Source organism: Micropterus dolomieu, linkage group LG18 (genome assembly GCF_021292245.1).
Source record: "Micropterus dolomieu isolate WLL.071019.BEF.003 ecotype Adirondacks linkage group LG18, ASM2129224v1, whole genome shotgun sequence".
In the NCBI taxonomy this organism is placed as follows: Eukaryota; Metazoa; Chordata; class Actinopteri; order Centrarchiformes; family Centrarchidae; genus Micropterus; species Micropterus dolomieu.
Window position 1 is genome coordinate 24987924 of NC_060167.1, and position 55000 is coordinate 25042923.

Sequence of the window (55000 nt, forward strand, 5' to 3'; positions counted from 1 at the left end):
AACCCCCCCCCCCCCCCCTTCTGTGTGTGTGTGTGTGCGCGCGCAGAAGTCCCACTCTGGTGAAAAACATGATTTCAGGCCTGGGCTTTGGATCCCTAAACGCCAGCTACCAGGTAAGGAATGCTCTCTCCTCCCCCCATTTATCTCTCTATCTCTCTCTCTCACACACACACACACATAGCAGCCAATCACAATCAAGGGCACTAATATCAATTCCCTCTTATAATTAGCAGATTCCCTAACGACGTTCACACCACCTCCCTCCACTTCCTCTCACACCAACACACACTTTCACCTCCCACCTCACTTTCTCACACATGCACACCCCCACTCCCCTACCTCTGCACACACACACAAACACACTCTCGACCCATCTCTCCACTCCTACGCAGAGATACACCGAACCCTTGCGACTGAGATGATTTATAGCGTCAAGAAGTTGTCAATTAAGGTTACCGCATAAAATTATCACTTGTCCCAGAAAATCCATCTCTGAGAATTCCTTTAGTCCGTTTTTCCCCCCTGTGTGAGAGGGGAGGCAGGGTGACTCTCTCACTCACCGGTGTCCAACCTGTCTCATCTACAAACTGCTGGATATGAGTGTTTGGAGCAGTGACAGAGCTGCCCCTGTTGTTTTCTCCTCAGCAGACATTGATGTTTCACAGTGTTTGTGTATGTGTGTTTAAGTTGAGGTTGTGGCTCAGTCTCGCTTGACCTTCCTTCTTAGACTTTCATGTGAACACACACACACACAAACACACACACACACACACACACACATACTTATGACAGGGACTTTAATATACAAGCACAAACCTTTATGGGGAATGAACTGTATATAAGTGCCCCCTAGTGGTTTGTCAAGTTCACTAGCAAGTTGGTGGGTTCAAATATGCTCCAAATGAAGCTCTCATCAGTACATAAAGAAAATCTCTCCACTATTCATTTTAAACAGTGTTTTACATCTTGTGTAAATGTAAATGTGTAAGTTCATTTTACAAAACACTTTATGAGCATTACAGCTTAAATATATTAACGTCAAGTAGAGTAAGATGTTTCTATTTACATGGTTGTGGTAGACGAATGATTTATTACCCGTTTGCCATTATCATCTTCTTTAATTTAATACATCGGAAGTTTATTTAAAAAAAAAACAACCTTAAATGTAACCCAGCTCCTTTTAAATTAACTGGACAACTGTGTGTGTTGTAGGCGGCTCTGGCAGAGAGCAGTCTGTCCTTACTGAACAGCCCTTCCCTGCTGACCTCTCCGTCTGCGGCCAGCCTCAACATGCTGCATGTGGGCCACGATGATGTCAGCTCCACTGTGGAGCAGGTCAACAGCAACGGGAGCTGCAGCCCCACGCTCAGCCCTCACCAGTACAGGTATCCGCACACTGTATGGACACACAAATGCACGCACACAAACGTGAGGATGCGAGCGGGCAACACAGAACTGCTTTAACATCACTCCCCCTCACTAAGCATTTCTACATGTATGGTGTGTTCACATGGGCCAGTGAATTAGACTAATTGTGAAAATTTTTATTAGCATGTCAGTGTTGTCTACCATCTTATAATGGAGGTATAATGGCAGTACTGATATTAGAAGAAGGCTGACAAGAGAGATCATTTTAGTTTAGTGGGAGAGAATTTTACACTACAATCTAAAACATCAAAGGAAACCTTCCTCCCCCTCGAGAGTGTAAGTTTTATTAAAATCTAAGTGCTTTTTTCTGAGGCTTTTCCACTCAAAATATAGAAATAAAACTAGGTGAATTTTTTTTTGTTTGTTTTTTTTTTACAACTAATGGTTACATTTTAGATTATAAAAAGGTCAGTTTACAGCAAATTAAATGGTTGTCTGTTATCCAGAAGGGCAGTTTAGCATTTGTTTGCTTTTGCAAAACATTACATGTATGAAAATTCAACAATGCCTCTTTCCAGACATAATAACACAGTCGCACAGAAAATTTAATTTATTTATTTATTTGATTGGGACAGTACATGTTAATGAACAAACATGGAATACATGTATGTAAACATGTCGGATTGTAGCTACAAGCTCATTTCCATCCGTAGTCCCACACATCCGCAAATCCGCATACCTTTAAATGTGTACTCTATTTTCGACCACTCACCAACCGAAACCGTAACAGATTATATTGTTGAGTTGACCTACATACTGGGTAGCATGCGTTTTGAACATGGCAGGAAATATTTGGTCTCAGAAATTCTGCTGTTGGCATCTGCCTTTAAGCCTCTACCCCTCGCTCCGCTAACAGCTAGTTCCTCTCTCCTCCAGCCACCAAGTGCATGTGAAGGAGGAGCCCACTGAGGTGGAGGAGGACAGTCGGCCAGTATCCCTCCTGGCCGGTGTCACACACAGCCTGCCATTGCCAAGCGATGAGCGCGACCTGGAGGAGGACCTTCCCACAGAGGAGCTGGAGTAGGACAGATCCACGATGGACCAGAGGGACGAGACATAGCGAGATCAATCCCTGAGCCCTCTCGTCAGTGTGAAGAGGAAAAGACAGCTACAGTACACTTAAGAGAAAACAGAGAAAAAAGAGAATTTTTTTTTTAAGAAAATGCAAGCAACCATGGACAACATTGAGAAACTCCAAACAGGGTTAGATGACCTCCGTTACTTTCAGACGCAAAAACAAGACTGTGGAGCACTGCTTTACCTCCTTGTGTTTCTTTTCCAACACTTGGCTCAGAGGTGTAACACCACTCAATGCATACACTCTCACACAAAACACACAGACACACACTCATTCACTTGTCAAACCACGTCTCATAATCCTCCCTGGTCAAATCAGCTTCTGTGCATAGACCCCAGAGGTTTGGACACACGCTCTCCTCCTCGCCCCACCACTCTCGGTGTTGTCTCGGGCTCCCTGGCTAGCTGTGTTTATCTCCACGTCAGTTGAGAAGACACACAGGCGCATGCGTGTTAGAAAGAGGAAGACACACACACACTCACAGGATCATGTGTATATAGATCTGGATCAGTCACCAAGGGTGAAGAAGGAGTGTACCTCTCCGTCTTCCCCCTCTTTGAGTCAGTCACTTGCTTTTTCATTTTCATTGATTCGTTTGAAATTAAACTGTTGGGCTTCAAGATGGGAAGGAAGGAAGAGTGTTTTCAAATATTACCTCCAAAAGTGCTCCAACACTTGGCTCCTGTCTCCAAGTCTGTGTGTGAGCCCACAGAGAGGCTGACCCGGGAGAGGAGGCGTGGCCCAGGTCCCTGTCCAAACTTCTGCCCCCGGCAAGACACTTAGTGACGGACATCTTTTAAACTCTTTGCTTCTAAGTGAGATAAAAAAGAAGACATTCCCCTACCCCACCTCTATCCCTTCCCATCCCTACCGAAAAGACTGCAGGAATAGGACCATTTGGTGCTCTCCTTCTCCTCTCCTCCGTCTGCGGATGGAGTGATGAGCTTCGAACACTTTGAGAACGAGAAGAAAAGGGGGGAAGCAGAGAGAAGTGAGGGAGGAAGCGTCTACAAAAATATTGTGACTAAAAAAAGAAAACTGTTGATGATTATGGAACATAACAAGAAAAAAAAACGTGTGGTAGCTTTTGTCATTTCCTTTTTTTATTTGATGTTATTATCATTGTTTTTTTTTTGAGGATCAATATTTCCACGGTGGCGTTCTGTTTCGACGTACCTTTTCTAAGGATGCTGTTTTTGTTTTTGTATTGTAATTTGTTTGATTTACTCTGGCTGTTCACACCATTCCAAATGAGTATTGGCACAAAAAAAGAAAGCGCAGTATTGTCCCAACTTGTGATACCCGACCCCCACTCCTGCCCCTCTCCCTTTCTGTCCCAAGTGTAGCAGGCAAGAAATTTGGAAATAGCACTTAAAGTTGCCATTATCCAGACAGATTATTTAACAGCTGACCTTTTTTTAAAATTCTCTCTCATTCACTCGTTTTTGGTTGTGTATTTAGTTGAGAAATATCAGTAATGCTTTAAAAAAAAAAAATATATATATATATATATATTATTACTGCAGTCAGAGAATACCTCATCCCACAAAGGTTCTGCCTGGAACTGTGTCCAAATTGATAAACAAATAAGGGGGAATTCTTTCTGTGGGACACCAAAATGCGGCAACTCTGCTCAGCTTCGATTCAAAGCTCTATGGTTGTAATAGTTACTGTGTAGAAGCTATCTGCAATTCACTGTGTGAGTTTGTGTAAAAGGAATAGCATGTGAGATTTATTTTTTTGTTTGTTTTCCATGAGCATAAAAGCATTACTTTTCTCTTCAGTGCCATACCAAATTTAACTTTTATTTTAATCTAATATCTGCTTATTCCCATTTTATTTTTGTTACAGGTAACCAAAGAAATATGTAGAAAACCAAAAACCCTGTAGTTTATTTTGCCCTTTTTGAGTTTTTTTTTTTTTTTTCTTTTTAAAGAATTGGCCAAAAGACAACAAACCAGGAGTTTGAATTCTTATTATTGTATTCATATAACTATTTTGTTGAAATTATACATGACTTACAGTGCTGACCAGTCCAAAAACCAAAGTGTGTAAAGCAAACTAGAATTCGGAGACATCAAAGCTTTTACATGATAAGCGGTTACGATTGACTCACATTAGGTATGAGGCCAAAAACTAGTATTAACAAACCTCGCACAGTTCCTCTGAAAAACAAAAAGAAAACAAGCACTTAGAGGTGAAACCTGTCTCTCCTACGCTCAGGCTAAACTGTTCCAAACACAATCCTAGGACTGGCCCTACTACTGTACTGCACTCGTGAGGCATCTGAACACAGCACATATTGTATGTACCTTTACCACCTGAGATGCCAACAGAAAGAGAGGTTAAATACAGAATGAAAATATTTGGCTCTGTCAAGTCAACCTGGCTTTACAGGATACTTTATCTGGTGCTGCCGTAACGAACATTTGGAGTTTTTTCTAGTAAACAAACATACCCTCTTCATCTGTATGTAGTATTGGCAGGAATAGGAGATAGGTACTGTAATGTGGTTACAAAAGTCACATCTTGGGAACAACTAAAAGTAATTTTAAAAATATACCAATGTAAGAGGAAAATAACCAAGGGACACCATGTAATCAAAAGTTGGGTTCATATTTTCATACTTTTTCTCAAACTATCTCTTGCACTTCAGACAATTTTTCTTATTTAATGAAAGAACCTTTCTGATGACTTTGCATTCAAAAAGGACTGTTTCCTGATTTCTAACAAAGTACAAAGTGACAGACAGGCATCTTGAAACAAGAAAAAAACCAAAAATAACACTACCTCCTTTTCAAAACGGTTCAACACATAGCCAATGGGAGACTGAACTCTCTTAAATATTTTTTTTCCATTCTTCCTGGATGATAATAATAATAATAATGAATGCCAAAATTGTTGTTACACCTACTGTATGACTTATGACACGCATAAAAAAAGAAGGTATTTGGCGATCCGGACTCTCTCTGCTTGAGCCCAAAAACATTGAGACGTTTCACTTTCCATGGAAATTAAAAATTACTACCTCTCCTTAAACCACATCTAAAGCACTCTCTACGTCTCAAAGTGTGTTGTGAAGTGCTCACTATATATGAAAAGTTCAGCTGTTTCAAACTGACCTTACACCAGATTAGCACTGAGCTATGTGAACAGCCTCTCAACAGTGTGTTTTGAGTGTATGTGTGCATATTCATGATTTTAGCCAATGAGAAACTGGTCGTTAATGGCTATGTGATGTTGCAAGGAGCTGGTTGTCAGGTGTAATGATGGGCAGAATATATCAGTGCTACCACACACACACACACACAAAGGGGTATAGTGTAACATAAGCATAGAAGCAGGGCTATGGGTTAGTGCAACAGAGGCTCTGACCATCCAGATATCCAAAGACCCACAACACAGCAGCACCTGCTTCACCAAAACACTCACAGAGACGCTGAGAGGACTAACACACACTTAATGAAACTCATCTACTAGTAATATCCAAGAGGAACTGCTGCATACAGTACATAGATGATCTCTGACTTGTGCTTTAAGGTACACCTGTAAACAAAGCTGTTTTATAAAGATGTAGATTGTTCACAGGTCGCCATGTAACACTTCTGTTCTTTCTCCAGCTTGGCATAACATGATGTATTCTTGTATATTAATGCTTGACTTATCTCTCCAGGGCATTCTTTCACATTTTGTCCTTTGATTTTCTCTTCTTTTTGTTTTCTTTTTTTTTCTGCACCTGTTTAGCTATTGTAAAGCTTTCAGCTCTGATTCTATACTGTACTGCTAATGCTGAAGTATATGTATTTATCATATTAAGTGCTGCAGGTATCTTGGTTTATTAGATTTGTTTTTGTTTCTGTTTGATTCCACTTTTTCAGTTCTTCATAAAACGTCTGGGACGCTGATTTTTTAATTGTATTATCTCTAAAAAAAATGAAAAGAATAAAAGTTAGATCAGTGGTTTAGGTAACACCTGTTTGTATATTTATCTTAGCTAGGTCTATTTTGATACTTTTTTGTCTCTGTACTGCATTTATGCATTTTTAAGGAAAGAAAAAACACAAATGGAAAACAAACTAAAAAGTTGCTTCATTATGTATTGATACCTCAGAAGGACTTTTTCTCAAAGACAGGACCAAAACCTTGGAAAAGAAAAAGAGAAAAAAATGTAAGAATATGTAGCCCCTCTCTTGCTTTAAAAAATGCGGAGCTCTAGAAAGGTATTGCTGTTGGTCCTCTCAGGTGCCAATATGTGTCCCAGCTCCCTGTGACCCTGACCCCTGACCCCTGACCCCACATTCCTGTGCTGAACCCCGACACGCAGAGCTGTCAATCATCTGCAGGCGCCATGGGGGTGTGACTGAGTCACATACCTGACTGGGGGTGACCAGTCACAAACCTCATCTCTCAGTCCCACAGAGGCAGATCAAAGACTGACACTGTTGCATTTTTGATACTCCTTCTCTTGCGTAGTCTCAATACCAAAATGTGGAGTGACTCTCAGAGATGCAGCTCATCCTTTGACTACCAAAGGCATTGTAAGCAACCATTTGCTTAGTCCAAACTCCTGAACTCTAACCAAACTGTAACCAAACCAATGCCACAACCTTAACCAAACAAAAACCAAGCTACTTCCAAAACTCTCCATCGACTTCACTGATCACCTTTACTGATAGCTGTTATCTCTCGTACATCCACGTAATGGTGTTGTAGGACCAGCCTGCAGCCTATTGGCTGGTGACTGACTCAGAGGACACAGGGAGCCCAAATCCTGATGTGTGATTGGACAGTTCTGAGGTGTCACGTGAGGGGGAAGGGACTCTCAAAGTGGAGCTTTGCCTGACGGTATTATCAAGTAGACAGCCAGAATCCGATGGAACTACCACTTCAGCTCTCCTCGGGTTAAACCTTAGGAATGTGTGTACATTTTCAGCAGTGACTCTCTGAATTGTTTCTTAGTTTCAGTTTACCTGTTTACCTCTCTTTATCCTTTGGTTTTTGTTCTGTTTCTTGTTATTTGAAAGTGTGACCCGAGGAAGAGGCGGGGACAGGGACTGGGTGGAGGCTTTAGACAGACAGTGGAGCCCAGCCCTCTGACCCTCCACCCCGGGTAGCCATGTAATGCCAGTCACTGCCCTTTCCTTCATGCTGTATAAAAACACACATATATCTGTGTATTTGTAACCTGAATCTTCTTGTGTCTGTCCATGCAGACAATAAAAAAAACTGTACAGTAGGTCTAGTTGCATGTAATCTGTACTAATTATTGACAATGGCATTATAAAATGCAATAAAATACTTATTACACTGTCCTACACTGCATCCTTGTTGTTTCTTCTCCAGAGATATATAGCAGTGGTTCCCAGTGTCTGAGACCTCCAACAGGGTTCCCAAGATAAATCTCTGAGGTCACAAGATGAACAGAATGGAAAGGCAATATATTTCTGCAAATTTTCTCTTGTGGATTACTGGTTAATTATAACTCCTTAGACCACATGTTTTGAAATATTGTCTGCAAAGAAAACTTTACTCACAACGACCATAAAACTTCAACTAAAAGCCCGGACTTTTATTTTCTTCAATCACTGAACTCACCCTTCCTATATTTCAGACGGGCGTCTATATGAGACAGGCTTTTAATTTCTTTCCCACAAAACTCTTGCTCAGCAAAGATGGGCAATATGCTACCATCGAATTGTTTATTTAACCCAGTATGAATATTACTTGTACATAAATGTGGCTTTTTTCATCTCTCTTGTTTACAATGCAAATAAGTCTGAATTGTTACCGTAAAATTAACAATTGAATTGTGAATTGTGATTTACTATGTGTAGCATTTCCATATTGACAATAGTTTAAACATTTATATTTGTGTGTGCAACCTAAGCAGCTTAGAACTATAACAGGTGACTTGGTGGGCTTTAAAAGGTTTTATACATCCAAAGAACTTCTATTAAAACCAGATCAGGTGTCTAATTGAGACCCATGTTTATTTGTCAAAAAATATAGGCCAGTAAAAGGGACAGGCGTCTAATTGGGACTAGGCTTTTAATTGAAGTTTTACGATACTACTCATAATGATAATGCTGTCATAAGGTATGATGAGGAGCTGCAAACATTGCTTCATTTTAAGGGGTCATAAGACAAAAAGGATTATGATAAAAAAAAATCCCTTGAAAGCAGTTTCTACTGTTAAATACTGTCTTTTATGTTATTGTGTGTAAAAAAAGTCCAAACCTGTAAGTGAAGCTCGTTGTAAAATATATACATGGGTTGGATATAATAACACCTGTAAAGCATAATGAAATTCACTAAAGTAGTGCAACACTACTACATTAAAGCTTCAGTTTTGTTAAAACTGTGTCAGAGGTGTTGATTCAACCCTGTTGTGATTTTTGAACTTGTGGTCAGACTTGTATGTTTGAATTTCATTATATTTTACATTACTGTACCCACTTCCCTGCAACTAAACATGAGCTATTAAGATGAGACTGTCACACACAAACACACTGAAGCGGCAGCGCTATACTTGTAGAAAATAAACTGTGTCAGATGCAACTACTCTACAATCACAGGTACCCAAAGGTAATTTAATCAAATCTACAATTTTCACTGTGACCTTTGCCAGGCTACTTTTCATATAAACGCGTCGTACTGTATAGGTAAAATGACTCTAATGAAAATTACTGGTGCTGTACCAAAGGTCCATGTTAACATTAGGTTTACCAGAAACATATTTAATACTAGCCTAAAACTAATATTTTGACACCTCAGAATCAATAAACTGGTCATTTATCATGTCCTGAAAAGGCTCATTTTCTTGTTAAACCTCTTCAAAGTGTTATATCTGCAGTTTAAAAAATTACAACCACTGCCCCAAATTGTTTGGTGGTGGAGGGCTCATAATGCAATTGTCTTGAGGAAAGTTGATACCTGATCATTTGTAATTTTACTTTTTATACAGAAAATACGCTTGTATGCTTGTTGTTAATAGTCTTCATATAGAAAATCCTAAAGCCTTTACAGAATGCATCAAATTATTCCTATGATACCACTGCAGTGTAGTAGTTAGTCACGTGTCAACCTCATTAGATGACAACCTGCTGCTCAAACTTTTCCTTGAGCTATAAGTTCAGCCCTTGTCAGACCTGCAGGCCTTCAGAGAGGTCAGCTTGTGTTGTGATACAGAGAGTGGCCACCAGGAGGAGTAAACAAACCGGACAACACAAGCAGCATCTCATAAACACTAACCCAGCAACAAACATCTCTGTGGTCCACTGACATGGTCCGACCAATAGGGTGGGCCAGAGAGTGCAGAACAGACAAGAGCACTGAATGAACTACCTGTAGTGTGTGTGTTTGTGTGTGACGTATGTGGTAGAAACTACTTTTTGTGACCAATGTGTACTTTTTGTTCACTCGCCTTCTCCATTTTCCCTTCTTCTTCATTACCTGTGTCTCTCTCTCTCCCTCGCAGGCTTGGCACATGCCCTACAGCTTATCTTTAAACTCCAGCACTCCATCATGGATGTGTTGCCACGGGGAGAAAAAATGGAAACTGGCTGGGTGTTTTTTTGGAAAGTTGAAACTTTGTTTCATCTTGTGCTTTTAGTGAACTTCTCCGTTAGTCAGCTGGGAGGAAACTCACACTTGACGCTTAAATCCCTGTGACATCTGGTTTTGGGAGAGACCCCGTCCTAAGCCTATTACAGATACACATGCACACATACACACACATGCACAAACACACTAACTGGCATGAACACATTATGAATACTAAGCAGAAACCTAGTGCTATATACTTGTACAAGGTGAGCCAGGGTGCAGTGCAGCACACAAAGAGGTTATTCTTGGCGTGACATATTAGTGTTTGGCAAACCTGAGTCTGAAGCACTGAATATATTTCTTAATGCTCATCTGGACAGAGTAAGCAGTAGCTGTGTGGACACGAGTGTATTTGCAAACCTGTTTGTGTGTCGGAGAAGGACTTTCACACACGCCGATGCATCTGTTTGCTTGTGCCTGTGTATGAACTCGCAATGCTAAATCAATATGCATGTGTGTGATTGGGTATGTGGGTGGGTGTGGAGGCCTTCTAGTCCCAGCAGAATGGAGAGCACTGAGGTCCAGGCAGACCCTGTGAGTCACAAAATAAATTTACTGAGAGCCATGCTAACATCTCTCTCCATCATCCTCCCTCGCTCTTCATCCTCTCCATGTCTGTGGCTGAAGGAGTGAGCTGTCCTCCAAACAGCATATTGACTCACTAAAAACAACACAACATACACACAGTATGCGTTCACATGGCTCTGCATATTAAGTCTAATGAACTGAGACTTTCTCTTTCTCTTGTGAAAACATTTCATTTTTTATTTATTCTATAGACTGACAACATTCAAAGTGGCTTAATTAGATCCCTTTTAGACCTCTCTAGGGTCTGATTGCCTCAAGTAATTTGTCATGTTCTGTACGGTTCAAAATCCTGTTTATAACTTAGTCTTCTAAAATAAGGAAAAGTCAGGAAAAACCAATGTGATAAAACTATATATTTATTGAGTTTTTTAAATAGGGCCCGGGGTCTCTTGGACCCCAAAAAGAGCATAAGGGTTAGTTGTTTAGCTTTAAATTTGTCAGAAAAAAATGAAATGAAAAAATGTCCATCATAATTTCTCAGAGCCTCAGAGCCCTTCATGTTTGTGAATATAGTGCAGCATCTAAACATATTCAAATCTCTAATAATATAAAATACAGAAAAATTATCACATTTGAGAAGCTAGAAACAGCCAGTGTTTGATATTTTTGCTCAACAAAATGTTTTAAATGACTAATCGATTATCAAACGTGTTGCAGTTTGATTAATCGATTAATCGCCTAATTGTTTACAACACTAATTGTATCAATGCATTGTGTCTAAATAGGGCTAATTCATTGGCTTTGATATGTGAAAATAAATAATGACTGAATCAGTCATCAATTGTCAATATACTTTGAATCAATCTAATATACTCCATAAAAAAACACTTTTCCTTCCCAAAATACAGCCAAGTAGTTTCTGGGGGGTCAACATCCAACATGCATTTCACAAACAGACAGCCAGGGAGAGCAAGGGAAAAGGTACACATCACAATACTGAGTTAATGGTATATTACAGTGTGCACAAACTGCACACTTTGCACAAATGCTGGGTCATTGTCCTGGTTTTTAAATAACTAGCCAGAGAAGTCATGAGCCTGATGAAAAAGTGGATGAAACTGCAGGACTCCATGTGTGGCAGAGAGAGAGAGTGAGAGAGAGAGAGAGAGAGGCCCAGCTACAGAACAAAAGCATCTTTGTGAGTGATTGGGACCACATTTTCACCCTCTCTCTCTCTCTCTCTCTCTCTCTCTCTCTCTCTCTCAAGAGAGCTTCAAGTCAATCTCCTCCCAGTCACACCACATTGTTCAAAACCACTGAAACAATCAATGTCAAAAGTTTATGATAATACTCTGAGAGGGTTTCAGCAGATACTCTCTGTATGCATGTAAACACACACCTACACACACACATACACATACACACACCATACTCACATACAATCTCTCTGTCTCCCTCCCTCTCTCTCTCTCTCTCTCTCTGCCTCTGTCTGGACTCTCTCTCAATCTCTACATTTCCTCTCTGTCTGCCCCTCCCACCCTGCCTGTCTGCTGATCTGATGCTGGGCAGGGTCTGGATGTGGCATCTCATGCAGTCTGGTCCTAGAGCAGTAGAGCAGCTCTCACCTCAGTCCTCCAGCGCTGGCAACCTGCTCTTTCTCTGCTGGATCTCAGTGGACTGGAAAGCCTCTAAAGCCTCAGAGGCCTAAGCAAAACAAAGAACAGGTCTACGTGCGAATCGAGAATTGCTTTCAACATAGTGAACCATGGTATGATTGTGGGGATGACTTGACCTTGGTATAGTATGTAGCAGAACTTATAACTTGTGTTTATGCATTGGTACTTAAATTCTGACAGAGTTGTGACTCAGTTGCTGTAAAAAAAAAAGTCAACTAAGCAGTTACATAAAAGGGAGTGCTTTATTGTAATACAAGGTGGTGGCACTTACACAATATTCGCAACTACTTTATATTGGCTAAGTATCACACCAAAAAAAGAAACAGAGGCGTGGGTTTAGATTTTTTACCATAACAGTAGTAGTGTATTGCTGCAAGAACTCATGGTCACAGTGAGAGACATTAAATTGCATTATTTTTTTATATAATTCCAACTTTCTTGCTAAGAATTAGATAAGAAGATCGATACCACTGTCATGTCTCGTAATTATGTAGCTCTGGAGCCAACAGCCGGTTAGCTTAGCTTAGCATAAAGACGAGAGCGAAAAAGCTAGCCTGGCTATGTCAAAAGATAACAAAATCCACCTAACAGCACCAGGAACAGCAACTTCCTTGAGTCTCCTCCAAGAAATATTCTGGTACCCTTAAAACAATGAATTGTAGTTTTTGCACTTCAGTGTTTGTACGCATTAAACAAATGAGATAAAACGTGTTAATTAATGAGCTTTAGAGCTGCTGGTGGATGGATTTTGTTACCTTTTGTCAGAGCCAAACTAGCTGTTACACAGGCATGTAAGAAAATACATTTTCCAAAATAAACACACAATAAATATGTGCCTGTATGTGATACTCAGAAGCAGATTTGATAGCACTGTAGGAAGTGAGGAATGTGGAAGGACGCTGCCATATTCGTGTTCTTGGCGCACTAGACCCTGGACAGTCCAAAGAGCCCCTGTTCACCTCCACAAGAAGCTGCCACTTAATACAAGAACAAAGGCAACCAGCAAATCTACAAGCATGTAGCACCCGCTGTGGTTAAAAATCAGTAAATAATGGATAAATCAGGTTTGATTAATTTACCTTTGAGTACCTGTGAATTAAGTGTTTAAATAATGTAAATACCAAATAAGTAATAACAATTCAAGCTTTCAAACCTTAATGTAGAGAGCCTTGTGGGTGCGGTGACAGGTAAAGTAGGGTGGGAGTTATGAACGGAAGTAAGAGGATATAGAGCATCCACTTTTCAGGAAGAACATTTCTCCACTCACATTGTTAGAATAGGTGGAGGGGGACTGAATTTTGTCCAAACACACAAGACCCAATATAATGTCAACGATCGTCAGGGTCTTTTGAAGCTTGTATTTGGTTTATTTATGTGGATCTTGTGTTTTTATTACACTATAATTGTACTGTATCATTTTGAGTTGGTGTGATGATATCAGATATACGACGAGAATTTCCTCATTAACACATTGTGATCCTGTGAACTGGTTGAAAATGAGTGAATTTTAATTTGATGCAATTTGGGGTACTCTTGTCCCACCCTGTTAAAAATCCCCCGCAGTAGCCGACAAATTGGTAAGTTATGCATGTAAAGCAGCAGGGAGGGCAACTGTTTGAAATATGTTGATATGAATTAGCTCAAAGAGACTTTGATGTGCTGCTATTGGTTGTTATCGCACTTCCTTTCACTAGCTGGTTTTGTTCAAATCCTCCATGGGGGACATTTATACTGGGACAGCCTCTCTAAATGATCTGTCCTAATTGTACATCTATATGAATTATGTGTAACAAAAAGATTTGGATCATAAAGTGAGTCTGGTCTGGTGAGCTGTAAGTATTCGGCTGTCCTGAATAAAATATAGCATGTCTGTATTTCTTTAATAAACCAAAAAACAAATCCTGCTGGAACTAGATCTCGCTAACGCTACCATTGCCCACACAAGCTCTGACCCTCGTGCCCAGACAGACGCTGAGCCCCCACAGAGCACAAATCCCACAAATACTTCAGTGTCAAAGCCTGGCTGTTTCAGAGGACTGATTGTACACACAAATTGAATAGGAGGTTATCAAGTTGTTTGTAAAATGAGGCCTTTCTCAAGTAGAAAATTTGCTGCTGAGAATGAGCTCTACCCCTGCCACACCTTCAAACATCAATCACTGACACAAATCAGTGATACTCTCATTGGCCACAACCTCAAGGTGTCAACATAGCATGAGCAGAAAGAGGCCTGTCTGTCATCGGCTGTTTCTTTTTTCTGTATCGTGTGTGGCCCAAGAAACAAAACTACTTCTTATGTTTTGGCCATTTGTTTTATTCCAGCCACCTCCTTCTTGCAGTATTAATAAGAAAATACTTTTCATAATTCAAAAATACCCTCAACAAAGTTGGAGATAAGTTTTGTCATCATAAGGGGGTGGTGATGGTGCAATGGATAAGACGCATGCCTTTAGTGTGAGAGACTCTGGGTTCAACTCCTCATTGTGACACATCCATTAATGTGTCCCTGGGCAAGACACTTAACCCCTAGTTACTCCAGAGGCCTGTGACCTCTGACATATATAGCAATTGTAAGTCACTTTGGATAAAAGCGTCAGCTAAATGTAATAAAGTTATTGTGAAACAAACAAACATTTTGCTGAAATTGGCAGACAGATTACCCTCAAGGATTATTGTTATTGGATTTTTGCCTTAAACTTAATTATTGTATTGCAAAGTAAAATATACATATAACGTGTTTAACAAGTCTTTTTCAAAACATTTGTTGCTGCTGGGTAACCAGTGGCTTAAAATATGAATATCAGGTCCTGCATCCACACCTGCTGGCATTATTTTTCAAGAAAAGTCAGTGTATTTACCATGTCCAATATGTAGTGCTATAAACACAGGTTTGACAACTATTATAACTGTCAAATCTCTTGTATATCCATATTTGTGTGAGCGTAAATGTAAATATACATTTATAGTATATGTTATTATACTGACTCCCTGGTAAATTTGTATTTAGCTAAACCTAATTAGTTTTTTTGTTAGGTGGAATGTCCACTACGGATGTCAGACGATTCATTTGTACTTTCTCGTCTCACTTAATGTATTTTCATTCAGATTACAGAGTGCAAAATTGTGACATACATCAATTCAGTTAAAATCTTGATGTCATTATAATATAGGTATATGTTAGAGATGTGCTCTGCAGGGATTACTGTTACTAACATGAGGATGAATCATGAGTCACCACTGACTAAATGACCTAGTTTGGTCTTACACTGGGACATCTTAAACGGCCTCATGCACACCAAGAAGAATGTAAGAAAATTCCCACAGTGAATCACTACAAACTCAAAAACAGTGACCTTGCACCTGAAGAACAAAGGTTTAGTTGAGTCATGGCAGAGTACAAAACATATACTTGGCATCTTGCCAAAATCAATTGCTACTGGTTTGAAGAAGAAAGAGTTTTACAAAATAACAATGAACCTCATCATTACAGCTGGTTCCTCACAATTAACATTTATGTTTTTAGAGTTTCTTCAATGTTGAAACAAAAAAAGCATCATTGGCTGACAAAAAGCAGCAAATGAACCATCTTTCCCTGCATACAGTATTGTAGGATTATTATAGGATCGTTACCTGCATTGCTGCTCTTGTACATAAAAAGTTATATTTTACTCTATTATTAATGACAAAACATATGGTTCCTGGGCTCATAAATCCTGATGAAAGCTACCCTGTGTTAGTGCTGTGTCTGGTTCGGGTTAAGGGGTAATTATATGACAGTATAGTTCAGCCCAACTAGTTTGTAGCCTGGAGGAAGCACAATCACGGCTGACAGTAGTTTCCTGTCCAATAGCCGCAGCACAGAAGTCTGGGGCAAGTATAGTGGGAGTAAAAGAGAGAGAGTGAGAGATACACAGAGTACACGGCACTGCTCATTTTAGGAGTTTATACAAGTTTGGGACAGTGCTGTACTTGAACTTTGTTCTCAGAGACGCAACAGATGGCGAGAAAACCTGCAGTGTAGACTAAAAGTATTCGGCGAGCTGGCTTGCAGAGACGCGCAAACTTCCCAACATCTGGTGTGCTGGAGGACGGGGCGAGCCGGAGAGAGAAACTTTGGAGGCGGAGAGAAAACTATCTTCGCTGGAGAAAAATGCATTGAATTGGGAGCTTGGGGCCACCTGCATGAGTCGAAAGGAGATTCGGTGGTCGTGTAAATTGACAAGAGTGGAGGGAAAGAGGACGGGAAAGGTCTCGGAGGGCGAGAAGTCCACCTGGAGCGGTCAGAGAATGAATTAGTCAAAGGTTTGGCTGCAGCGCGCCCCCATCCAGAGAGAAGGTAAGAGGCTGTTTCCCCGTGCTGTTGTTGTGGTTCAAAGCGAGTTGTTGTGCTGCAGATATAAAGGCAGACTGAGAAAAGGATCCCCTCATTGGAGCTGAGCTCGGTCTGAGCATGCAGGGACTCGTTTCGGGGAAGCAGGGCGCAAGCAGTAAAGGTATACAGAGTACGCCTGTTATTAACATTTAGTGTTATTATACTAAAGTTCAGCTTAGATTTTATTTAAAAAGGTAGACTTTAACATTTTTAAAACATGGGTGAACGGTCACACATAAGCTAGACGTGCACTGTTTTTAAATGTGAGATGTCGTTTTCTCTTTCCACCGAAACTTTTTAAACCCTTTAACTGTTTCAGAAGTACAAAACTAAGCCCTTGTGGTTATTTAGCATTGAAGGTAATTGCATTAACACAATACGAACTAGATAAACGTCGCTTCATCAAGGCTTTCACAAAAAGTTGGCTATAGGTTGTCAAATCTTTTGGGGGGGCAGCGAGTGCGGAGCAAAATCACGGGAGCGCGCAAACAGCTGTCCAGCTGAGCTGCTCTGGCAGGGTATGCGCGCGTCAAACACACGTTGGCACGTGACACATGCACCGAACTTGTCCCGTTTAATATTTATAGGCTACATGATTTATACACACATATCACATCATAGGCTATGGATGTTTTCTTTGTGCTTGTTGCAGGAGTTTTGATAATAATAATAATAATAATAATGCATTACATTTATATAGCGCTTTATCATTGAAATAAGCCATTTAGCGCCAGAACGCTCACCTCACATCAGCTTAAGGCAGAGATAAGTCGCTCTTAAACTGAGTGATATAGAGCAATGACAGTTTTTATGCACCTCATGCACATTTTCTTGTGAGTAAGCATGACATATCCTTGGGATCCTTTTTCTGATGATGAATTACTCTTGGCTCGACTTTTTTTCTCCATGCTTCTCTTGTTAATGTGTCTTTTTATCTCATGCTTTAGTGCCGAAATTACTGATCTTGATTTTCTCCAATAAAGCACCTGAAATACTGTAATAAATAAATAAAGAAAAGCCCTTTTTATTAGTTGCACAACGTTTCTTTAAAGAGTTTACAATCTATTAATTAAATGTAGGCTATGATTAGGCACATCCTTTGTGTTACCACTGTTTCATGAAAGCAGTCTGCCCTTCCTGTAGTGATTTCAGAATAGCTGAAAGGGATTCATGCTGGTTCAAGTTGTGCCTGACGACATCTCTATCTATAAAACACAGCCTGTCGGCCTGTTGCTCAGTTTAAAAGGCCATCGAGAAATCTCGCATGTGACCCATGCAATCATCTCTGTAATAATATATCTAACACATGTAGATGTATATAATATTTACTCTCTCTGCTTCAGGCTCACTCCTTGGCCCCTCCACCTCCTCCCATAAGAGCCAGGCCTATGTCCATGGATGAGGAGAAGAGTGCCCCTGCCATCTCCCCAGAGACACCTGATGATGGGGACCCAAATCTAACAGCTCCACAAACCAGTTCACACACAACCTCAACCGCAGAGAGAGCGAACAGCTGCCCAAACCCAAAACCCTGTCCTAGTGCAGGTAAGGACGAGATTGCAGTGGAAAAACACGCAAACCTAAACAAACAGCTTTCCTAACGTTGGCATGTAGCTGTTTCTGTGTGTGTGTGTGTGTGTGTGTGTGTGTGTGTGTGTGTGTGTGTGTGTGTGTGTGTGTGTGTGTAAGTGTGAGTAAGTGTGTGTGTGTGTGTGTATGTGCTGGAGGAAGAACAAGAAACTCGACAAACACTTACGTGGTACTGAACGTGCCTCTATTAGGCTAACGTTTACAACTACTATCAATAAGTTCTATTAAACCTCCTTTGTTGCTTTTTGGTGTGTGTGTTGTTGTTGTGTGTGCATGTGCTTATAGACAGCTGTGGCTCGTCAAATAAGAGTAATAAATAGTTATTAAGAGATTAAGACATTTATTGTGGAAAAGAAGCGCTAGTGGATTAGTGCTGAGAGAGAAGACCTCTCCATGCTCTTTCATGCTCCTATGTGTGTGAATACATAGCAACACAGCATCCTGTCTTTGCAAGCTATAGGAGATCTTGTTATCCAAACACAAGAATAGACCCATTTATTCAACTTCGTAAAAGTACGTATTTTTGAGTGACTGCTGTGTATAAAACTTTAAGAATGCTTATTAGTCACCACTAATGAAGCTGTGTTCTAGTAACTCCCACTAAATCCCCCCCCCCAAATTACTGTGGTGTTTATGACGGATGCCATACTGAGACATTAGGTCAGAGGCCTTCCCACCGACCGACAAAACAGTTGTGTGATCGGAGATCGGTCCGTGTGGGGGACGTGCCGCCTTGGATCATTTAAGGGGTCATGACCAATTCAGGGCTGTGGAACGCTTAAAGGCTGCAATGGGACTCCTGGGGGTTTGGGAATTAACCTATGACCTTTCCCCTTTGTGTGATTGGTCATGGTAAGGGTTGACTGACGCTGGGGTGGGAACAAGGGAACATGGACCAGCTCAGGGAAATATTGTGCCTGAATGACTCATCCAGGATTAGCCGAAATGATTCAAGTTCCCTCAAGCTTCACTGACTGCAGCTCAGAGTGCAGGCCCTATGGGGTAATTGGGGTAGGTGTGGTAAACATTTAGGGAAGTGTGCAGAGGTTTAAGTGGCTTGTTGCCATGGGCAGCTGCCGCAAACATTTTCAATAGTTGATGGAATTCTTTTTATATTTTTTGTTTTGTTTTTTAAAGGCAAGTCTCAACCCAATCTATTATGATTACTGTATTGAATGTTCAAAAATACTGAATCCACACACGCACATCTCTGTTCTCTTCTACATTGCGGTTTACCAAGAGTGTAAGTACAGCATCAGATTTAACGATGGTACCTCTGAGAAATGTTTTAGAGGTATTAAACATTAGGGTTGTGCCTGAACATGTTCTTGTGGCTGTGCTGACTTTACCTGTACATGCTGCCCAGGAAGCCAACACAAAGTATAACTGTGGCTTCTCCCACTAAAGTTAGACTGCTTGTCTGGCTGACTAGTCTAGCATGTTTGTGTGTGTGTGTGTGTGTGTGTGTGTGTGTGTGTGTGTGTAGGCTGAGGGTAGGTAGGTGACCCAGAATGGGGAGGATAAGATTGGTCAGGCTACCACTGAGGGCAACAAGGCCCTGCTTTCAGCTCTCTGCTTCACCCCCCACCCATCCCTCTGCCTGAGCAGTGCAGGGTTTTGGGATATCACAACAGGCACATATATAGATCCAACTGAGACTTTAATCAAACTTTTGCACTGAACGGCTACCAATAAGTTTCTTACCCCCATGTACTATCTCTGTAATGTCTCTTTTCCTGTTCCTGGCTAGCCTGATAATCAGACTGATTTGCCTTTTTCTTTCATTTAATTCATTCAAATTGACATTAATTTAGTCAGTTTCTTGTTGGGTGTTTTGTTTTGCCCTTAGCAATCAGTATGCCACTGACATTGAAGCTGTTGTAGCAGCTGCTAGGAGCAGAACACTGATTTAAGAGTCAAGAGTTGTTATTTATGTAAGTCTATGCGTAAATGTCATCCACACATGTCACCATTTTTCAGTTGCTTTTTTTCATGAATGTAGTCAGGTAGCTAGCTAACTGTATAGAAAAACGGCATACTCATTCTTAATCCCGCCTACTAACTTCTGATTGGTCGAAAGACGACGATGAAACAACGCAATGCTCAAAAAGTGGCTGTTCTTGGCGTTGAGAAGGTTTTACAGATACAAAACCTGTAAGATTTAATGTGGTCATATTGTGCTCATTTTCAGGTTCAAAATCTTATTTAGGGGTTGTACCAGAACAGGTTTACATGGTTTCATTTTCAAAAAATACCATATTTTTTGTCATACTGCACATTGCTGCAGCTGCTCTTTTCACCCCGTGTCTTGAACGCTTCGTTTAGCTATGGAGTGTTGCATTCCACCTCTACAAGATCTTTGTTGGCAGTTGCACATGCGCAGTTCCTAGTTAAGGACTACTAGCCGATCAGAAGCCGAGAAAGGCGGGTCGTGAGAAGCCGGTAAACACGGCTTCTGTTCAGCTGCAAGAGTTTCAGAGTGGTGAGTTATTAATCTGTAACAAAAGTATCTTTCATCCATAAAATTTTAACTGAGCTCTGTCTCTACATCACAGTAACATCTTTATGTCCATTGACTGCCTGGAGGGTAGTTAGTGTTAAGATGGGAGAGGAGAGGCAGCAGGCGGATGTCTTGTCACCAATGTTGGGCAAGTTACTCAGAAATTGTAATATATTACTAGTTACTTATTACTCCTTAAAAAAGTAATATTATTACTTTACTATTCTAACATTGGACATGTTGTTTAGCGATGTTCACGAGAGATAGGGAGCGAGCCAGGAGGTGCTGCACGAATATATGCTCCTCAGTACAGCTCCTTAACCTTTCCAAATCTAAAAATTTGGAAAATCAATATGTGGCGGCTGCGTTGATAATTATCCAATTTATAGGCTAATTGTGGGAAACATTGCTTTCACTACCACCCCCTTTCACCTCCAAACAAAGCAGTCTCTCCCGACTTTTTAACAAACATCATATCCATAACAGCAGCAAGGAGTGTGGTTGTTAAAAAAAGCTTTGTAAAGTAAAGCTTTGCTCAGTCGCTACAAGGCCATTGAACAGTGGTGTGTGTGCTGACAGATGTGTGCCTCTTGCTGTTGTGAGTCTTGCTCTCACTCAGGCACGAAGATGCAATGAGGCCGTCTGTTTAGACAGGAGCCTCTTACCACCACATGCCAGATTCCCTCATTCTCTTTCACCAGTGGCGTCTCTCTCACTCTCTTTTTTTCTCTTTCCTTGCCCATCCCTCTGCTTTTGTTTCTGAATTGATGTTTCTATATTGAAATAACAATTTTTAAATACAGCAATTTTTAAATCACCCCTATGATTCTAACCATGATTTGCATTATTATCCGTGTCTTAACAAGCTGGAGGAGGTTTTCACTGGAGCTCATTGTTGTCGACAGCGATATATAGTAATTTCATAAGCTGCCCAAACAAAATGCATCTTTTTTAGCTGTTGTTTGGCCGCTATGATTTCTGGAAACTTGGTCTGCACTTTTTACACTCACCTACAGATGGTTTACTCAAAAATATACCTCTGTGTATTATGTGATGTGTCCTTTTGCTGATCAAAAACAGAGTGCTCGTTAGTAATCAAGTATTATTGACCAACAGCTGGCAGAAAGTTGTTAAATTCTCTCAGTTCAACTTCTAAGCACATCTTATTGTTTTAAACTTTTCATCTAAAGAGCTCTGAGTCGGGACTTTGAGGATTTGGGGCTGTGAATCACCTTGTCCTGTCAGTCAGATATCAATTAACTACCTTGTCAGATGTGACATACATGAAGTTGGTCATTATTTGACATTAGTTGTTATCTGCGTTATATTTATTTACCTCAACAGCAAGCATTATTTTTTCATTCCTTTAATGTGAAAACAAGATCATAAGCTAGTGATAATGTTTGGTATAAGTTTATTGTGTTGAATAAAATGTGGACCACAAAAATGCTATTTGACATTTACAAATCTGTCAGCACTAATGTCCATATATTTTTGCCACCGTTGAATCATTCCTCTGTCTATCATGGTCTAAACTACATCCTCCTCTCTCTCTCTCTCTCTCTCTCTCTCTCTCTCTCTCTCTCTCTCTCTCTCCAGTGTGTAGATGCTGCTATTTGCCTACTTGTCCCTTTTTAGTCCCTGAGGTTTGTTGAGGCTTGTGTCTAATTTGGTTTCTCACAGAGACTGAAATAAACTAGGAGCAATTTGAGGCATTTTTACAGCATATTTGAACTACGAAAATGAGCAAAGTTTTTCTTCCCTTCACCACCTCGCAAACATTTGAGAAACTGTTGCTGCGCTGCTGCTATGTTGGCACTCTCTCTCTCTCTCTCTTTCTCACAAACTCCTGAATTGAGTAGAGTCTCTTAATCCTCCTTACCCATGACATATACTGTTGATAGAAAGTGTCAGCATGATGTGATAGTACAAACTAACAAGCAAACTGTCTTATTGAGATACTTGAGCCGGAGCCTGTTTTTGTACAGTTACTGCAGCAGGGCCAGATTTGATGATTACCCATTCAGGTGTGTGGTTGTTGTTTGTTCCAGTTTCAAGTCTACAGTCGTGGCAGAGGTGCTATGTAGTCCTATGTCGAGCCTGACCATTGTTTTTTTTTAAGGTGGCTACTGATGCTTTAGAATTACACAAATCAGACCACAATATATTAATATTCATGTTTTACATAACATTAAGATAACAAATTTGTGACAGAGAAATGTCTGAGTGAAGATATTTTACAGTGGAACAAACAGTACATTTTCATTGTAAATGTAATTTACATTTAAATAATTTTATGCCAGTAAAATATTTATATTAATATTTATCCTCTACGACCGTTTGACGGTTAGACCTTAGTTTCCATATGTTGTACAGTATGTGTATGTGTGTCAGGTGGGGTTGTCTCCATTTCAGGTTAAAAGCAGCAGTATAGTATTCAGTTAGCAAAGCTGTATTTTCCCAGGAACCAGAAGAATCTCAGAGACAAAGTAACACAATTAAATTCCCCTTAAGCCTGTTCAACAGCAGACAGTTTTTGTCTTTAATGAGCTTACACTGCTTCATTCTCTCAGCAGCTATAATCTCTGATTTTGGACATATTCCAGTGCTGCACTCTCACAGCCCCTCTGTACAATGAGTGTGTGTGTGTGTGTGTGTGTGTGTATCAACTTTTGGCTGGATTGCTGCCTAACAATTGCCCCTTCTTTCCTTTTCTTTGTGTGTGTGCATATATGGGTGTGTATATTTGTTGGGACACAGATAAAAACCACACATTGGCTGTAGTTATGTGCACTCTTCTTTGTATTATCCCTCATCCTGGTCAGAACCCCAGCGGCTGTGTGTGGTTTCAATCAGTTCCAGTCATTACTGCTGGCCAGAGAGCTGCTACTGCGTCGTCTCCTCTAACTCCGCTCTGCTGAACATTATTCTGCTCGGATGCTCTTCACCTCATCTCATTGTGTCTTCTTTCCTATTCTCTCAACTCTCATCTCTATCTTTATGTTTTTAGAGATGAGTCAGCAGGGTGTGAAGGTGTGCACCCATTTGTGCATGAATAGTGCACTTTGAAGTAGGGCTGCAACTGCAACGATCCTTTGTATTATCTATTAATGTGATTATTGTTGTCATTAACTGATTGATTATCTAGTCTGTTAAAAGTCAGAAAAAATAGAGAGTTATAAAAAATTGTGAAGTATACATATCTAACAATATTTTGTTTTACACTGCATTACATTACTTGACTACATGACTATATAACAATACTATATTACTAATAGATTGCTATTATTTTTCTTTAATACGTTTCTATTGTATGCTATATCATAATATTCTCTTCCATTCTATTATATATACTTAATATTATTGTTTTATTATTATTATGGTATAGTTTCTCTATATTATACATACTGCACTTATATTAATACATCATATACTTGATTATTCTGTAAATTGTACTTATTACATACTATATAAATGGTTTAGACATCACGACTGCAAGAGTTACATTATATTAAATAGATAAAAATTTGCACACTTCTCACACTCACACACACACAAACACAAACACACACACACACACACACACACACACACACACACACTTTTTTTATTTTTTATTTCGTTGAAATAGTTCTTTATCTTTTTCTTACCTCCACCTGTCTCTGTGCTGCTTTCAAAAAAACATGTAAATTTTTCCTTGGGTATGAATAAGTCTGAAGTGTGATAAAAGTTTCACTTTATTAACTCATCTGGTGCATTTAGGATGCCTGTTTGCTCCTGTCTGTGTGGGATATGTATGTCTTTGCCAAAGGGATGTACACACCTAAGAGACCTCCTTTCGTATACACATTAGAAGTCTGTGCCTCTGAAGAAGTATCAGTGAAGCTGTGGAAACAGGGTTGAGGTAAACTCAGCTCAGCACTCTGCTCAATCTGTGAACCAACACTCAGAGATAATACCCAGAGGAACAGCAAGTTGTGCTCCCCTTCAGGTGATCCAGGATATGTCACATCATTTGCCAGCTCACATAACCTGGATTTGTGTGTGTGTGTGTGTGTGTGTGTGTGTGTGTGTGTGTGTGTGTGTGCGCGCATGTGTTGTGTTTATGCTTCCCCTATGCCATCCATATGTTTTTGTTTTACTGGTTAACTGTTTGTTTACTAGAAAACTGAAATTCCTCTGGATCGCCCCTTTAGGCCCGCTGACACGTGTACATACACCAAATTACAAACACACATGATAAACACGCACATACATGAACACCCACACACATACAAAGTCAAGCGTGTGCAAACAAACACTCATACTCTCCCACATGTGTAAACACGCAGCCAGATCTCCTCAGCGGCTCTTGATTGCTCTGGTCTGATTTGAATTAGAGGCTCATCTTTCTCAGATCTCAGAAATGGCTCTGAGGTCGCGCGGTTTGGTGGTTTGATGCTAATGCCAACACACAATTGGTTGAAGGCCTGCTTGGATGGTACTAGGGGTTTGGTGGGGATGTGTTTAGCTCCAACAATCGTGGTTTTGAACGTTTACAGAGGGAAAGAGTCACAAGGCATACTCACTTTTAACCCATAGTACTCTGGGTAGCAGATTTCTAAATGAGAAGACAACAGACTACTGTACTGACATTTGGAGGGGTTCGGCTGACCAGGTGATTGAACGCGTACTTAGCAGGAAGGAGCAGGTGTTATACCCATATTCAGATACTTGGTGTATGGATTTATTCATATCTTTAACATTAATTTTTCCAACAAGGGCAGCGATACTCTCGTGTCCTTACAACTCCTATTATTTATTTTTGTCACACTTCCAAGGAGTTTTCACAACTCATGTCTTGCTAGTTTAGCAAAATCCTTATTTCTCAGATGTAGTAAAATGGATTCCGCTGAAGAAGACTGTTTTTTATTCTTTCCCGAAGTTTGCTTATGCTGGGCTTTCGTGTGGCTTTGATAATGACATAATGGCCCCCCAAAGCAGCTTCCAGAGAATGAGGACAAAACAACATGAGAGAGAGGATGAGTATAACCGATAAATGCCACTTAAAACGATTTTTGTTTGAATTATATTACTGATCTCAATATTTTCAAAAACCTGCCAACTGTCTACAGTCATTAAAATCAACTGTTGCCCGCCAGCACATGGTGAAATATTAAGTTTTTATGATCCATCCTCAATATTTTGATAAATGGATCCCAGCTGTAATAGAACAATGGAACATTATAGTTAACTGATAGATTTTGATGGACCAATTGATAACGGATTACCTAATTACACGAATATTAAACATTATGTTTAATCAGATAATTAAAAATACATGACTACATGGCTGGCTGGCAGGTTGGGCCTATGGACAGATGCATGAATGGAGTTACATATGTTTTCTTCTTTGAAACCTTTTTAGTTTGAGTGCTATCCAAAGTCATTACAATACAAGCAAAATGCAAAGGGATGAGTGAATGGATGTAATGATTTATATTCATTAGGGATGGGCACGTTAGCACGTTATCGCACGCAATGCATTCATTAAGTAATGCCAACAATTATTTTATCGCACGTTAACGCAGTTTTATTATTGTTATTATTTTGAAAGTCCGTTGCTCACTGGCTCTGGATACACGTAGAGTCAAACCATGAGTCACAGGAGGGGTGGGATGTTGATCAAACTGCAAATCAGCCACCGAAACAAGCAGCGGGAGGCTTCGTCAGGCTGGATGCAGTGTGTGGGAGAAATAGACAAACAAAAGCAAGACAAGCGATCAAATGCCATAGCAAAGTGGATAGCTACACACTGCATGCTGATTAGTATTGGGGCAGATGTTGGTCTTAGGAACGTTCTTAAAATCACAACATAGTCGTTTGGCCCTGCAGGGTTGCTCTTTGCTCTGGTGAACAGACAGTGCTCCGCGAGTAAACGGCAGACGCTCTGTGGGGAGTAACCATGGCAACGGCTTCTGTGCGCAACACAGCTGCAGCCTATTTAACTTCAGTTAAAATTATAGGCTACATAACTTTACGTAATAGGCCTTCATCTAGTTTTGCAGGGATGCTCTGCCATGCGAATTCCCTCCTGTTGATGTCCTGATAACTATTTAGTAAACAGTAATAGGTTCTGGAAACTCAGAAACAGCGAGGATCAGTCTCTCTTCCAATGAATTGTGCTCCGCGTCGCGTACAAAACGTTAAAGATGGGTGGGTGGGCGTGTGCATGAGTCAATCACCTCACCATCACGGCCACTTGCTACTGAACATAGACTGTTTATGCTGCTCCCTGATAAAAGAAAATGTTTCTGCTGATACCTGTTCAGAAAAAAACAAGACAACAGATTCATATGTGTTAACCTGTTGCCTGTTATGATGTTATGATCGTAGCTCTGGACTCTAACTTGTTTTAAAAAGCTAGATAAAAGGTAATGCCCTGGCAGTGGCAAATAGCTTTGGTTTAATATTTGATTTGATTACATTAATGTACAAGTTGAGATTTACAAGAAATATTTTATCGCTACTGTGCAAAGGGAATACTGCGGATAAAAAGCACCTTATTTGTTTAAAGTGTTTGCAAACCACATGTTGTCTATGAAGATTCTCAGTCATCCAGGTCATAGTTATCCAATGAAGGTTAAAGTCAAGGGCAACTGATCTTGGTTGAAGATACTGGAAGTCCTTTGGATGAGGGATGAAACGTCTTTCAGTATCTACAACCAAGTCCAGTTGCCTTGACTTTAACCTTCGTTGGAAAACCACATTATTGCACTTTTGTGTATATAGCAATACATTTAAATTAAAAGTGCACAATGCACTACTTTATGATTCATTATTCAATTTTGCGCATAACTATGAGATTAATCGCGATTAAAAATTTTAATCGTTGCCCAGCACTAATATACATATATGCTGCTTGCTTGCCAGTGACATACGTAGTCCATAATATACATGAGATATACACACATATCTCTTAACTAGACATTTGGCAGTGTCAAGGGCAACAGTTCTCACTAGTGACTTTCATATCTGAAGCCGGCTGATTGAGACTAATGGATGCAACATGGACCTTAAAAATGGCTTCCACATGCAGGAGACAAACACGTGTGTCTGTGTGTGTGTGTGTGTGTGTGTGTGTGTGTGTACCGCTGTCTAATACAACGGAAGAGCAAGAAGCACTTCCCATCCTTTCAGGTCCTGTTTACGTCTCCTCCAACTTCACACACAAAGAAATCCCACTACACAAAAAAATACAAATCACACAAATTCATCAAGGTTCAACCACCTTACATAGCCAAGTGATTCAGACCAGTTGTTTTCTAAGAAAATAAAGATAGTGTTCCTTCAGACAGGAACTCTACAGGTTGCAGGTTGTGTTGCATGTCATCCTGTTGAGCTTCACAAAATAATGGTTCTGGGTTCACTGTTCCAACAATATAACATTACAAACATTAGTAAAAACACTCACAAACATATTCACATATATATTTAACATTATGATTTTTCACGTGCAACGATTATCACATAATTTCATCTGTTACTATGTCAAGTAAAACTCGTGCTCATCTCATGGAGTCAAATTATAATATTAAATATTATTCTACTGATTAATTTGCTGATTATATCCTTGATTAAGTACATATCCTGACAAAGAAATCAGAGAATTTTGGGTGTTTTTTTCTTAAAATACTTAAACAATTAATTGACTATGAAAGTAGTTGCATTATTCTATCAATCAATCACTTGACTAACTGACAAATATCTGCAGCTCTAGAATAATTAAGAAAAAAATGGTTTCACAGATTCATGATATCTCAGGATGAGAATCTTGTCATTTTGACGAGACAATAACTAATAATATTGAAATTCAGCGCAGCCTTTAAAGTATACCAATAATCTTAGTAAATGGAAACTAAACTGGTCCTCTCTTCAGTAGTTAAACTAAGTTCACTTTAAAGTGTAGTAGTAAGTAAAATGCATATAATGGCATGTCAGCTTTATACTGCGTACAGGGGGGCTGGAGCCAATCCCAGCTGACATTGGGCGCAAGGCGGGGTACATCGCAGCGCCACACATAGAGGAACAACCACTCACGCTCACATTCGCACCTAATTTAGGGTTGATTCTGCAACTGCATGTTTTTGGACGGTGGGAGGAAGCACATGTCAGCTTTATAATAAAGTATAAAAAAGACAGCTCTGTCATATGAGCTGTACGTATTTTTATTCAAGTACTATGATTTCTTATCCGCATGCTTTAATGAAAAAAGCGTTTCTCCAACTACTAAGATGACAATCAAAAGCGTTAATACTGTAGTCGTATTTAGACAAACACAATATCAGAACCAGATAACTGGATTCCACCAACTATTCAAACTATCCCAAGAAAATTAAACTAATTAATTTTTAATTAAACTGCCTTTATTATGTTCCGTCTTCTCTTTCACTTCGCTCAAAGCACTCCTCTTACCTTTTCATTCAACTCTCTACTGCTGAGATACTTTTGCATTGACGTTATATAATTTAAATTTATTTAAATAAATGTATTTAAATAAAGTATGTGGATGTGAATGTGAACTGGAGACGAAGCGTATGAGAGGCAGAGGACAGGAAAGAGAGGACAGATAGAGGAGTGAGCTAGAGTGGATAGAGTAAATAAACATAGCCGGGAAGTGTTGAGTCCACGCACAGGACGTGGTTTGGTTTGTGTGCGCGCGTGTGTGTTTATCAAACCCAGCTGGCTCCCATTTGCCCAGGAATGAGTCTGCACCTCTCAGAGGCCCAGGCCTGCCCTGCTTTGAAGGCCTCTGTGTAGTGTGTATGTATGTATGTATGAGTGTGTGTGCATAATAACTGCTTCATTAGAGCACTGCATGGCACCAGTGAACATATAAAACACCCAGACATGTATTTACTGTATGTATATTACGTGTGCGTCCTCTTATGTGTTCATTTTAAACAAACACAAACAGCCATCCCAGCACACACATAGACCCACACGGATTTCAGGTTTCACAAGCATGCACATAGACCCCTAAACAGTCCTAAGGGGTTGGATTTAACTGCTTCCAGATGCAAGTTCAGGACAGAGCACACACTAACACATACAGACAAAATCTTCTGCTTTGTTGAAGTCAGCACAACTACTCAGTTTAAATTAATTAAGTGCTAGTGGATGGGAAATGACATGGGAGTAGAAAAGTTTACTGCAAGTGGGAAAACAGCTTGTTGCTGATAGCTTATAATATCCACTTGGATAGCAGCTACTCATTCAGGAAAGAAAGCTGGGGACCTGAACCTCTGAAGCTTCAAAATAAACTTCACGTAAACATAAAGCTTTGTGGTCACCCAGAAAACGTTTTTTAATTGTGTTAGTATTTGTGTGTTATCTTCTAGATGTGGCCCACATCTATACTGAGCCCCTAATACTGAGGTCAAATGGCACCCCAGAAAGTTTGCCAGGCGATGATGGAGACAAGTGGATCAGCAGCCTTTCACACACGGAGCTCACAACACCCAGCAAGAGTATTACATGTGAGTAAACAGCACCCTCACAGTCACACAAATTTACACATAGACCCACACACTCAGAGAGATTGGTTAAGAGTTTTATTTCCATTACTGATCACTGGTTGGATGAGTCACATTGTCCTGACCTTTAACCAATACATTTGCACACCCTGAAGAAATAGGTCATGTAATCATTCAGACAGACAGAAACACCTACATTGTCAGCTAAGTAGGTTACGTTTCTGATTTCTGAAGACAAGCGAGTGTGCACCCAAATCGTCACACTTGAAATGAAACACCTTTCCTCCGCTTTTCTTCTTTCTTCTGCTTCTCAGCATTTTATTCTGTGTCTGTTGTTGAGGCTGGAATTGTTGGGGAATCGCCATAACAATGCTAGGTGACTGTGGAACTTCCATTTCTCAGTCTCCTTTAATTATTTAGGGTTCACTGGACATCTCAGTATCGGTCTAATCAAAATAAATACCCACAAAAAGTCTCAGATTTGATCAAAAGAGAGACGAAGTCCTGGCAGATCCAGGAGAGCTGATTCCACTACCTTCTAAAACTCAATGCACTCTTTCATTGAGTATATCTGTCTTGCTGAAAAGTCAAATGTGTCTATATTGTCTATGTCTATATTCTAAGAGACAGTAGATCAATACACTACTAAAGCACTTACTATTAGAATTCCCTTCCTTTGTGTTTTTAACAAAATTAATTTGTTAGCTTTCATAACAGACAACAGCCCATCATTTTTATTCAGCACAGCCCTTCTTTATCCATGATATCGACCCACATACCTGTCACCAATTTCATCTTTCCAACATTTTAGCTGCAATCTCATGCTGTTTAAAAAATGTCCATGCTGGCGTCCTGTTGGCCTAGGGGTTTCAGATGGCGACAAAGTTATTACAACATCTATCCGCGTAGCTCACCCATGGCTTCAGTCTGTCAAGCTTGTCATGTAACCCTTAATAGTCTTAGGCGTGTGGGAAATGGTGTCTGTTAAAGGTTGCGTAAAACAGAAATATTAAATAAACAAAATTATATAATTTTAATAAAAACAGCCATCCGTGTGTGTAGACATATAGACTAAACCACACAGCACACAGTTGAGCTGGAACTTTAAGTAATTTGTGTTACTACAAATGTCAATGTGATTTTCAGAACCCAGAAGTTCCCTTTGTGCTCAGGCTCTCGGTTCTTGCAACCATTCCTCCCCAGTAACATTTCTCAGCGCATAAAATAGCTACTGTAGTTAGCAGTTACTGGAGTAAGAAAATTGCCGGAGGAGAGATGAAAGTGTGTGCTTTATTTACACTCTGCTCTCCAAGTCTAAACAACTTCCCAAAATCTCCAGCAGTCCGATTATTACACTCCCCACCGGCTGTATCAGCACCTTCCCACCTCAATTTGCTGGTGAGGAGTGTCACAACACGTGGAAGATCTCGTTCCAGAGTCATATCACCAACGGCCGCCACCCATTTCCCTCCCTCATATTACACGTCCAACGGTTATGTGTCAGCCAGAGAGAGACTCTCTTTCATTCTCCTTGATGTGCAGTCGCTCTAACCCTCTGGATAAAAGCCAAAGGTTATGCAAGTACGCTATGTCATTAACCAACCACGTATATTTCTCTTGCTTTCACTCCAGTTTGAAATAAGTAGCATCTCAACCTAATTCTCATACTATTCTATTCTATTCTCATTTATTCATTTACAAGGCCGAGCTTCACAATAGCAGCACCCACAAAACACTTGCTAAGCTGTCTTGATGCTCGGCCACTAACCTAAAAGCATTGTAAAACTTTTAAATGACTGAAAATGACTGAAATGATTGAGTGGTCTAAATCTGTCCTTCCTGTCATTCAAAGAAAAGGGGGGATGATGTAAGTGAATGAGGGATGGATGAAAGGAGGAACCGAGGAGTCACAAGACGGTTGAGTAAGCTGACATCCGAGCATGTGTTAGAAAGCTATGAGCATTTTTCCTGGAATCCAGGGCCAGACATTGGTGACACGCACAAACACACAAACCTGTCCCGACGTAATAGCTGAATAACTAGCGGTTCAGTCAGGAAATGGAGGTAGTAGGTGAATGCAATGTCTTTTGAGTTTTGAGTTTGGGCCTCTATCTGTCCCGCATGTGTCTATTTCAGGCCCAGGCTGGAAGATGTGAGAGATTTGGGTTTGAATTTCTTTGTGCCACTCTCACACTGCTTTATTTTACATCCCAATAAATCCTATGAAACCCACCAGCTCCATATGCTGTGCAGGGAGGGTTATGCAACTACAGTAGGCTTGGACAAAATGTGCCGCCATGCACACTAGTCCTCACTGGCTTTCCATTTGCCTTGAAGTGCCTCCCTCCACAACTTACACAACCACACGTGTTCACGGGACTTAAACCACAAACTAAACAGCACTTTACAGAACTTTATCCCTTTCTCAGGTGAACACAGACAGCTTATGCCCGCTTGTCTGCATAATGATATGTTTGTCTCTGCGTTTTGAGGTAGTTTGTGTATCTTCTGCGAGTCCTATAAGCCTCTATCAGCCTGAATGCAGTTTAAATGGTGTGTGTCATCTGCAATCAATCCATCATCAAATGTTTCTCTGGCTTCATAACTGGAATGCGAAGACATTACAAAATAGCCGCGTCGCAGGCCTGGGGTAAGGTCATGGCTGTGTGACATCTGTGGATGTGTGTGTGTGTGTGTGTGTGTGTGTGTGTGTGTGTGTGTGTGTGTGTGTGTGTGTGTGTGTGTGTGTGAGTGAGATGGTGAGGAAGCAGAAGCAAATACAGACAGTTCTTCTGTCGCAGTGATGACATCAGAGCCGCAGTATGCGTCTGGCTCAGGGCCTGTCACAAGCTGTCTGAGAACAATATGCAGAGAGCTGTTAACATATGTGAGTGTGTGTTAGGACCTGAGCCGCACACACACACACACACACACACACACACACAGACACACACTCTGTCAGTGATGTCATGAACACACTGCTGTCTTTGACGTCACCGCCACAGCAGGATACACATGTTCACAGATGTTTAACTTCTTGCACTCTTTTTGACTCACGAGGAAACAATGGCACATGTAATTAATCACTGACAGCATCACAGCAGCATTTATGATGCGTCCACTTTGTTTATTTTTATCAGTTTTAAATATTTTCTCTAAAAGAGATGAACATAAATGAGACAGAAGACTTTTTATGCATGTGTGAATGTGGGCATGTAAGGGAAATGCTGAGTGGAGCTGTTTGTTATTACCATGTCACCAAAGGGAGAGCGCAGTGTGTTGTTGGTGGGAAATCTGACAGGACTGTGACAGTGCCTTTAATAAGAGACCGGTCACTGTGCTGGAGCTGTTTTCCTCCTCTGTTCCTCTGCATTAATAAACTTTCTTGTTTCTTTGAATTTACAATTGCTTTGTTGGTCACATTTAAACACATACACACTTTTAGATAATGGTGACACAAGGATGAGTGTTGGAAAGTCCAGCTGTGTGGGTAGTGATGTCATGTCAGGGGTTATGCGTGATTGATTGAGGTGGTTGGTTGATGTCTCAGGTCAGGGATTAGTGTTGCTCTGAGTCATGTTGTCCTGGCAAGTCCACTGTCTTTTCCTCTTTTCTTCAAAATACGGGCCCTGCCATCCTCTTGAAATATTGGCACACTGTTTCCTTTAATTTGTCAGGTGAAATTCACACAAATGAGTCAGAAGTTGCAACAAAAAAAAATTAATTTAGGGTTTTTTCCAACAGCTGGGTCAAAGGGAATAAATAGTTATTGAATGTCAAAAGACCACAAGAAAAGTGGAAGGGTTTTTCCAGAACTTTTGGGTACTGGGCAAGTTGTTATTGTTGTTGAAATATTTCATGTTTTCATGAGAACACAAAAGCAAAGTACAAAACAAAATAAACAAAACAAAAGACTAATGGTCATGTACAGCTGTTTTTTTTTCTGTCCTTCTGCAAATGTGCAGGCACGAACACATCAGCAAACTTGCAATCAGGCAGGCAAACAAATTTTTGTTTGATCATATTTAGGCTATTGTATGTGAATGCTTCACAGGTGAGTGAGAATATCTCTATAATTTGCATATAATATATTTATTTGATTTGTTGATTAGAAGTACATTTATGTTAGCAAGTTAATTTCTGGTTTTTCGCACATTTCTGTATTCTGAATGTATTTGAATCTTTGAGAGTGAGGCAAAAACAAACGAGGCACAACATAATTGTAAAATAAATTATGAGTTTTGTCATTTTAAGTAAGTAGACTGTCAATGTGTGGTGGGTGTCACAGTTTGCTCCTCAGTTCCTCTCTTCAACCACAATGTTTCACTCACCAGACCTGCCATCCTCTTGCTCTCCAGCAGATGAACCTGGACTTTCCCTCATTTCCCTATAACCTGACTGTCACACCTGCTCTGACTCCAGTCATCAGCCATTCACCACATATACCAGTTCACTTCCTTTGTTTATTGTCAGTTCATCCTGTTTGCCATAGTCCTAGTTGCTTGCTGGGTTTTGCATTTCCATTACCTGGACCTGTATCAGACTGCCTTCCTATTACTTGTTTGCCTGTCTGTCTGTGTGCCTACCTATACTTGCCTGAAACACCTTTCTGTAAGCTCATTTTGGTCAAACAAAGTATTAAACTACACCAGTCTGGCTGTTTGGTCTGCGTTTGGGCCCAATCCCCATTGCCCACGGCAAACCCACCCTGACAGGTCTGTCTATCTTTGGATATATATTTAACTGTTCACTTTTTAATGTTAAGCACTGCATACAAATTAAGTAATTAGTAATTCTGTAATTCATAGCGGGGCCTACCAAGTAAACTACAAATGAAAACTTTCCACCAGTGTCTACAGCAAACAGGTCTGGCCACCAGTACTTACAACTATTTCTTTTAAGAGTAAGAACATCATTTGATTTACAACGCCTGCTATGCAAAGGTTAACTCAGCTTATTTTCAGTTTCGGGTGACGGTTTGCAATCATGAGGATTGAATGGGTTAAAAAGAAGGCTAGAAGTGTAGTTGTCTAGTACACCCATACCCACCAACTATTTAACCTAAAAAGTGTTTTAAAGATGTCCTTTTAACACAACAACACACACAATGAAATCAGACCTGCCTATTGTGCCTCTGTCTTAAATGTGCTGTGTGTAAAGGTTGGTTATTGGGACGGTACGCACATAAGTTCTGTTAGGAGGAACTGCCCACTGGAAAAATCTTTTCACATTACCCTTACCGATACGGTGTGGGATTTTTTGCAGGCCGTTACACACACAGTAAACGTAGCAGCACCACTGATGTTCGTAATCCAAAAAAAACAAACAAAAAACGAATACAATCATATCGAAAATAAAAATAAGTACCTGTGTGATTGTGTCATTATTGCTAATTTTAAATACACAGATACACTATACAAATATCTTATATATATATATATATATTATATCTAACTGAAGGTTATAAAGGTCTATTTGCTATATAAAGGTCTAATATTAAGGTCAATTTGTTTGCAACAGTTAAAAAATTGACCTTAATCAATTTGTTAACTGTTGCAAGAATTTTTGACAAGGGCACTCTGTTAAACTCTAGCCTTCATTTGAATGACGGGATAATGTACTTTTCACTTTTTGTGTGTGCTAAGTTCTCTGAACAAATATTGTTTGTTTTTTTTATTAAAAAGTAACAAAAATTAATCTTCAATTTTAGCCAAAGCTGAGTCAAAATTTTACTTGCTCACACCTAATTTTGAAGCAGCAGTTATGCGCATCTAACTGAACTCTGCTTTCACGTGACTTTTTCATTGTAGTTTGGGTGCAGCTAAATAGGCCTCATTAACGCTGTAGTGTTAGAAGCCACAAATGTGGGGATATCTCACTGAAAACAGTTTTAAATAACATTATACCGCAGCATCGTATCATTTTCCCATTCTCACAGTTTTAGTAGTTGACACTTAAGCTTTGGCCCACAGTTAAAAACAACGTAAATATGCAACAAAAACCCTGAAGGGAGTCAGTGGGTAATATGTTTCTGGGTGACAGGGGTGAATAGATGTTTTATAGACAGACAAACAGCACCAGAAGAGACAGCAGGATAAAGCAGCTGGAAAGGAGACAGACAGATTTCACCGTCGTTCTGGTGACTCATTCCAGCAGAGGATAAGTAGAAAGAGAGAGATGAACAGCAGTTTTCTGGGCTGAGAGGGAGGTGTGTAAATACAGGGTAGCTGAGAGACGCCAGGAGAGGGGGGAAGAGGTGGAGGGTGTGTGAATGGGTGCTGCTGCATTCAACTGATGATGACTCACTCATGCTCACTCAGTGGGCCCAGCACCGTTGCACAGACATACTTGTACAAACACACATAATACCAGAGGTCATGGGACCCCCCCGGTGGCCAACACTGTTAGCGTGTGTTAGGCAGCACATGTGTGCTCTGCGGTTTCCTAGTCTCATCATGTCATTTGGCTCTTTATTTGCTGTTATTTTTAACTAGCTCCCACTGCTGAATCATTGTGCTTTATGAGTCACACCCATACATCCTCCTGGTCCAAATATGCACAAGCAGCAACCCATTTCTTCACTGTGTTCTCTTTCTTTCTCACTCCATCTTCCTCCCCGTACTTTCTTGATTTCAGACAAAGGGACCTTGTGTTTTTTTTTGTGTGTGTGTGTGTGTGTGTGTGTGTGTGTGTGTGTGAGTGTGTGTGTCTGCACGTGTTCTTGCATGCATATATTGGTGTGTGCGTGAGTAGGCCCAACCTCAAGCTCTGTTTGGAGACGGTCTTGACTCCCCGTCTCTCTCTGTCTGTCTGTCTGTCTGTCTGTCTGTCTGTCTGTCTGCCAGATCCACCTATAGACTGTGCACACGCACCCACGCACGCACACACACACACACACACACACACACACACACACACACACACACACACACACACACACACACACACCACAAACTCACAAGAAGTATGAATTTCTCAACAACTCACAATCCCCTGGGCAAAACAGACCTAGAAAAATTCCTAAAAAATTGTGCGCAGCTTCCCTCCCCTCTCACTAATCCCCTTCTTCTCTTACCGACCTATATCCTGGCCAGCTCAGAGTGTTAAAATACAGTATTGTGCAAAAGGCTAAAAGGGAGAACACAGAAAGGGAGAAGATGAAGTGGGGAAAAGAGAAAGAGAGAGAGACATAACACAGGAGCGCAGCAGGTATTGACTTTTGACATACTTTAGATGAGAAAGTATGGCTCTTTCTCACCAGCCCTGCACATGCATGCACGCCTACACACTCATGCACACACACTGGCCCTGCAGCCTGCCAAACATCTGGAGCAAAGTTAGAAAATGCTGAATGAAAGAATCTTTAATAACACTGGATTGGTTGTGTGACCATGGCCATCAGCCAATCAAAACAGACCTGGATGGGTTATCTGTCTCAAGGCGGTTATCGAACGGACGCTTTTATTGCTGGCCGTGTTTCATAGTTAGAGCTCAGGACCACACTCTGTTTGCCCCTCAGTGCAACTGTCTGTGTGTGTGTGTGTGTGTGTGTGTGTGTGTGTGTGTGTGTGTGTGTGTGTGTGTGTGTGTGTCCCGGAGGTACAGAGTTTCTGCTTTGATTTTCTCTGAGTCTGTTGTACTCTACCCTGCCCTGTCTCACTGCACCTTTCGACACCATATGCTTTCAGGTCAAGAAAATATTTAGGGCCTCTGATAGGATGGTATTAAATACTACCATAATATATAAAAACCACCCTTCCATTTTATTCTTCTTTTCAGGGTGTGTGTTTGGTTTGGCGACGAGGTCGTGCTTTTCTGCCTGCCTTTCTCTAGCTGAGTAGGTAGTATTCAGTAGCACTTGGAGGTAAAATATACCAAGTGGTATGCTGAGCCAAGATTAACAAATGTGCCTGCGATCAAGTGTTTGTGTTTGTAGATACTCTATATAATGTTTCAAAACTGCATTCATCTAAGAACACTGGTACTGAAAGGATGGGTTTTTCCAGAGGCAAAGACCCCTCTCTCACAATGTTTTCACTTATCCTGTCTGTTTTTTTCTTCCTGCAGTCTCTTTAAAGTTGTGTAAGAGTCTAGACACGTAGGATCAGGGGTCAGTTCAGTGAATACATAGCTCTTCTGAGCCTTTGGGGTGGGCTTTGTAATTGGACTCAGTTTCCCAGAACCTCCCTCCCCATGACGCTGCATCAGCACAAGTCTGCGAACACACTGAGAGGGGCTCTTGGCTCTACATCCGAGCCGTACAGCGATTGGCTACATTGTCCACACATGTTGGCAAGCCTGCTCACACACTATACACATATTTCAGTCCCATTAATATATTTTATATAAATACTTTAGTTTCACATTTTTCAAGAATATCTGACATTCTGACGGATGTATGTACTTGTTTTTAATTAATGGTAGGTAGATCTCTACATCTAGTCCTTATTTTGTTTGTTTATATATTTTAAACTCATTGTATTTTTTCTATGTAAATATTTTGTAAACTTTGTGTAAATCTGTATTGTATTTTAATTTACGTAATGTATTGTTTTTCAACTTATGGTTGAAAAATTGTGTTTTATTTGTGCTATACAGGACTTCCTTGTGAAAGAGACTGTGTCTCAATGGGACATTTCCTATTTAAATAAAGGTTTATATATAAGTCTGCCGTACAGCAGTACTCACATGACCCTATGTACAAGCACTGTTGGTCACTCTAATTGTTCCACCTGTCCATACTGGCTGCAAAGAGATGTCTTCTTAAAGCCAAAGCTAATGATGAGACTTCAGCCATCTGCGTTTGACAAATCAGTTAGATATCTTCCAATGTCTTTTTAGCTAAAAAACATCACACTTTTTGTTACTGCCCCCACATTGCAGTGCAGCAGTGCATAAACCAGAGGGAGTTTGGTAATAAGAAGATATTGGAAGATACCCATTTTGATTTGACTGAGTCAGACTGCCGAAGCGTAATTTTTAGCTTCAACTGAAATGGATCTCTGTGTGGCCAGTGTGGACAGGAGGGTCAATAAAAGCAACCAACAGTGCTTTCAATGAACGTATGTGAGTATCGTTTCAAGACTTGAAAAAAATGTGAGCTTGAATCATATCATAATAATAATAATAACAACAAGTGACTCATCTTGTACATGTGATCCATCTTTACGAGAAACACAACAGGAACAGTGTTCAGCGGAGCAGTATGGTATAAAACAACCAGTACTGAATTTGGTTACTCAATTCATCATCAACAATTTTTATTAATGATTAAACATTTAGATAATTCATCATTAAACATTTCCTACTAGTACAATTCAACACAATAAATACTCCATTAATGGTGGAGGTTATTTCGTGTTATTTATATTATGTGAACACAATAACACTTACACCACTTATCTAAACTGAATTGTATTAATTTAAAAAAGTAAAATTCTTATTGTGTGCAACCCATTGTAAATCAGTGTTATTTTGTCCCTCCTCAGCTCAGCCAGCAGCCAGATCCACGCCCATCCACCATACCCAGCTGTGTCGGACACAGCCCAGCAGCCAAATGCGCAACGGAGCCAAGCACCACACACACACACACTCCCCTCACACGCACTGTCCGCATCACACGCCTCACACACATGCCCTCCAATCCAACGGGGTCCGTAATGGGGGGCATCCTAAGCTTGGCTCCCTCCCAAGAGGTGGCTCATCCACCTCCTCGTCCTCTTCAGCAGGTCCCAAACACACCAAGAAATTGCAGTCCAACCCTTCCATCACCTCCCAGAGCAGCAAGAGGAGCAAGAGCAGCTCCAAAAGCAACAGTTCCCAGATTCCCACAGAGGCGCAGGACGGTGAGATACAGAAACTGACGGACGGGCTTGTGCTGCAGGAAAGGGAGATATAGCTAGCTAAGGTCAACATCACTGTTTTTTCCATGTCTGGTCAGAGTAGAGGATCAGAATTCTTCTTACTTGTGGTGCATTTTCTTTAACCCAAAAAACAGTAATTTAAGTTTTTAAGGAAGAAAAATACATTTTATAAAGTCCCTGACTTCAGTTAAGAGTGTAATTTGTACCCACTCAAAATTTGTAATATATATTGCACTGATAAATATTTACCAACTGCAAATGGGTTAATCAAAAACCAAAGGAGAAACTTCTATTTTTATTGACATGACATGTAAAATATTTATGTTGCTAAAGCATATAGGGAAAGAAAATATTGGATAGAGAAGCAAAGGCCATTAGAATACAAACTGGTGAAAAAAGAAAATAATTATGAATGGTGAATGTTAAGTAAACTCACTGTCTCTCTTCCTCTCCAGACTGCTGTGTTCACTGTATTCTGGCCTGCCTCTTTTGTGAGTTCCTAACTCTGTGTAACATCATGCTGGACTGCGCCACCTGCGGCTCCTGTGCAGGGGACGACTCGTGTTTCTGCTGCTGCTGTGCGTCGGAGGAGTGTGGCGACTGTGACCTGCCCTGTGACATGGACTGTGGCATCATCGATGCCTGCTGTGAGTCTGCAGACTGCCTGGAGATCTGCATGGAGTGCTGCAGCCTTTGCTTCTCCTCCTGAGACCCCTAGCTACCACCGGGGAGGGGGGAATTAGATATCTGCTACACACTCCCACTAGGAAACTTTGACCAGTGTCTTATCAGAGCTGAGAAGTGCTACACCCAGCCTTTGTTGCCTGAGCTCTGTGGTTTACACTATATTGGCTGGCCTATTTGGCTTCACAATATGTCCAATGTTTCATACAGGGTTTGCCAAGAAAAAGATTTGACCTAATGCTGAGAACAGTCACTGGTGAATTCTTTCTTCCTTCACTGATCCAGTGGTGGGACAGTAGCCTCTCCTCGCTTGTCTTTGCTGTTGGTCCATTTCTTCACAGCTGCGTGTACGGTGCAGAGTGGGTTCCAGCTGCAGTCCACGAGTGTCTGTCAGGCAATGCAGACTAGGCCTCTGAACCCTCATAGAGCAAGCTATTATTACAATGGAGCCCCTTTTGCCATCTGAATGACTGGAGTTCTCCAAGCATGAAAAACGACCTCCAAAGGCAAATGAGAAAATGGCTCCATTTAACCGGATTTTAGTGTTTCTGTAGATAAGAGCAGCAGCATAATGGGAAAATGGAGACTCAGATCTTAGTAGAAATGTGGTCTGTCCTCCTGTCCTTGGCAATGTTAAAGTCGCCCACTTTGATTGCGTGCAGTGGCCTTTGCGACACTGCGAGGATGATGAATCCGCCGCTGTCTTGTTGCAATGTACAAAATAGAGAAAAAATTAATGGTGGCTTGTGGCAATATTACAGACAAATTTCTTTTGTTAATATGCATCTCACTTTAACGGACTTATTCAGAGAAGAACCATGAGAGCGTCATAAATTAGCCTGAAGATAGGTCCCATTAAAAGAGTACTGTAAGAGATGGACATCAGAGAGCGAATGGTTGATAGCATCTGTCATGGACACATTCTCTATTCTAACATGTGAAGGGAGAGAGTTGTTAATCAAAAGTCTCTCCTCGTTTAATGTTTCACATCCTGTTTACTTTTTTTATTTTGAGGTGCTTCGGCTGTGTTCAGTGAATTCTTCCTCGTCTGAATGGTCAGAACTGGTAAAAGACTGGTAGAGGATTGGAAGGCATCATCTCTTTTAGAATACATTTAATTTTTCTTTGTCATTTTTGCTATGTGAACAAATGGCCTTGGCTTAGCTTACGGCCTGAATTTTCAAGTAGATTCCTCGCCTTTACCAAATCTCTATTAATCCTTGTTTTGTAGATTTTAGTTAAGATATTTGCATTTCTCCTCTAATGTGAAAATCACATTTCTGTTATCAGGTTTTGCCGGGCGCTCTGTAAAGCAGACATTGCTCAACATCTAATTGAATTCCTTGAGTGAAAATCTCACAACATTATGCTAAGTTTGATCCATATGCTCGTAGGATGAATGGTATGCTTTTGATAACAGGCCCACATGCTGGTATGCTCAGATTCATACCTTCTCCAACCCATTACCTCTTGAGATGTCACCTAGATCTGTTGTGCATTTTAAAATGACTTGATACAAATCGCTCTTCTCTCTGATCAAATACTGTTTGTGCAATCCTTTTATTCTTGGAAATACCAAAGAGTTTTCCTCTTACTGGACCTTAGTTTCTAGACCTATAATTACTTGTACATTGAAGGGTTTTTGCTATGCTGATGTGGCTGTGGTTGATTAAACCCTATTTTAAGGGCTGAAATATATAACACTGTTGATTAAGAATATACACTAAGGCTGTACCTGATAACATCAAAGCAGAAAATGCAAGTTCTTTGGAAATCAACTAATGCAACTTGAGAAGATATTATATCAGATTGGACATGTTGCAAATTTTGGGACACGCACAAACTCAACTGAGACAAAATCCTGGAGAGCCCTGGAAAACAATGCAATTCTTTATAGTACAGAGAGATGTATGAATGGAGAACTGGATTATGTAAGGTTATGTGAAAGTGACAACAATGTCATTTGTTTTACAAGAAATTCCAAGTAGTGCAGATTCTTACAATGGGGCTTCATCTAGGGACATGTTCTCTGTCATCAGACAAACCTTGTCATAAAAAAGAACAGGAGTGCTTTGTGGAAAATATCCAGGGTTTGTGCATGGGCCAGGCTAACCCATATGAAACCAAAATAAAAATTCCCTCCTGAATAATAGGAGGTCAATCATTATAAATAATAAAAACTGGAATACAAAGTGTACAAAGTGTACACATTGAGCCTATAATGTTAACTAGCTTCAGAATCAACAAGTTAATTTTAGCATAACTGATCTCCACTGTTGATAATGGCATGACTCCTCTGCCTTAGCCTGGAGGTGTTAAAATAAACAGTTCACCTTGATTTTATGTAAACTGCTTTGTTAAGACAAGCAGGAATATGAATACATATAATCATAGCTATAGTAGCCATAGTTTCCTACTGGCCAGTTTTACTGCTAAAACAATAGGTTCCCTGTTTTTTAACCCAACCCAAATGACATGTTGTTTCCTATTATTTATGACTGTGCATAACCACAACCTCACTCACTCCAGTTCAAATTTCAAGATTCTTACCATTCTGCTGCAGCTTCTCACTGGGCTCAAACGCAGTCCAAAGGGGCAGTCTTTGACCGGGACAAATCCAGTTTTCAAAAATGGGAAGCTCAGAGACAGGCTTGTATGTGGTCTCAAACCTTGCTCTCTGTTATGTTGAACTGAGTCAAGTTTGCTCAAATTCCTGTTTCCAGCACAGATGTAACTGGAGAAATAAAATAAACAAAAACCTACCTGGTGACGGACAGCATGGCTTTGCAGCTCTCCTTTTAGCCGTAGATCATATAAACAGGTCTGACCCTCATGTGAAGTTCCTGGTTTCCAAAAGTAGCCTCACCTGGGTTTTTGAAGAGGTAAAAATTTCTCCTGTTGGTCTGTATAGTGCAGTGAAAAGGTGCAGCTGAGTGGTAAGTCTGTCAATACTACAGCTGGGGTTTTCTAAGCAACATAAATCATGTGAAACAACATTTTAATAAGGGCTAGAAAACAGTGAACACATCGTTTAAGTTTAATTTGATGATGTTGGAATAATTTTTTAGAACTTAGTCATTAAATGCAACTTTATGTCTGTACTGAGAAGCGCTTCACAATTTGTGGAGAAAGGAGGTAGTCCGAAGGGACAGAAAACACTAATTGGTTGGTTGGTCTGGAGATGGAGAACGCTGTCTGGACATAGAAAGTCCCCAGATGAACATGGGTCTTTTAGACAATTTTCTGTATATAAGAGATGATTTGATGTTGTGTCTGCACCAGACAGCTCATCATCTCATTTCCAAATATTTCCCCTGTTTGACTCATCCTATAACAGTTACAGTGTAAGAAAACACACATGTTGCTTTTAATGTTTTTCATGTAACAGTATTTTTGATAGAAATACCGTGACCACAGAAATTTCTAATCATTGACTATCATGGATTTATTATGTTATTATAAGATGTAATTTGAACATGAATTTAAATGGCTGGCCACCTTTGGCTAGTACTTCGACAGTTATCCTAGCCCAGCTGAATTGTTACTAGACTGTAGCCCACTATAATGTCATTTTGTTTACACTATCCCCATGTAAAGTCAATTTGAATTGCTGTCCTGGAAGTCACATTAAAATGTCCTTTTTTAATACTGAATAAACAATGTGAACTCCAAGCTCATCCTTTCTTCATTTTCTTCATAGGCTTATTACATTATAGCCTTATTACATTATAGTTACAGAAATATTCCTGTTGAACTGTAGTCTAGCCAATTTAAAAAAAAAATGTCTATGTGGCAATGCTATGAAATGAATCTAATAACAAAGATTTCCCTCTTCATACCTGGACAGTTAACAAAATTCAAAATGCTGACTAACAAACTATCGTCAAACTTTTGACCTTCCAATCTATGCTGCTTCGCACACTTATAAAACTATTAAGACATTCTGTAAGGCTAAATGTATGCACTACAAACAATGAAGGAATGCACTGCATCTGAAAATAATCACCACTCAGCATCGCTTTCTTCTCAAATCAATCTACATTCTATGTTTTCTGTGTACATATTTAAAAGTACTTACCAGTGGTGAGCTGGACAGATCAGTTTTCATGGCTGCTCTTACTTGTCCTTCCTTTACCCCCTTACATGACAGCTGCTTTGCAGTTGATTTAAGTTTGGATAAAAAAAATTTAACTACAGAAGCGTCTCACTCGTCTCTGATGCCTACAGATATTAATTCTAGAAAACTATCTAGCACTAGTCTTTCTTGAAATTTCAGCAACATGGTCTAACAGTCTGTCAAATGAATTACAAATTAGTGTGATGCTGATCTGTAGTTTAAACATGTACCATGTGTGATGGGCTTACTGCACAGTGCATACCTCAACAGAATTAGTTATAACACAATTTACACCACATGTTGCGATTTAGGGTGCTAATAACTGCAAGTGGGGTGGTGATGGCGCAATGGATAATATGCATGCCTTTGGTGTGAGAGACCTGGCTTCAATTCCCCACTGTGACCCATCCACCAATGTGTCCCTGAGCAAGACACTTAATGTCTAGTTGCTCCAGAGGCATGCAACCTCTAATAAATAGCAATTGTAATTCGCTTTGGATAAAAGCGTCAGCTAAATGAATAAATGTAAGCAAGCAGTGGAGTTTAAATAGAGTTAAAAGTAATGGATAAACAGTTGATTATTTAGTTATATGTAGGCCAATGGATATTGAAATGGTAGCTAAAAGTAATTCATAATAGTTTAAACAGTTAGCTAAAAGTACCAGTTAGCTAAACTAAACAATAAGAATTCAACCATTGAAATAGGATGAAATTTTGCAGAAACATCCATCAGTGTGTAAGTCCAACATTTGATGTGTCTAATAAAGTGACCATGTGGTAATTTTCTCCCATTTGCAACAATGTGGTGTTGCTGATTTTTCCCCTGCTGTGTTTGATTATTTCCCCATTAATAAATTGTCATCTGTTAGCATCTGCAGATTTTCCCATAACCCCATCAGATTAGTTGTCTCCAAGCTGAGAGGAGCAGGGGAAAACAGGGGGGAAAAGGGAGAAAACAGAGCAACAACTGGGCTCATGCAGAACAGAGCCCTTTAATGTGTTTTTTTAAAGGCTTGCCAAAGTCGTTCAGTAGGAATGTGTGTTCAGGCCAATACATCAATGTGTGGAGAAATGTAGGGGACTTTCGCTGTTTGAGATTTTCTATTCTGCCTAAATCTTTCCTCCCTTTTCATTTTGAAAGTGGCTAGCAGTTATGTGTCATGAACACAATTCCTGTCTTCAGTATTTGTACATGTGCTTATGATTGTGTGTGTGTGTGTGTGTGTGTGTGTGTGTGCGCCTGCATTTATATCGGCCAACCTCTGTTTCTTGTAGACTGTGTGTAGAGTTCACTGATAGGAGGGTGCCTGTCAAAGGGTCAGGCCAGCTACTGAATGTTAGTGTGTGTGTGTGTGTGTGTGTGTGTGTGTGTGTGTGTGTGTGTGTGTGTGTGTGTGTGTGCGTGAGAGAGAGAGAAAAGTGTGAAGGCATTGATTCAAATGACTCAGGTCAGACAGAGAGGCGATTCAAGCTCCTCTGTGGGAGTAGAGACAAAAGGACATCTCTGAACATCTGCAACTGTTTAGCAGGAAGCCATGCTGTGGTCCTCCCTTATTTCCTTTTCTGTGTACACACACATGCATAAACACACATACACAAACTCAACAAATCAAAAAATCATACACACCCCCTCCAGAAATTTCACATGCACAAAGCAGGCGCAGGGGACAAGTGGCTATTGAATATTAACCATGAAATTACAAAGGGTGCATTCTAATGGAGGTGATGAGGTCAGAAGCTGGGATGGAAATCATAAATTAATACCCCTGACATGACAAGCCACTCGCCCTTGGCTCCCACCAAACACAGCTCTCCCCTCCTCCACTGAAGTCAGAAAGACACCTAGAGAAGGAAATGCTCGATTTATTATTAATTTTGGGTCAAAGGAATGCGACAGCAGACACAAAACTCATACAATATGCCTGATACTTTTCTGATGTGACTATTGTGTGAGACGACAACGGTGTAACCTTCATATGTGTCTACATTTATGCGGGTTATTGTTAAAGCGTTCTTGAGGGCCCTCTATTACAATGTCAACTATTTTGCATCCTTTGTAAGCCATTCAAATCTGTGCCTTTCATCAGCGCTTTCTCAATATATTTTGTGATGATTCTGCATGACAATTGGGGTACAAATGCACTGTTCAGTAGTTGATGGTGCGTGAGAGTTTGACATTGCCAGATGCAGAGATAAGAACACTGCATTCTATTACAAACTGACTCTACTCTACAATAGCCTTCAGATAAACTCATTTGTGCTCAAATACACGTGAAAAAAAACACCTTCATTCATGTATTCATGTGTTCAGTCACTAGCTCTCACTCATGCTACATCATCATACATCAGACCACACATTGATTAATTGATTGATTATTTTATTTCATGTTTTATATGGCATGCACATAAAAGCGCCCAGTGGTTCATAACACACCAAACTGTGACGATTAACCAACACTTTGGATTCATTCGTACGCAACACTCATTGTTACTTCAAAATCTACAAATGCATTCTGTCACAAAGGAAGTTCTCTTTCTAAAATACCGTTGAAGTCTTTTGTAATCATCCAACCAGAAGAAATCTGCAGAGAGGGCGGACATTTTTCTGAAGTGTACAGTTCTTAAATCTTTATAAGGAGCAATGAAGCATAAAATGGACTTTGTTCTCAATCTCATTTAAATGACAGAGCAAAATCTTTTCTCTCAGGAAGACCTCTACCTGTTTCTGTGGCTCATGTGCCTGCACATACACTATAAGTTTGTTACTTTTTGATTCAAATTTAAAGTTCAACGTTAAAGTTTTTTGGGACAGTATTTATGCAGTTTAGGTTTGCACCATACACCAACAGATCATCTTAATACACTGAAGACTGAAGCACCGAACTCAACCTGGATTCACATAAAGAGTCACTTACACAGGATTCACATATAGAGACACAAGACGTCCCAGCTCTTATTCTCACCTCAGCACCCGCAACATTTAGGCTCACATGCGTATGTGCAGAGACTTTACCACAGTTATTTTAATAAAACTTTGGTTAGAAATTGGGCTTTAACTTTAACTTGAATGGCCATTAAAAAATACAAAACTAGTCATAGCTGCGGTCTAGAACTCCTACTAGGTATTGAATGTCCACTCTAAGAGAAGATTTTTTTTCACTTCAGTTCACATTGCGTAAAATCAACTTAACTCTTTAGGGATAGGGTTCTGATGCTATTCTTTTTTCTAAGCACCATTTGTTGAACAAGGTTATCACTTAGTAATTGCATAAATCACATCTTATCACGTCCTGTCAACCATGTTTCTCTGAATGTCAGAATTAATACGGTGCAAACGTCTCTGCGCAAATTGCAGAAACACAGACAGATGGACGGAAAGTGCCAGTAAATAACTCTGGAAAAAAAAAACTAGAATTCTAATACCACTACTGGCTGTAAATAGAGAGGCGCTCTATTGTGTGAGACAGTGGAAGTAGTGCCAGTGAGCCCTTACAAAGAAACATCTTTTCTTCCTACGTGAGAGTCAAAGGTGATAAAGAGGGTTGAGGAGACAGAGACACCGAAATAAAGAGTATTAAAGAGAAATGCGTTATTACAAGAGTTACTTTGCATCACTGTATTACTACATACTATAAGTTTTGGAATGGAGTTGTAGAGATAAGCTGGTGTGCAGATACAGCAGCAGATACTGAGAAAAAGCACTGCATTAAAACCCGATTTAGAGCCATTAAAATACGAAATCAAAGCCCACAGCAACAAATCAACTTCATTAAAGTGCATATAACCATCCTTCATAACACAGCACACTGTGTTCATTAGATGCTGATTACATGCTCTCCTCTTTAACAGTGCACAGCAGTGTTTTACAACAAGTTGAACTGAACCAAAATCTGGGCACGCAGACAAGCTTGGATCAGCAACAAAAATGTGTGTGTACTGTATCGAGTTACTGCCGCTGCAGGACTACTGAGGGAGCCACAGCCCAGTGGGCTTCCATGGAATACACACTCACACACATGCGCGCTCTTACAAACACATACACACAGAGTTGGCAGGATTGAGACATTTGTTTCTGCTTCGGTCTCACGGAAGCAGCAGAGCAGTGAGACTGGGTGGAACAAAGTCTGGGCTAGATGACCACTTGCACGTGTTGAGCCTTAAAAAGTATCTCCGACCATCTGATATGTATTTTGACGTCAGTTAGTGTGAGCGAGACGAGACAAGGAAAAGCTTTCTACAGCTTTGCTTTAGCAGAACTGCTTTAAAAAGCGAGGATTTCTGTTAAATGTCTCCTTGTAGGACAGAAACACAAAAGCCCCTGGCTCCCAATATGATCTTGGAGTGATGTTCTCATTACATTAATATGTCCAGTGCTGATACAAACGCACTCCCTTACTTCATCCCTGCTCTCTTCAACAATGACCATATATCTTCCTATACAATGATGACAGATAGATTAATCTACTGAGCTTGATCCCTATGCTGTGAGAGCATCCCTTAGATAATGAATCACTGATGAATCACGTGAAAGATCTCAGACAGAGTAAAGTCATTTGGTTTAATGGCTATGCATACCTTTAGTGCAGCAGGCGTTATCTGTTCAATCTGAGGTGCTCATCTGGGGTCAGTTTGGCCATTTCCCTGCAGAAGTTGAGGCTAAGACTGCCTGAGGTTGATCTGCGTCTGTATCAGCATTTCAAACAATTTGAAAATCCAACAATGAAGAGATAGTTGACCGTGGCGAGTAACAATTTTCTTTGTCCATTGGTTTTACAAATATTATCACTGCCGAGTTTTGGAAAACCAGGACATGACATATTGAATGAAAGAGACCCCAGAGTGCAGGGCAGGGACAATGTACATAACTGAATGGGGTTATAACCCATTCCCACTCAAACGGCCACAACCACTCGTACAAATTTCAACCACACTTTAGCCATGCCTCAACTTGAAGGCGAGTTTAAAGCAAATGCAGAAATCAGTTAGGGATCATTAAAATGCTTTATCCATCCCAGCTGCTTGTGAATTCTGCATAAAGGGAGAGAAAGGCAAACAATAAAAATGGAGAAATTGAAAAATGGGGAGATATAACTCATAACTGAATACATAATGAATGCCGTGTTAGCACACACACACACACACACATCAGCCCCCTCTCTCTCTCTTAGAGCAGAGCTCTTGTGTCAGACAGGGGAGGTGCATACAGAGCAGACACTGCCACTTAAGAGTTGGCTTTCATCTGTGTGGGTGGGACATGCCAGATACCCAGAGCTGGCACCACGACAATAAAGCACTGCCTAAATGCTGGCTCCCTGTTAGCTCAGAGTATTCTTCCTGTTTGGCTGCTGCTTTTAGTCTTGTATTTTTGGCCTGATGACTCACCCAAGGCCTTGTAAAAACAGTAAAACCCATGCAACTGATGTTATAATTTATTTTAATAATGGATCATTAATCAGTGCTAATTTGCTCAGCTTGTTTTCACATTCAACCAAGTAGATTGGTGATAGCCCACAGCCAAATGGCAAACTGGCATACTACAGCAAGAGGAAGTCATTTGAGGATTATAATAAGCATACTGTCCTGTAGGGGGTAAAATGTGGTGAAGCTGATGCTATTCAAACCTGATAAAAAAACGTAGAAAACTGGTTCAAAGTAAAAAACAAACTGGGGTGTCGCCTATTTTACAACAGTGAATATGCTCGTCCACCAGGGAGTGTTTATGAACATGTTGTGATCATGAACATCCAACTCATTACTCTGAGCCGGGTCAGCAGGGACAGTGTTTGTGTTTGTGTTTGTTTGAGTTTTAATGTCCGACAGCTCCTTTTTGGTACAATGTCAGCCACGTTCGAGATACATGGGGCAAAACTTGTGATTTGAAAGTGAAAATCTGTCTTATGGTCCTTCTTCAAATGAGTCAAATCATTTTGTGCTATTTGTTTATTTGTACTACAAAATACCAGTACTTAATTAAACTTCAAGTCTTAAGCCACTGACGTACTTGCTTTTTAACAATGCTTAGGCGTAGACAGGCGTTGGCGACGGAAACGGCATTGTTCACGTACTTGCCTGCGTACTTTGCGTGCACCTGGAGGATTAAACGTGAATTCACTAGTGGGCAGATCAGGGCTGGATCATCCCTCGCCAACACCGGATTATCTTCTTGACAACCTCTGAATTTGCACATCGTAAACAACACAAACATAGCGACACTTGAGGAGGTTCTGATTTTAATGAGACCTCATAACGATCTCTTTAATTGCGGACTAGCTCCAGGAGTTTTATTCTTTTGCATTTAATGGCGGTTGGCAAACCAACTGCATACCGCCACCACCTGGGCTGGTGTGTGGAACAGTAGACATACTGTCCCCACGTGCATATCGCAGACACATAGCTTTAATTTCTGGAGATGTGCACAACCTAAGCTCCAAAGGTAACCAGGATACGTACGAACGCGTAGTTAAAAGCAAGTATGTCCAGGGTTTAAGGCTGCTGTCATTCCATATTTTTCTTATTGTGGACAAATCCCACGAAGAGACCAACGCCACAATGTTAGCCTGTCTGTCAATACTCTGACTTATAATAACTGCCCCAGGCCCATTCCTTTATGCAGTTGTGAAAAATATTTCATTTTTGAAAAGTCTCAGTAATTGCCTGACATAGCTGGGCACTGTAGTTTTCAGCAAATGTTGCCCAAACAGGATTATGTAGGTCATTTGTTGAATTGACAAATAAAAAATAAAAAACTACAGTGCCCATGTTGTTTGTAATGAAAGAACATGTCACCCAGTGTAACAATGTGGCTGAATTTTTTAATAATAACACTTGTTAGTATGATCAGTTAATAGTTGGTTTTGGTCTATTGATGAGATTTGTTGACATGAGAAAAATAGAGAAAAGCCTTATGGCAACGTTTTTGTTTTGTGCAACTTTTGTGCAGGATAGTGTGAACTTCAAGAGAACTCTAAACTCTGAACTCTAAAATTTATGATTCATTGTCCTCTAACTGTCATGTTCTATTTTTGTTGTTAAAGACATGAATCATCATGAGATAAATTTATATTTAAGTATGCACATGGATGCCACACCTGACAAGATGGATGAATAGAATATGTATGATTATCAAGGACAAAGTGAGAAAATAAAAATGAATGGTTGGTAGAAAAGTACAAACAGGAAGAGATTAAAGCTGAGGTGATGAAAACTAAAGAGAAGAGAGAGACCAAGAGAGGAGGAGAGGCATGGCACCCCACTAGGTTAAGGTCATGATTATGCAACTTCTGGGCCTCCGCCAAACCCCTCTGGCTCCTCATAACCGCAGCAACGTGGCCTCGAGAGGCACAGGGGGAGGAGGAGAGAGGGAGACTCACCCCTGTAACACATCCTCATCCCATCCATCCATCCCTGATCCCAGACCTCCACATCAGCCCAAACTCTCAGCTCTCTCCCATCCTGCCTGAGCCACCAAATGTGCCTTAACCAATCAAACAAGTTTCACCATCCAACGTGAATCTAAACAAAATATGTTTACTTGTTATTAGTTTTGGTGGAAACATGAGCTCAGAAAATGACAGAGCTGAAAAATGAACAACGATGGAGAGCCAAGGGGCAATTTGCAGATGTTGACTTGCGTGCGGCTAAGTGTGTAAGTGTGTGCGTGTGCGTGTGCGTGTGTGTGTGTGTGTGTTTTAGACTCTGAGTGTGTGTTTGTGTGTGTGGATATGTGAGAGAGAAAGCAAGCTAAATGTCAGACAGGCAGTTGGCAGGCCACACAAACACAGGCTCCTGTTTTTGAGTCAAGCTGACTCATGCCACCTTAAGCAAACAGGGAGCACAGACCAGAGCCTTGTCCTTACACGCGCTCTCTCTCACACACACACACACACACAACAAACACACACACAGAATGCAACAGTAACAAGTCAGCATCTCACAGGTCTATACAGCCTCTCCGGTTTCTGCTACGTCTCTGCTTGGCTTTGATACACACAGTTCTGTCTGCTTCACCAATGACCTACTGCAGAACTGCAGCTCTGTGTTGCCAGCTGAAAAACTCAATGTGAACACATTTATTGGGTCATCTGGAGAGAAAAAATGAACGTGAAAGTGCCCATAAAGGTAAAATCCACTAACAAAAGCCCATTGTTTTCCACAACCAGAGAAGGAGGTAGGGACTGACACAGCGAGGATTAAAAAAGAGAGAGAGAGAGAGAGAGAGAGGGAGAGAATGGTGAGAAAGCATGAAGTGAGGAGAAAGAGAGCTTTCAGAAATAATTATATCCAGAGTTACTGTTTTTGAGGGAAGGTGAAATCCAGAAACATCATACAGAGCCTGGATTAGGGAGGTGGTGGCCCTCCGGGAACGCGCAGGAAGGGGCGCCTGCGTCCACATAAACACTTACTTCCTGTCCTGTGTCAGACAGAGCTTGGACCATTGTCTGTGTGTGTGACTAAAAGAAAAAAAGACAGTAACAGCGTGGTGGGTGGGTGTGATGGCAGAAATTCAAAAACGATCTGGTCCAGTTGACCTCAATGCAAGACCCACACCTCAGCGAGTGTGAAGGGAGGCGGGGGGGGTTCAGGAGACGGGCCGCAGCGTGGGTTGGGGTAATAGCCCAGAGACTGTTTGGGTCATAACGCTCCCATTACCATGACAACCTCAAAGCCCATTTCCTTTTAGCGCCTGTTGCTCTTGTGTAGTTGCCCACCTGCTGTCACATGTCCACCTCGGAGAAAAGACATCTTTCAAACACAGTCAAACTGCACGACATCACAGCTCTCCATCCAAAACACCACACTCACAATCAAAGTTTTCCAAGGCAAGATCACGAACCTCTCGTATGTATTTTCATTGATATGTGAAAAAGAAACTTGAAATCGAACCTTACTGTATTGTACTGCTGCAGTTTCCTAACTTTAGTTTATATAATGGTCTCTATAACTTATAGTTCACTGCCCTTAAAGGGTCAGTTCACCCAGATCACACAAAAATGTATCTTCTCACTTAGCTAGCTAGCTAGTTATGACTTTGAGAATGGTCACTCATAGGTCCACCACTTTGATCCAAACTGAAATATCCCAACAGCTATTTAATGAATTGACATAAAATTTGGTGCAGATATTGTTGGTACCCCAAGGATGAATCCTGATGACTTTGGTGATAGCCTGACTTTTCCTTTAGCACATCAGCAGGTCAAAGTTTCTGAGGTTCTACAATATAGACACATGTTTTGTATAAACAGCAATGGTACCCAAACAATCTGTCCCAATTATTTTGGTGATCCACTGACTTGATCCTCCAACGCCACAATGAGGTTCATATTTGTGGTTTTGAGTAAAATGTCTCAAAATGTCCATGAAATTTGTTGCAGACATTCATGGTCCCCTCAGGATGAATTGTATTTTTTTAGCACCGTTACCAGGTCAGAATTTAAGTGTGTCGTTTATGACCACATATCTGCAAAACTACTGACTTTCAGTGCTAATTAAATGTTAGCATGCTCACACGTGACTATTGTGGTAAACATTGTACACATTACCTGCTTATTATCAGCATATTACTCTTATCATTGTGAGCATGTTAGTGTGCTGACATTAACACTGAGCTTGAAGCACCCCTGTGCTTAACTAAAGCTTCACATAGACGCTAGCAGTGCTATTCTTTTAATGCTGTGATAATCACAAACAAAATTATATCTATCACCACTGCATTTGGTAATCCTCCTAAGGTCAGGAGAAATCTCAGAGATGGAGATCTCAAAGTCGGGTCAAATAAAGTCGAAAGCATCTGCATGACAGTATGTTTTTTAGGAAATAAGGGGGTGCAGTTTGGGTGAAATCGCTCTTCATAAATGCACTTTAACATTCAATGACCTCAGACTGGTCTGATCTGCCCGACATATACCACAGTGGTGCTGTTTCAACACTGCTGTGATTTAATGTATTTCAGTAAGTCTTGCGACTGAGATGGGGACTGAACATCTGAACTTCTGACTTCATGAGTCATGAGCCTCACTCCATTATCAGCTTAACAGAGGCTAGAAA

General features: G+C 40.5%; 2 protein-coding genes across 4 annotated transcripts in view; both read left to right on the forward strand.

The window, feature by feature from the left end:
- foxp4 (forkhead box P4) overlaps positions 1 to 7818 on the forward strand; it is a 96798-nt gene extending 88980 nt beyond the window's left edge. For all 3 annotated transcript variants that reach the window (XM_046076283.1, XM_046076281.1, XM_046076282.1), the window contains exons 16-18: positions 47 to 113; positions 1213 to 1385; positions 2305 to 7818. In XM_046076283.1, coding sequence (XP_045932239.1) covers positions 47 to 113; positions 1213 to 1385; positions 2305 to 2452 — 388 coding nt within the window. In that variant the 3' untranslated portion in view covers positions 2453 to 7818. The remainder of the gene's footprint in view (positions 1 to 46; positions 114 to 1212; positions 1386 to 2304) is intronic.
- An 8413-nt stretch (positions 7819 to 16231) lies between these two features.
- On the forward strand, positions 16232 to 44511 carry mdfi (MyoD family inhibitor). Its single transcript, XM_046029405.1, has 5 exons — positions 16232 to 16651; positions 18031 to 18232; positions 30158 to 30295; positions 39781 to 40137; positions 40611 to 44511. The coding sequence occupies exons 2-5, from the start codon at positions 18076 to 18078 to the stop codon at positions 40862 to 40864; spliced, it is 906 nt and encodes a 301-aa protein (XP_045885361.1). The 5' UTR covers positions 16232 to 16651; positions 18031 to 18075; the 3' UTR covers positions 40865 to 44511.
- Positions 44512 to 55000: the final 10489 nt, after the last annotated feature.

Coding starts and splice junctions, on each gene's coding strand:
- mdfi (XM_046029405.1), top strand. CDS start 18,076: ATGTCCATGGATGAGGAGAAGAGTGCCCCTGCCATCTCCCCAGAGACA. Junction 30,296..39,780: donor ACCCAGCAAGAGTATTACAT/GTGAGTAAACAG, acceptor GTCCCTCCTCAG/CTCAGCCAGCAGCCAGATCC. Junction 40,138..40,610: donor TCCCACAGAGGCGCAGGACG/GTGAGATACAGA, acceptor CTTCCTCTCCAG/ACTGCTGTGTTCACTGTATT.